Source organism: Triturus cristatus, chromosome 12 (genome assembly GCF_964204655.1).
Source record: "Triturus cristatus chromosome 12, aTriCri1.1, whole genome shotgun sequence".
NCBI lineage: Eukaryota > Metazoa > Chordata > Amphibia > Caudata > Salamandridae > Triturus > Triturus cristatus.
In genome coordinates, this window is record NC_140595.1 from 759,668,029 (window position 1) to 759,740,117 (window position 72,089).

Sequence of the window (72,089 nt, forward strand, 5' to 3'; positions counted from 1 at the left end):
TGCAAGCTCCAGACCATACAGAACACCGGAGCCAGACTTGTCCTCGCCATTCCTCGACATGAACACATCACCCAACACTTGCAGAACCTCCACTGGTTCTCCGTTGAGAAGAAAATTACTTTAAAGATACTCACCCATGCCTACAAATGCCTCCACAACACCGGACCCCAATGCCTCAACCAGAGAATCTCCTTCCACGTACCCAAGAGAATCATCCGATCCACTCACTTCACCCTCACCAAAACCCCACACATCCGCATAGCCAGAACAGGTGGCATACCCATCCCACTGAGCTGACAAATGCAAAAAGACATGGGTCCCATGCTCACTGCACCACTGGATTCAAGCTAGTCTGGTTGATGAGGAGTGATGCCCTGAAACTGGTCCCAGGATTCTTGTTTCCTGTCCAGGGAGGACCTGGCTTGGCAGTTTGGACTGGACTGTTTCCATAAGGAACAGGGTCAAGACTGATTTGTATATGTCTGGGTCCAAACTGGGGTGGTGTGGTGAGCAAAAGAATGATGGATTAAACCCAGATCTTTGTGACTGGGGGGTGAATGTTTGCATTGTCCCGCATTCTGTCCATCAATTGTTTCTTTTGCATTTGTCGCCCTAAGTGGGAAGGGTATGCCCAGAGGTGGGTCCAGTGCTAAAAGCACCACTGGATTCAAGCTAGTCTGGTTGATGAGGAGTGATGCCCTGAAACCGGTCCTAGGATGCTTGTTTCCTGTCCAGGGAGGACCTGGCTTGGCAGTTTGCGCTGGACTGTTCTCATAAGGAACAGGGTCAAGACTGATTTGCATATGGCTTGGTCAAAACTGGGGTGGTGTGGTGAGCAAAAGAATGATGGATTTAACCCAGATCTCTATCACCGGGGGTGAATGTTTGCATTGTCCAGCATTCCGTCCATCAATTATTTCTTTTGCAAGTATTTATGTAGCACACAAACAGTAATAAAGAGAAAATACACCACAAGAAAAGAGTTATGAATTTTTAACGTTTTTAGTAAAAACGATTGCCTAAAATGCCAACCGAGACTGGGTCAAATTCGAAAGTAAAGGCTGACTGCAGTGGAGCCTGGTTTGGATACTAGAAGTGGATTGGACCCGGTCAGAGCCTACCTTTAGACTTAGAAAAATTCTTGAAGGAAAATGTCTGAGAAGGTAAAGTTCTGCTTGGCAATACTGCAGGAGGTGTCTAAGGCGGTAGCATCATCGTCGATGGTCTTGGGTCAAAGCCACAGTGAAGATGTCTAAATTTGGAGATAGCCTCCAAAACGGAAGTAGAAAAACTCCAGCAGGACAAAGCAGTAGGCTGTAGATGAAGACAGTTCCATGAGGTTGGATACTCCTTTATTGAAGTACCACTGAAGCGGATTTGCTGCAGCAGAGCAGAACGTTGTGGCAGAAGCCACGGAGTCATTCCACCCGGGGATGCACCTAGTGAAGTTTGGCAAGCAGGTTAGTCCCAGTCTCCACCTGGTTCTCAGAGCACGTTTTGGCCAAATTCTTTCCTCGGTTTGAGAAATTGGCCATCCGGTCAACTTTAGCACCACAATCAACTGTTGGGACACCTTTTGGGGGTTCAGGACTCACTCAGGCTGGGTCCAGTTGGGGGGTCCAGAGAGTTGGAGCCTTTTATGTTCCTGTGGCTCTGAACAGGAGGCCATAAAATTATCCCTTGGATTCATGTCTGGTAGTCCTGGGTGCAGGTGAAGTTGTGAGGCTTAAGAGCAGGGCTGGCCTATGAGGTTTCTAGGCATACTCCAGGTACGAAAGCAGTCCTTCCAGGTAAAGCAGCAGTCTAGAAAAGTGCACAGCAAGTCACAGCAGCAGGCAGTCCTCTGAGAGTACTTCCGCCTGTCCAATAGTGAAATAAAGAGTGGGTCTGAAGGTCCTATATTTATACCTGTGGTGCCCTTCTTCTAAAAGTTGGGAAGAGCTTCTGGAAACGTTCTTTGAAGTGCATGGAATTTCCTGACTTCCCTGCCCCGGCTCCAAGCTGGCTGCAGTTACAACACAGTGTCATTACAGGTTCTGAATTAGGAAATATAGCTTATTAAATGTAATAAGGACTCCCCAATGTTATCCTACACGAAGGGTAGACCTCACAGTAGTGAAAAACAAATGAGGGTTTTTTTCAATACCGGGACATGTAAAACGTAAAAGTATTTGTCCAAACTTCTAATTGCACAGCGCTCTGTCATAAGGGCTACCTAGGGTTGACCTTAGGGGTTATTTATATGTAATAAAAGGAGAGTGTATGTCCACATGTGACATTTATTCAAACATGCAGTATGTGTAATGCTCTTATAAGATAATTAAATACAACAAAGTGGGTTTTAAGCCAATTCTGATTTTGTTTTGGGAGTCAGAGCACATACACTGGGCACTGGCTAGCTGTGTCCCAGTATTAGAGTACCAACTGGAGGTGGACACCCTAAAAGGGGTCACTTTGTAACACACTTGAGAATACTAATCAATTGCTCTCTGCAAATACTTCAATCAGAAAAAAACCTGACAAAAGTTAGAGCTATGCCTCTCATAGCCATGTCAAATGAAGAACATTGTTTGTGAAATTATCTACTTGAATCAAACAAAAACTCTACAAGTTGTCAGAATGCAGAATATGTACATTTCTGCTGGATTTATATCTTAGAATACAGAATACTGCATATTTGTAGCAGATCAATTATATTTACTTATATCACTTTGTATTAATATATATGTTTTATTGCAAACATTTTTTCAATCCATGCTTACGTTTTTGTAGCAGGTTGCTTTTTGTGTGATGTTAGTGATTTGCATTGTAGCAAATTGATTTATTTTACAATCTGTGAATAGTTTTTTTTCCATTTTCAGTGGAGAAGAATTTTGAACAATTTGGACAAAATTGTAACTTGTTGCAGTGCTCTTTTGGGTTATAATGTATCCAGTTCACCTTTGGGCCATGTCAGTTCATGTTCAAGGGTGAGTGGGATCACAGGGAATGCAAGGGCAACAGGGACTCAACTGTGAGGGTTGCAGTAATTTGCCTCTCATGTTTCAGGATCCGTCCTTGACAGAGCCCCAAAACTGGGCTAAGCACAACCCATTCAGCACAAGACTCACTGTGATAGTGTTGGCAAGCAATCACAGGCTTCTCAGGCAGGTAGTGTTGGGGTGCTTGAGCTAATCACTCAATAGCATAAAAAATGATTGACCAATGTAGTGCTTTGCTGTTTATTTTTTTTATTTTTAATGAGTTGTTTTAAAATGTCTGTTTATTCCAGCAAAATATTTATATGAACATATACGTTATGAACATCTATTGTGTCATATCATCTCACCGATACTATCAGGAAGTCCACATACATAAAATCTTATGCACATTGTTCTCAGAAAAACTTTGTATACAGTTTATACAGTACTAAGTTTAAATAGTCCCTCCAGGTAGCAGGAAACAGGATCCACAAAGCCAGATGACCACCATGCATGTACAATGTGCACTACAGAATTCCTTTTGGACCGTGCAGTAGAGTAAACCTATGATGGTCAATTCTTGAATAAACAAGGGTCTATAACAGGATTAACATTGACAGTTAACAAGATAAGTAAACAAATAAGGAGAAAAAAGGGAAGATAACCAGATTGCCCTCCACTCATAGAATTCATACACAAATAACCTGGTTATGCAGAAAACATTATAGTCGTTATAAGTTATATATAATGGGAATTTATATACTGCAAGGTATGGCTATGCTAAATTATCTTGTCATGCCTACCACTAAGTGTTCCTCATTTAAACATTTTCAACCATCCCCAACTAATCTGACCCCACCAAGGAGAAAAAAGTATGAGAAAAGTCAGAAAGCGCCTCACGTAAGCACCATCCATGGAGCTGCTGGTTGGTACTCACCAGTTTGCTTGATCTGTCATACAGCCTGAGTCCGGCCGGCCACGTGATGTGCTTCGCCATGCCTCAAGCCCACTTCAACCAGTAACACGACCAGCAGCTTCTGGGTTTCTCATGACTTGGAGCGATAACCCGTTTGTTGGACTCCTTGGGACCCTGAATTATGTTCCTGCCAACAGTACCTCCGCCGGTCCTAGCACTCATGCCCTGGACCGTGCCCCACCTGGATTCTTCACAGTGTGCTCTCTTGCCACTGCCATATAAATAACAGTAACCTGGTTCTGATGATGGCCTAACACCGCTACAGGCCGAAACGCCATCGATTTTTACAGCGGAACTCTCGGCGCTCCCCTCAAGGATACTCCACTTGACTAATTTTGTTTTGATTACCATAATTTGTTTGGGCATCCTAAGTATGTAAATTTTTATCTTCGCTTGTTCCTTTGTTGCGCACTACCCCATCGCTGTACATACTTCCTCAGATGTCACTTGCGCCGTCACTGTGCTTCACGAGCACTTGTTGTGAACAGGTTACATGTCATTCAATGTAATGCAGAGCCAATGTTTGATCATATGAATTGTAATATGCCAAATATCTATATTCACTAAAATACAATTTATTTTACAAAAGAAATTTGTTTCCTTGTTTTTCTCCCCCTTTTGATTCAACTCTCAGCAATTGTGCTATAGGTGCCTGACCTCCAATTAACACCCTTTAGAGACATTGTTGTATGTTAAAGATGATTGCCCTAGTCTCCTTAGGGTATATGGGCTACCTCCTGTAGTCTATACTGCTCCCTTACTACGTATGACTGAGTATCTCAAGATTTCCCCTCTGACCCCCACATTGGCTGCGGCCATACACTACTTGTGTTGTGGAAACTGAGTGCCTGATTTTTAGTCATGGCAGATGGGTTACTCCCTCTGCCAAAATATGAATCCCGGCAAATGGGATATCCGTCACCGTTGTGACGGAGTAACCCATCAACCGAGATATAAATCAGGCCCTAAGTGTTTATTCTCATCTAGAAAAAGAGCAGCATAGAGATTAATCGTTCTTTGTCCATTGGTAATCAGTAGTAGGACAGACCCTAGGTCCAACCTGATCTGGATTGTAGCACGGTCTGTCAACACATTAGGTCGAATTACTGTATGCATTATTCTGTTAAGGGGTGAGTCAATGTCAGAAAGTAGTCAATGCATGTACATGTCCAGTGCACACAAGAGATGAAAGTATAATCCCGTTCATCAGGATTAAAGGGGCGCCACGGATCATGTAAAGAGAAATCAGACATGATGTCTTGTAGCAGTCCCCAGTCCCCTGTCCGTTCCGTAACTCGTATGGAAATGTTGGAATTTGTCCAAATATGGATCTAGGGCTATTTTCCAAGTCACTTCCAAGAAGAGTGTTTTGTTCAGGGACACTGTAGCAAAATTCTGGAGAGACTCTGGAAGGTGCCCCACTTATCAGTGACCAGAAAATAGATGGAGCCCAGTATCAGGATTTGGGGTCACCTTGATGAGTATGTCATGTTTAGAGAGTCCTGACATATCTTATGAGTTTTCATCAGTAGGCCTCATCTCATGAGTATTATCCCTCCACCCTTGCAGTGCAATTGTGACACAACTTTGAGTTTTCTAAATCAGATAAGTGTTCTCCTGTAAAAGCGAACTGTCAGGTAACAAAGCTTGAAGATCGGACATATATTTTTCTTCATCTTAAAATGAGTTAGGCCATTGCCATTAAGCAAAACAACACTGAGAGCAATTGGGACTGTGGTCCCTTGCATTCAAAGCCTACGGCACCGTGTTTAAGAGGAAAAGTATTAGGGCAAAGGATTGTCTGGAGTGGGTAGACTAGCAATCCAGCCTCAAATTTGATGCTGGAGCATGGGGTGGCGGTTATCCTCCCTATTCTCTGTACTGTGATCAATAAGTCTTTGGAAAGTGGTGTGGTGCCTATAGGATGGAAACATGCCATGGCTGTGTCTCTTATAAAAAAATCACCCTGGGCTAAAAAAAAACTGAACATTTTAGGCCCATATCTCTTCTTCCTTTCTTCTCCAACCTAGCTGAAAGGCAAGCCAACACTCAGCTGAGGAACTTCATTGAAGCTCAACATTTACTGCATGAGACCCAATCATGCTTCCATCCACAGTACAGCACATAATCGGCGCTGTTACTGGCTTCTGAATCTCTCAGAATGATTGTGGATGGTTATAATACTGCTGCACATATCATGTTAGATTTAAGTGCAGTGTTTGACACCGTTTCTCACGCCCTTCTTTTGAACAGTTGCAGAATTGTCATATTGCTGAGCTAGCTTCACTCTGGCTGGTCTCTTTCCTCCAGAACTGCTCCATTCTGGTGGTTCACAAACCCTTTACATCAGAGATCTTCCCACTGCAGCAGGGGGTGCCTGAGGACTCTAACTTGAGCCCTACCTTGTTCAATGTTTACATGCACCCCATAGCAGATGTCATCAAGCGTCATGGTTTTACCATTGTATCATACGCCAATGACACACAGCTCATCGTCACTCTCTTGCAGGAGGTGGGAGCCACTGCAGCTCAGATCCTGTCCGGTTGAGTTAGGGGAGTGGATGGATAATAGCTGCCTGAAACTCAATGCTGGAAAAACAGAGGCACTGGTCGTAGGAATACAACCTACTATCTGGTCCACTGCCTGGTGACCAGATGTCCTTGGGCCAGTACCAATCCCTAAGCCAAAAGTTAAAATTATTTGCTTTTAGTTTGATGCCAACCTCTCTTTTGATAGCCAGGTGTCATGCCTGGAAGAAAAATGATTTGGTATTTTGAAAACACTGAGCAAAATCTAGAGTCTCCTTCCAGAGGTGAGCAACATCGGCCTCACCCAACTAGTCCACAACCCTACACACGTCAGAGGCCACATGCTAGGGCCCATCTTCAACTTCAGCGACCACATGAAGTACAGCCACAACACCAAACTCACTTGGACCGTCCACTTCAATGTCACTACACTTCCCTAAACTGTCCAGCAACCCCATCGCAGCTGTAAAAAAATCTCAGAGGCCATATGGATCAGCGCCCTCAACACCACTCACCTCAACCCCTCCAGCCGCTTGGACCAAAATGTTAGAAATTTCAGCACCTTGATCAAAAACTGTGCCAACAGCATCACCCCCATCGGCAACAACATACACAAAAGGTGTACCAAGCAGGTAAGCTGGTACACCAAGGACCTTAGAACTGCTAAACGCCATTGTAAACATCTTGAAAGGAGATAGTACATGAACAAAGACACCACCGACAGGACCTCCTTCAAGACTGACCTCAACTTCTACCATCAATAGCTGCAACAGTCTAAGAAACAAGCCCTAGCTTCATGCATCAAATCAAACTTCAACAACTACAAAGAAATCTTCAACATTGTCAAGCAATTCTCAAACCCCTAAGCTTCAACAAACTACATCACCCCCTCACAGGAAATCAGCAACAACCTTGCAAACCTCTTCCACAACAAGATTGTCAAAATCTTCAGGAACTTCAAACCCCAGCCCAAGCCCAGCGACTTCTTCAACCAACACAACTGCCCTACAACCACTGTAGGCAACCGATTGACCACATGAAACCAGCTTGACCCCCATGACACCATCTCCATCATGAACTCGGTCCACGCAGGGGCCTCCAGTGATTTGTGCCCATACTGCATCTTCTATCTAGGTGGAGCCAGGTTTAGCTATCAACTCACCATCCAGTTCACAACACATTGATGCCAAAGCCACCTTACCTGAAGACTGAAGCATGCAGAGGTCAACGTCCTACTAAAGAAACCATCTGCTGACCCCAGCGAGCTCAACAGCTACTGGCCCATCTCCCTGCTCTCATTTCCAGCCGAAGTCCTAGGAAAAGCCAACCAACAACTTACCACACATCTGAAATTGAACCATCTACTTGACTCTTCCCAATCTTGATTCCTCAGCAATCACAGTGCCGAAACAGCCCTAATTGCAGCCACCAAAAACATCCAAACGCTCCTTGACCGATGAGAGATGGCGGCACTGATCCTGCTAACCACTTTGTGGCATTCAACACAGTGTCTCACCACACGCTCATTGAAAGACTTCACAACATTGGCACCTAATGAGCTGCTCTAAGAAGGATAACATCATTCCTTACCAGAAGGATACAAAAAGTCCACCTACCACTGTTCACCTCTGAACCCAAAGAATTCATCTGTGGATTACCTCAAGGATGATCGCTCAGTCCCACCCTCTTCAGCATGTACATGAGACCTCTGGCCAACATCGTCAAAGGCCACGGACTTAACATCACATTCTAAGCCGACAAGACACAACTCATCTTCTCCCTCTGAAATGACTCCAGCAACTCCAGAACCAACTTCCACGACTACATGACCAGCGTCACCAATTTAATGAGGGTCAACTGCCTGAATCTCAACACAGACAATACAGAGGTTCTGATCTTCAGTAACAATAGCTCCCCATGGATCGCCTCCTGGTGGCCCACAGAACCCAAACCAAAACTGACCCGACTGGGTAGAAATCTAGGCATCATCCTGAACAACAAACTAACCATGTTGTCTAAGGTCAACCATGTCTCCTCATCTTGTTTCTCTCTGTGCAAGATCTTCAAATGGTTACCCGAAAGCTCAAGATGCACCATCACTCCAGCCCTCATCTCCAGTCGACTAGACTACGGCAATGCTCTCTACACATTAATCGCTGCCCACCAGACACCTCCTATCTGCTTCCCTTTCACTTACCTACAACCCCCACATCAAACTCAGCAGGAGCAGAGGTCAAAATTCTCCTACCTAGCAGCAGCGAAGTCAGAACAAACTTCCCTTACATCACCAGACCTCCACGTATTTACTGGAGTTCCAAAAGTTGCTAAAGATCTGGCTCTTTGACTGAACCACTAGACCTAGCCAGCACCAGGATACCCTCATGGGTGGCAAGCTGTGCTCTACAAATTGACTGATTGATTGATTGATTGATTGATTGATTGATTGATTGATTGATTGATTGATTGATTGATTGATTGATTGATTGGTCACATCCTCCAATGGCTGTGGTGGCTCATGAGGATAGGGATGGCAGTCCCTGTAAGGAACTGGATCACACATGGAAAAGGAAGAAAAGTGCGCTAGGATTGTTGGGAAACGGCTTGGGCTCGTCAGGTCCTGGCAAGCGGCCACACAGAGGACAGTCCCGGGATGGTGAGGCCATATACAGGTCGATTTCAGGGAGGCACAAACATACTTCACTCTCTAGCAATGCAACATGTGCAGGCTGCATCTTCTTGGCACTCTGTCTCAGGGCAAGCTACAATTCTTCTTCAACTCAATGGCTGAAGTCATGCCGCAAGTTTTTCCCTGGCAAAGATGCTCAAGTCATTCCACAATTTCTTCGTCACAGCCCAGGTCACTCTGCCTAGGATTAGAGCCTTAGCTTCTGGGACATTCATTTACATTACACAGCCAGAAACGTTAGGTCTAGAGACTGCTGCCTGCTGACCCCAGGGTACTCAGATTGCTCTCAGCAGCCATCTTCTTCTGGAATATTCCACCACAGTAGGGTCATGCTGCACCTCTCTATTCCTATAAAGTCACATCTACCACAAGTCTGCCATGTTCTGTTAATCTCTCAGCAGGCATGTTGGCTTGTAGGCACTTCAGTTGGATCTACAGGTCAGATGATCTTCTCTCATTACTGGGGAACTAGCTATCAGGCAAACCACAGCTTTAGTTGCACAGCAGTTCTCAGAGTACTCTGTGGAGCATTCCCTCCATTAGTCGTAGGGAACATGGATCTGGAAAAACAAATGAGGAGACAATGAGCCACACTTTTAGAGTGCAAAGTCAGGCAGGAGCTATGGATCCTCTGTCAGAACCGGTTTGGGGAAGTTCTTCTTTCAAGTTTACATTTCAGGATGCTCTCCAGAAACAGACTTTGAGTAGAGTGATGCCACTCACTGCAGGGTTGTCTGCAGCCTGAAGCACCAATAACAGAGGCACAAAGAGGTGTGAGTTTCTGCCCCCAGCTTTCATCAGCCAGGCTAGACTGAAAGAGGGATCAGGGATATATATGTAAGGCTGTGCCTCACCTAGAAACTCCACTTCACCTTGTATACCAAAGCCTACAGTCCCATCTTTCACCCCCAACATCTACCAAATGGCAGTGATTCAGGGAGACTAATCAGAAACTACTTGTTTGCAAAACACCAAAGCCAATATCAAAACGAGCCTTGTTTCCTATCCTCTTACTTTAGTGGCTAGGTGTCCACCCTCCAGCTTCAGGAAAGCTCACACATGCACCATGCACAACATATACTTGGGATGTTAGCTCTATTATCTGGGTAAGCGAACAGAGGCGTAACTTTATATGAGTGGGTCAGTCAGCCTTCACTCCCATTTTGGAGGACTGCCCAGCCCTGTGTGCACACACCTGATTAGCAAAAACCAAAGGAAATGATGGACGGAGTGTTGAACATTGCAAACACTCACCCCCAGTCAACTGATCTGGGTTTAATCCATCACCGTTCTTTAGCCCACTCTGCCACCCCAGTTCAGACATGGCCATATGCAAATCAGTCTGACCCTGTGCCTCATGGGAACAGTCCAACCCGAACTGCCAAGCCATGTCTTCCCTGGACCGGAAACAAGCTTCCTAGGACCGGTTTCTGGCATTTCAGCCGTCTTAAGCCAGGCTTGCTTGAATCCAGTGGCAAAGTGAGCAAGGGACTTACATCTGAGCATACACTGCCAACTTATGGCGAACAAAGCAAAAATCAAAGGAAATGATGGACAGAGTGTTGAACATTGCAAGCACTCGCCCCCAGTCAACTGATCTGGGTTTAATCCATCACCGTTCTTTAGCCCACTCTGCCACCCCAGTTCAGACATGGCCATATGCAAATCAGTCTGACCCTGTGCCTCATGGGAACAGTCCAAACTGGAAACAAGATTCCTAGGGCCGGTTTCTGGCATTTCAGCCATCTTCAGCCAGGCTTGCTTGAATCCAGTGGCAAAGTGAGCAAGGGACTCACGTCTGAGCATACCCTGCCAACTTATGGCGAACAAAGCAAAAACCAAAGGAAATGATGGATGGAGTGTTGAACATTGCAAGCACTCGCCCCCAGTCAACTTATCTGGGTTTAATCCATCACCGTTCTTTAGCCCACTCTGCCACCCCAGTTCAGACATGGCCATATGCAAATCAGTCTGACCCTGTGCCTCATGGGAAGAGTCCAGCCTGAACTGCCAAGCCATGTCTTCCCTGGACCGGAAACAAGCTTCCTAGGACTGGTTTCTGGCATTTCAGCCGTCTTCAGCCAGGCTTGCTTGAATCCAGTGGCAAAGTGAGCAAGGGACTCACGTCTGAGCATACCCTGCCAACTTATGGCGAACAAAGCAAAAACCAAAGGAAATGATGGACGGAGTGTTGAACATTGCCATCACTCACCCCCAGTCAACTGACCTGGGTTTAATCCATCACCGTTCTTTAGCCCACTCTGCCACCCTAGTTCAGACATGGCCATATGCAAATCAGTCTGACCCTGTGCCTCATGGGAACAGGCCAGCCCGAACTGCCAAGCCATGCCTTCTCTGGACCGGAAACAAGCTTCCTAGGACCAGTTTCTGGCATTTCAGCCGTCTTCAGCCAGGCTTGCTTGAATCCAGTGGCAAAGTGAGCAAGGGACTCACGTCTGAGCATACCCTGCCAACTTATGGCGAACAAAGCAAAAACCAAAGGAAATGATGGACGGAGTGTTGAACATTGCAAACACTCACCCCCAGTCAACTGATCTGGGTTTAATCCATCACCGTTCTTTAGCCCACTCTGCCACCCCAGTTCAGACAGAGCCATATGCAAATCAGTCTGACCGTGTGCCTCATTGGAAGAGTCCAGCCTGAACTGCCAAGCCATGTCTTCCCTGGACCGGAAACAAGCTTCCTAAAACCGGTTTCTGCCATTTCAGCCGTCTTCAGCCAGGCTTGCTTGAATCCAGTGGCAAAGTGAGCAAGGGACTCACGTCTGAGCATACCCTGCCAACTTATGGCAAACAAAGCTGAAACCAAAGGAAATGATGGACGGAGTGTTGAACATTGCAAACACTCACCCCCAGTCAACTGATCTGGGTTTAATCCATCACCGTTCTTTAGCCCACTCTGCCACCCCAGTTCAGACATGGCCATATGCAAATCAGTCCGACCCTGTGCCTCATGGGAACAGTCCAGCCCGAACTGCCAAGCCATGTCTTCCCTGGACCGGAAACAAGCTTCTTAGGACCGGTTTCTGGCATTTCAGCCATCTTCAGCCAGGCTTGCTTGAATCCAGAGGCAAAGTGAGCAAGGGACTCACGTCTGAGCATACCCTGCCAACTTATGGCGAACAAAGCAAAAACCAAAGGAAATGATGGACGGAGTGTTGAACATTGCAAACACTCACCCCCAGTCAACTGATCTGGGTTTAATCCATCACCGTTCTTTAGCCCACTCTGCCACCCCAGTTCAGACATGGCCATATGCAAATCAGTCTGACCCTGTGACTGATGGGAACAGTCCAGCCCGAACTGCCAAGCCATATCTTCCCTCGACCGGAAACAAGCTTCATAAAACCGGTTTCTGCCATTTCAGCCGTCTTCAGCCAGGCATGCTTGAATCCAGTGGCAAAGTGAGCAAGGGACTCACGTCTGAGCATACCCTGCCAACTTATGGCGAACTGGATTCAAGCAAGCCTGGCTGAAGATGGCTGAAATGCCAGAAACCGGTCCTAGGAAGCTTGTTTCCGGTCCAGGGAAGACATGGCTTGGCAGTTCGGGCTGCACTGTTCCCATGAGGCACAGGGTCAGATTGATTTGCATATGGCCATGTCTGAACTGGGGTGGCAGAGTGGGCTAAAGAACGGTGATGGATTAAACCCAGATCAGTTGACTGGGGGCGAGTGCTTGCAATGTTCAACACTCCATCCATCATTTCCTTTGGTTTTTGCTTTGTTCGCCATAAGTTGGCAGGGTATGCTCAGACGTGAGTCCCTTGCTCACTTTGCCACTGGATTCAAGCAAGCCTGGCTGAAGATGGCTGAAATGCCAGAAACCGGCCCTAGGAATCTTGTTTCCGGTTTGGACTGTTCCCATGAGGCACAGGGTCAGACTGATTTGCATATGGCCATGTCTGAACTGGGGTGGCAGAGTGGGCAAAAGAACGGTGATGGATTAAACCCAGATCAGTTGACTGGGGGCGAGTTCTTGCAATGTTCAACACTCTGTCCATTATTTCCTTTGGTTTTTGCTTTGTTCGCCATAAGTTGGCAGGGTATGCTCAGATGTAAGTCCCTTACTCACTTTGCCACTGGATTCAAGCAAGCCTGGCTTAAGACAGCTGAAATGCCAGAAACCGGTCCTAGGAAGCTTGTTTCCGGTCCAGGGAGGACATGGCTTGGCAGTTCGGGCTGGACTGTTCCCATGAGGCACAGGGTCAGACTGATTTGCATATGGCCATGTCTGAACCGGGGTGGCAGAGTGGGCTTAAGAACGGTGATGGATTAAACCCAGATCAATTGACTGGGGGCGAGTGCTTGCAATGTTCAACACTCCGTCCATCACTTCGTTTGGTTTTTGCTTTGTTCGCCATAAGTTGGCAGGGTATGCTCAGACGTGAGTCCCTTGCTCACTTTGCCACTGGATTCAAGCAAGCCTGGCTGAAGACGGCTGAAATGCCAGAAACCGGTCCTAGGAAGCTTGTTTGCGGTCCAGGGAAGGCATGGCTTGGCAGTTCGGGCTGGACTGTTCCCATGAGGTACAGGGTCAGACTGTTTTGCATATGGCCATGTCTAAACTGGGGTGGCAGAGTGGGCTAAAGAACGGTGATGGATTAAACCCAGATCAGTTGACTGGGGGCGAGTGCTTGCAATGTTCAACACTCTGTCCATCATTTCCTTTGGTTTTTGCACACACCTGATTAGCCTTGGCCTAAAGCCAAAATAAAAAATCAGGTTTTACCAGATACACACTGTCGGGAACTCAGAGCAACCAATACGTTTATGTAGCATTTCCATCCTTTCTCTTCACTGGAGTTCTATCTGTTAAGCCCAGACCTGAGGACTCGGCTCATGCTTTACATAATTCTACAGCACAAACCAAATACACACTAGCAGAAGGAATTTGGATATATTTGAGCACGCCTTTCACAATGCATTCTACCTTACTATAATTTGCTCAGAGTTCCATAAGAAAGTTATGTCTAATGTATTTTAACAAAAGTGTAATTTCACCCTTTTTGATGGCACGTTGAACGGAACTCAGTCCAAATGCATTTACAATCAACTTGTGGCTCCCGTCCAAACAGGTAGATTACATTTGCTCCTCTCTGACCAGGAACAATAATACTTCCAAGGATGAATGCATCTCAAAGATATATCTCCATAGGCCTGAAGTACATTAACCCTCAAATGATATCAGGACCAATATTCCATATTCAAATGCAGTGTAACATATTGTGCCTAGCATACAGTGGCATGGGAATTATCACCAGAATACTGTTTCAGTTATGATTTAGGATTAACAAAGCATACATTAACATGAGGAAAATACTGCCACAACAACACTTTTGCATCAGGAGGTAAAATGGATCCAGATAAATGGTCAAAAATACTTTTAAGAATGCGGCTCCAGAAGCAAATGTAACCAGTATGCTCTATTGGGCGTAGTTGCGTATTTACTTACTATTCATGTAATGCAGTGCTGCAAGACAAGTTACTGTGCTTCGTTGCATGTATGGGAGAGAGCTTAAAAGCACCATAACTAACAAGAAATCATGTTCTTTAGCTCTCTCCCTGCTTGATAGTGCAAGGGTGCCTGCATTGTAGGCAGGATTGTTTATTGTGTAGAAGGGACACAAAAACAATGCTTAAAGGCGTTTTCCTCTTTCTATGTGGGCTGCAGAATTCTGCAGAAGTAACGAGGAGAAGTAAAGATATTTCTCCTCATTATTCCTGCTTCGGGATGTATAGCTTTTTGATGCATTCCCAAGTTTACAAGTCTTGATTCTCGGAATGCCCAAAATCAATGAGTGAATGCATGGGAGTGCATGCTTCACCCAAGTAATGCCTCCCATACGCAAAGTCCTGCAAGCCTGCTCTTTGCGCTGCCTTGAATTACTTTGCATTTACTAAACCATGCAAAGCCATGCAAGGTGACATTCTGTGGGTTAGAAAATGGCAAAAATTACTTTTAGTCAGGACCATGCCATACAACTGACACAACCCCAGTGCCAAACCTTAGTAAACATCCCCCTTAATTGTACCCCTATGCTCCTTGCAGCTGTGATCAATCATGTTCCTGATCCTTTAAATGCTTGTATCCATTGTTTTAGTAAGGTTGGAGTATGTTTACACCCAGAGCTATTTATTATCCAAGGTGAAAACATTGACTACAAAGTGACAAGATGCGCAGATGATGTAAATTTTCTTAGGAATAGAGCTTTAAAAGTATGTAGCCTATATCAGAACGTTAACATTTTTAGTAGCTACAAACAAACAGAGTCAATTATATGTTACTGACCTTTCTTTGAACTGCTTGTCCTAGGTTTGTCTTTCAGAATTACCAATGGCTTCAGGCCATGATGTTCGCCATTGAGGAGATTAACGGCAACCCTGACTTCCTACCCAATGTCACCATAGGCCTCCAGATCTACGATTCTTGTTTAGAACCAACAGAGGCCCTCCAGGGGACCCTGTGGATGTTGACTGGAAAGCAAAGTCATATTCTGAACTACCACTGGCAGTGGGATGGTCGTCTTGCTGGAATCATTGGGGATGCTGGCTCCTCGTGTTCAATCCTCATGGCACATGTGCTAGGCCTCTACAGATACCCTCAGGTAATCGTGGCAACGCACCCCATCAAGATGTGCATATTCATGTAGACTTAAGACCAGATTGGTGCTCTTAATTTGAAACAATATCTGCACATACCTTCATTTACAAGAGTAAACTCCTCATGTCCCATTACCTAGAAATTGTAATTTTATTAATGAGCAAATCTGCTCACAAGAGTGAGATATTAGAATAAATCTAGCTCTGCCACGGCACCGGTGGATCCAATCATACCCTTCTCTACTGATTCCACTTGGAGTCCACCTCTCCCCAATCCGCTTCAGATCTTCTACCTGAACACCTGATCCATGGTTAAACAGCAGGTCGATATTTTCCATTTATTGGACTTTAACAACCCCGATATTTTGTTTTTAGCTGAGACATGTTGAAGTACTGGGAATTTTAAGCCCAGCGGTGCAGGGGAACACACCCTATGACTTTCGGGTTCTTCCTGTTTCAGACCTACAGAAACACAGAGTCTTCTGGGTGAAGTCAAAGATCAGTTTATTGGCTGCAGACCAATTACAGGCGTCCTAGAAGTACAACAGCGTGTATGTTCTCAGGAGACTGCTGAAAATCACAGAAACGGGCTTCTCCTTAAATATAAAATATCATGCTTCAGGCACACATTCCTTGGTTTTACGATATGGCCATATACATGTATACATTTCAAACGAAAAGGCAGAGTCATGATGACCATCCCACATTCCAGTTAAGCCAGCCCGCAATTATTTACCCAGCAAGGCTCAGATCCCACATCAGATATCGATAGGCCCCAATAAACATGAGCATCTCCTGTTTGGAAAACAAGCCATAAAGCAGGAACAGTCAGGTGTGAAAGAGATTAGCTGGAGGCTTGTGTAGGATGAAAAGACTTTATGGTGTGTCAAGCCCTGATGCTAATCACAGGTGGCCAGAGGACGGGGAGCTCGTGAGACCGGACTGACCTGGGGCAGCGGAGCCAAGCTGCCCAGGTCACCGAGAAGTCAAAGGAAAGCACATGTGCTCTAAAAGGCCCGTATTTGCTTCATGATATGTAGCCTATGTGAGGGCAACCATAAGATGGCCACCGCTCCAAGATGGAACCCACGTAGTGATGTATAATAACGTATACACAGTGCATTCATAGCTAAAACGTTATACAAAGCACTTGTACATACCGCATTGACCATTCGCGGTTCGCTAATACCGGGATAGACAGGGGTAGGGCCCTGCCTCCTACGCGGTCCCAAATTGCTAAGTACGACAATGTTTATCAGAGGTGGCATCCCCAGATTTTCTTGCTGCCCTCCAGGTAAGCTACTATATTCTGCCTAATCATCAGCTTCCTGGTAAAACTGGAGGCGGCATAGCAGTCACTATAAAGAAGCATTTAATGGTTTCTAGTCTCACACCACTAGACATTCCATTGACTGACAGCCTTGTTATAAAGCTTGACTCCTCAACCTACTCCTTAATCTGAATTTTAGTATATAGGCCCCCAGACCACATGCCTCTCTAGCAGAATGGATCTCTCCACTAATAATTAAGTTTGCAAACATCTTAATCTTAGGAGATTTCCATTATTGGGCAATGAGGACACTGTGGTCAATTATCCCTTGGTTTCACTGAACTGCTTTGCAGCTTAAACCTTACCCAACATGTGTCGTCATCCACTCATAATAAGGGTCATGTCTTGGATCAAGCCTGGACCACAAACCTTTCTATCTGCCCGATATCCATATTGCTATGCACATAGTCTGACCATTCCCTAATCAAATTCCTACTTACTGATGTGACTCTGTCCAAGTCCCAACCAAGTGCTGGCAATCCCTCCAGAAATTGGGCCCAGGTCACTATTCTTTTTGCAGCTCCTTCTTTAACTCCTTGCCTGGCACAATTGGCAGTTGTGAGAGACTTAAGGAAGGAATCGGGAAATGGTTAACAAGTGCCAGTGATGTTCATGCTCCTCTATGGAGTGCCATACCTCCAGGTGCCACAATGCCCTTTAAAATGGTTCTCTGATGACTTAAGGTTAAGCTAAATTAGAACTGCGATGTGCTGAACCCAATTGGTGAAAAAACGACTCTTCTGACAAAAAAGCAACTTACTTGGCACTTCTCAAACAGTACAAAAGACTCATTATATGAGCCAAATCAGCCTTCTTTTCAGACAAAATTACCAAGTCCAACCAATAGGCCCAAGCAAATCTTCAACATTGTAGCTGAACTGTCTAACCCTGATTGAGTGACTCCTACTATCACTCACTCTCAGAATTTAAGTAAAGTCCTTAATTCTTCCTTTATTAATAAGATTACTAACATCAAAGCCATCATCCTCTCTAGTCCTTCACCCTTGGCTACATCTGCACAGACTGCAACTTAGCCATAATGCATGTTCTGCCCGCCATCAACCAGGTGCGTTTTGTGGACCTTTTGAGTAAAGTGAAATCGGGCCCTCCAAATGATCCCTGCACTCCTGATGTCCTTAAAAATGTCTTTATTCGCGTCTCTGATCTCGCCCTATCCCTTCTCAACAAGTAAATGAGAAGTAGTTGGGTCACTACCTCCTTCAAGGAGGCAATAGTGGTTTCTCTACTGAAGAAAGTCAGTGACAAATCATCCATTTAAAACAATTGCCATCCTATTTTTCTGCTTCCATACCTGGCAAACGTATTGGAGGCTCTTGTGGCCGACTTCATCTCCTCTTTTGAGGAGGAAACTAATTTTCTTGATTCCCACCATGCAGGCTTTCAACCAGCCCATTCCTCTGAGATGGTTATTCTCTCAGTGGTGGAAGATCTACACCAAGCAGCCGACAGGGACACCACCCAGAGTCTGGTGCTTCTTGACCTTTCAGTGGCATTTGACATGGCTGACCATGACAACTTGGTGGACAGTTGAGGAAATATGAATTTTGTGATCAGTTATGTCCCCTATCGTAGACCCCAACGGCTCCATGTGCATGCTATAAGTACATGTATGTTCCCTCCTGCTCCAGTTTTGAGGACGCAAATATATGTGCGTCCACCGTCAACATGTCCTCTTTCAGATCCGCCATGAATGGGTCAGATATTCCATTCCTAAGTATGAAAGGCCAACGACTTTATGTGGTTCACTTTCCACATTTTACAGATTCAGGCGAGTAGGCCCGAATTCTGTCATCAAGCCTTTTCCTGCCTTCTGCCTCTGAAAGCTCCAGTCTGAGCCTGCATCTGTATCCATGAACTTTGTCCTACTCCCTGCGCGGCTAACGGTGCCTGATCCAGCCAGTCGCCTGCCAAAAACTGTATTTCACCTTCAAGATTATCTCCTCCACTCCTCATCCGATGCATTCCCGTCTAGTAGTTTAGGTAAACATTCCTCCAGCTACCGTGCAAAGGGCCAGGCCTCGCTGCCCTCATACAAGTAATTCATAGCCCCGTTACCATGGAATATTCCTACCCCCTCGCATCTAGTGTAGACACTTAGACGCTTGTACACGCACTAACAGTCAGTATAGAATAGATTCTATCCTAGAGACCTCTCCTTTTGGATAACACAGTTCTTTAAACATAGGATATTAGATATGATTTGGGATTAGGTTGACATAACCCCAGACTTCTGTCTCCACATGTAGAGCTAAATGTCAAGTCTCCTTCACCCTCTAGTTGCACGTCAATCACACGTCATGCGGCTGCGCGCGCATCTTTGCCAAATATTTCTGCTGACATTGCAGGATTCTCTTATGGATCCACCCACTTGTGACATCATGTATGATGACGTTTATTAAATTACGCCCATAAGACCGCCTCTATTAGCTACGTATGCACCTTTTATCTATACTATCAGCTGTTACGCCTCTTGCATCTGTTTCACTGTAATGTATTTTCCATAAAACTGCTTATCTGTCAATAATGTATGCCCTTCCTTCCTGAACTTTCGTGGTGATGGAATAGAATGCCTACAATTCGAATTGTATTCCTTTGTACAGGAATAAAGCCTTTTAAAACCTCTAATACCACGGATTCTGCCTCTTATATTTACTGAGTTATTCTTAATAGACTTTACCGCATAGAAAAATAGTACCGGTAACGAAATATTTACCACATAAATTGGCGCCCGAACAGGGACACTTTCTCATCTCACGCGCCGGTGGTGCGTTGCAGGCCCGGTCTCCTGCCACAGCTGAACGGACAAAAACGCGTACTTGCAGGATTTCCTTTATCTCCCTCCGGCCAAGCGGGGACGACTGAGGCTGCGATCAACACCCAGACGAGGCGGTGAGAAGTGCGAAGTATCCCGACCAGAGCCTAGCTGAGAGAGCAAGATCCGAGGTATACAGAGACCCGCCAGGTTCCGAAGTTCCGAGTCCAGTCGAGTCGAGTCCAGTCCGGTCCAGTTTCAGTTCCGTTCCGAGGCCTTCCGTTCCGAGCTACCCGGTGAGTACCATTACCGGGGAGGCATTTAACGTGCACATAGTCTGTGCCGGTCAAGACGGGTTTGGGTACACAAATCCGGTCTGCACTGTTTTAGCAGTGTATCTGTACTGTTTAGCAGTATATATAGTATGTCTTGCATATAAATAAGTACTATTTAGTGTTAGTATTATGTCAGTAACTAGTTTTCTATTAGTTATCATTGTTCGTAAAACTGTTAAGTGTTAAACGTTTTAAATACGTTCTATATATTGTGGTGTGAATGACTGTTCATTATTGTGTCCCTTGTATAAAGTGTGTTCTAGTAATAAGGTCTAAAAATGCCGCTCTTTTCGAAACTAAGACAGATCAAAACTAGAAAAAGTGTACTCGAAGAAGCTGTTCCCATCCCACCTAGGGACACTCCAGGGTACTTTATGTATCATAAGCATGGCCTAGATGCCGTATTATTTCTTGATTTATGGGTGGACTACACCAAAGAATTACCAGAGAGTCAGAGATGGCCCGCAGCGGGGACCTGGGATGCAGATTGCATCATGAGAGTAGAAGAAGAATTATGGAAAAAGAAAGCCAGACAGTCACAGAAAGATGCCATTGAATTATGGCGTAAAGAATCATATAGACGTACAGAAAAAGCACTCAGACAGGAAGAGAAAGGTAGAGAGAATTCAAACAAAACCCGAGAAAATCTATTACTTGAGGAAGGTACCCGAGTAAAATCAGAACAAGTAGATAGACAAAGAAACGCTCTTATGAATGGTATGTATCCTCTTCTGGCCGAAGGGTTACCTAAGGCTACCCCGGAAATACCAAAAGACTTAACTCCTCCATTGCTCCCGATAAAAGCACATCCCAAAGCACATCCCAAAACAGCAAAAGACGTTTTCCTTTCCTCCTATTTAGATGACGCAGCTCCCGAGTATGCTAATGCCATACCACCAACACCGCTTGCCGATGGTGTTCAACACCAAGAGCACCCGTCTGTATCCCCGCAACTACAAACTCCTACACAAGTTCCAACAGGCCCGTCCGTTTCTACAGTTTTTCCCGCATCTACAATCTCTATTCTACGCCCAACGAATCCTTTCGTGCCTAGCACCTCAGATGGTGCTACAGGAGGTACGACAGACATGTTTGCCACCCCGCCGCGAAATAAACAGACCCTTAGAGATTTAGCACTCCAACGTACACCCCAACTAGCGACATCCGACATGTTTAAAGAACAGCTTGTGGATTGTAGATACGACCCAGTACCAGGTAGACAGGATAAATTGCTCATATCATCAGTACGTATAAGACGAGCTACATTATATTTAATGACAATACCAGGAATGGGTGAACACCTAGACGAAATATATCGCTTTGTCCAAACAGGGCAAGGTCCAGAAAGTATTAACGAAGCTATGGAATACCAGAAAGTGGATGTCCAAAGACAACTACTACGTTTTTTCATAAATTGTGTAATCAGGAATCAAGACAGACCTGGGGCAGATCACGATACCATGCAAAGACTTGCCAAATGGGGTCAGAACATATCCGAAGAGAAACATGATAGACAGGCGTGTATAATCGCCATGTGTCGAAAGATCCGCAAGGAAGTAGAACGAATACATAAAGAGAGACGAGAAACAGACAGAGTAGAATCAGAAGAAGAGGAGGAGCAAGAATCAGAACAATTAGATACGATAGCTTATGTAGGTAGAGGAAGACCCCATAATAATACCAGAGGTTCTAACGACCCGATACGTCCAATACGTCCAGAATATAATAGACATTTTCCAAACCCTATGTTAAATACAAAATCCCCTGAACACTTATTCCAAGCCGCTGATAAATTACTCCGAGAACGAAGGGGGTACCACATGCTCGATTCCATGGACGAACAAGAATTAGCCAGGTCAGCAGTACAATGGGCTGACAGTCCCGGCGAATACAATGATGATGTACTTGCACACACGTTTCTGAATCTAGACCCATATGAACAGCGTTTAGCTAGTATATACATGATTCAACACCTCCTTATATTATATAAAAGCCAACACTCCGATCCAGGACCCTTACCTGACATATTGACAGAACTACTCACGAATATATGGAGAGGGTCAGGTACTGATTTGATTAAGGAAATTCTAGAATCCCGAAACCAATATTTAAATTTCGTATGCCCAGAACACGTCTCAGTTCCCATTATGGGAAGAAAAATGTATCACATAGATAGACAGAACCCGTTACGCGAAGTGCACCCAATCAGAGGTGCCGGTGATAATTTTACACGCGTGTTTGTGTACACGCCTATAACTAAACTGGAATTATTAGAAATGAAGAAAGTAGTACCCAGCCATGACAAGGACCCAGCAGGTTTCCACCGTGAGATAAAAGACATGTTACTCATGGGAGAGTATACCTACCCCGATATTATGAAAATATTAAAAGTCCTATTACCCGCCGGTATTTATGAGAAACTCAAAGAAAAGGAATGGGAGGTGGGAGACCAAAAGATAGATTGGACAGCATTAGAAAACGAAGAAAAGGCCAGAGCTGCAGGAGCAGGGCTTGGGGAAAAGACTACAGCACTAGCAGGATTACTAATACAGGTACTGCCACGTTTATTAACTACGAAAAAGGAAGACTGGGGTGCAATCTCAGCCTGTAAACAAAAACCAGATGAAGACACTAGTGATTTCTATTCCCGATTTGAAAAATGTTTTAGTATAAATAGTGGCATAAAAGCCAGTAGTGAGTCATATCCACATCTGTTTGTGACAAAATTAGTTGAAAATTCTCTGCTGCAAGTTAAGAATAGAGTATTGAAATTCGAAAGTACCTGGCAAGGTAATACCCCATCACAGATGCTACAGATGTTACAATATCACCACAATAGAATTAGAGAAGAACAAGAACACGAACAAAGACGTATGAAAGATACAAAAATGAAAATGCTTGTTGCACAGTCAGTTCCAGCCGATAGTCATCAAAAGGGTGATTCCGCAGGTCCTGCGAAAGGGACATGCAACTATTGTAAACAACCAGGTCATTATATACACGATTGTCCAGTCCTGAAACATAATATTGCCACAGGTAGAACGCATGAGAGACCACGTCCACCTAGACAGGATCAGAATCAACAACAAATACCTCAGCATGCACAACCTAGGTTAGCTCCGCAACAATTAGCTCCGCAACAGGCAGCTCCACAACAGATTGTAGCACCACCACAAGCGCAGCCTATTGCTGCAACACAAGCAACAACACAACAGATGTATCAGTATGCACAAACAGATTATCCCGATTATCAGCGATACTCATGAGATAGCCTAAAGAGGGAAGTTGGCTTACCCCTTATTGAGGTTCCTGTAGACCAAGAGGGACCTTATGTACATAGTGAATTATTAGGGGAAGACAGAAAGTTTTTACTTGATACAGGGGCAAGCAGAACAACTATAAGACGCAGTGAAGTTCCAGGGGCACCCCTCTCAGGCTCACAAAATATTTCCCTTGGATTCTCAGGAAAACCTATAATTAATGATGTAACACAACCTCTTCCACTTACAGTCGGTCCATTGACACGTACTACAGATTTATTGCTTACTAAATCATGTCCAGAAAACTTGTTAGGTATAAAAACATTGAAAGCTCTAGGAGCCATAATATGTTGTTCTCCGGAAGGAGTACGACTATTTTTACGTGACTTTAAAGGTCACTACGTATCCAGAGACATGGATCACCGACTGCAGAATTTACCTACACATTTATGGGCACAAGGCCCCACTGATGTTGGTTGCATGAACATTACACCATATCGAGTTACACTGAAAACAGGAATAGTACTACCACGAATGAGACAATACAAGTTACCACCAGATGCTGTAGTGGCTTTACTACAAATCATTGACGAGCTCATTGCACAAGGAGTGGTTGTCGAAACAGACTCCAATGTATGCAATTCCCCGATAATTCCGATTCTTAAAAGAACGGATCCAAAAACACCACCAGTATATCGATTAGTTATTGATCTGCGCGAATTAAATAAATGTATTATACCACAATACCCTGTGGTCCCAGATATCTCTTCATTACTCACAGCTATTGACTCAGAAGCAACGTTTTTCACTGTAATTGATCTCAAGAATGCTTTTTTTAGTGTCCCAATCGATCCGGAAAGTCAATATCTGTTCGGTTTTAGTTTAAATGGACGAAGCTTTAAATTCACACGCGCACCTCAAGGATTTACAGAAAGCCCCAGCATCTATAGCCAAGCACTGAAACGAGAACTTGACAGTATCCACATGCCAGTTAACACTGCCTTGCTTCAATATGTCGATGATCTGCTGATCACCGCCCGAAGCGAACCTGAATGTGAAACAGCGTCACTGACGGTTTTAAAATTTCTGGCCGACAAGGGGCACAAGGTGTCCCCTTCCAAGCTGCAGTTCTGTGTCCAGCGAGTTGTTTACCTTGGGCACTCGCTGTCCAAGGAGGGAAGGCAGCTTACATCCGACCGCATCCAGTTAATTGCTAACATGCCACCACCCAAGACACAAAAGGGGGTGCGGGCTTTTATAGGCCTCACTTCATACTGTAGGCAGTGGATCCCTCAATATGCATTTCTAGCAAAACCTCTCATCCAGTTGACAACACAGGAGGCAGCCACATCGACTGTCCTCCCTTGGACTCAAGAACATACACATGCCTTTGAAAGCTTAAAGAAAGCTTTATGCCAAGCACCTGTCCTAGCAACACCATGTTACAGTAAACAGTTTACACTCTTTGTTACAGAACGCGAAGGTACTGCCTTGTCAGTACTCACTCAGGAACAAGCAGGATCACACAAACCATGTGCTTATTTCTCTAGTACATTAGATCCAGTAGCTCAGGCACTTCCTGCGTGCCTGAAATCAGTGGCAGCAACAGCTTTAGCAATCAGACAAAGCGATGCCATAGTGTTAGGACATCAATTGACAGTACAAGTACCACACGCAGTAGAGGTTCTTTTGAACCGCACACAAACACAACACTTGACTATAGCAAGACTCACCGGTTACGAATTAACATTGTTTCAGCCACATATAGAAATCAGACGTTGTAATACGTTAAATCCTGCCACACTGTTACCAGTAGGCGGAACAGATCCATTGGCACATGATTGTGTCGAAGTCATTACTATCACGACGAAACCCAGACAAGACTTGACAGATATCCCTTTGTCACATCCAGACTTAACATTATATGTAGATGGGTCATGTATGAGAACAAGTACAGGAGAGTTAGTGGCCGCTTACGCAGTCACAACAGACACTGAAGTCATTGAAACAAACTGTATTAACACTTTGTCAGCTCAAGCAGCAGAGCTCATCGCTCTAACACAAGCCTGTATTCAAGCCACAAATAAAAAAGTCAATATTTACACAGATTCACGTTATGCATTCGGAGTCGTCCATGACTTCGGCGTACTGTGGCGAGAGAGAGGTTACTTAACTTCTCACGGTGCCCACATCCAACACGGACCCCTCATTCAAGCCCTATTAGACGCGATTCATCTACCTACTGCAATATCGATTATGAAATGCAAAGCCCATACAAAGGTTACCGATATCATTTCTCAGGGTAATGACCTAGCTGACAGAACAGCTAAACAGACTGCTCAGAATCAGACTCACACAACTGACATGACAAAGACAATAGTTCCGACACCAACACATTGCATGACAGTTAAGGATCCCGCCCTTGATGTAATTGACATACAGACACATGCTACACCAGAAGAAATAAAGAAATGGACTGAATTAGGAGGGATCCAAACGGATCAGGGATGGATGATGAAGGAAAAATCTATATGGTTTCTTCCCGACTCAATGGTCCAAGTCATCATTAACACAATACATAGTCCAGCGCACCTAGGAGAAAAAGCTATGCTAGACAGCATTCAACACATTTGGTTCAACAAACACTTGCGAGCCGCAGCTAAACAAAAAGTTCGTACCTGTATGATATATTGTCAGTTTAATCCAGGTAAAAGCATCCCCGTAGAGCAGGGTGGATTTCAAACTCCCGATCATGCTTTTGAAGTCCTCCAGATGGATTATATCCAGATGGAACGATGTCGAGGATTCAAATATGTTCTCGTAGTTGTCTGTGCTCTTTCCCGTTGGACAGAAGCATACCCGGTTTCAGATTACACTGCCCCGACTACTGCCAAACAGTTAGTTCGAGAATTCTTCCCACGGTACGGTTTACCACGTGTTGTCTACTCAGATAACGGCCAGCCGTTCTCATCCGAACTAATGAAACACGTTTCCCTTTTATTAGGCTACCAATGGAAATTCCACTGTGTCCGACATCCCGAGGCGGCAGGTCTCGTGGAACGCCATAATCAAACTCTGAAAATTAGATTGTCCAAAATATGTAGGGAAAAAGGAGTCGATTGGATAGTAGCCTTACCAGTTGCGCTCTTTTACATGAGAATGGTAGCACATTCTCGAACAGGGCTATCCCCGTACGAGGTGATCTTCGGTAGACCACCAAATATGTGGGGGACGCCTATACCTCGCAAAATCACTGATGTTGACTGTAATATGCTGACAGATTACCTGGCTTCCTTGATGTCTGCACTACAATCTTGTCGTTCACAGGTATCCGCAGCTTTTCCCGACAATACTGAGGTGAAGCCCCATGACGTGGTTCCTGGGGACCTGGTGCTGGTCAGGAATTTTGACCGGAAGACCCAACTGGATCCTAGGTGGAAGTCACCGAAGTTGGTTCTACTCACCACAAGGACAGCCGTGAAAATCGAGGGACGGAAAGGGTGGTTGCACTCGAGTCATATCAAGAATTTTTATGGACTACCATCCAGTGTAGATACTCAACCCTGTATTCCCTCACAGACAGACTCAAAGCTCCCCTTGGCTGAATTAACAAAACCAGAACTTTACAAACTAAAATTGAGGTCTAGTAAGTCAGACAATTTGATTGTTTAAGTCCTCTCCAAGGTGAATCGGTTGAATTTGTCTCTGACATGTATCCTCTAGACCGGAATAGAGAAAGAAATCATCAGATGCAGCTCAAGAAGCATGCGTATTGTAAATCATTTCGTAGTCACTGCACAGTAACATTATTAATTTTGTTTTCTCTAAGTCTTCTGATCATCATTGTCAGCATCCTATTGCACATGTATTACCCTATTCTTAAACGTGCTTACAATGTAACTGCAGAACATTCTTTTAGCGAATTACCTCCGCATGAGTTGTCCTATAGATTTGCGCTGCGCAACAACACATTCATTAGTATGTTACATCATTCCCATCAAACCAGCAATGCCACAAATTGTTGGATATGCGGCCGACTCCCTCCCTATCAGAACTATAAGGGAGTTTTGCCCCTTTTTCCCTATCCGTTCACACACAATGGCTCCTGTGGAGCATGGTTTAGTTTGATTAATTCCTTAGATTCAAATTCCGCAGTTTATCAAGACAACTGGGTATGGGGAAACCTGAACTTAGTTTTGCTTAAAGTCTGCTACCCTAACAAGGAGGGACTTCCCAAAAGAACAGGAACTGATCTAGAAAATGAAGTATATGGATTAGGTAATTTTACACTTAACCTCATGATCCTGAACGTTGAATCTGAAGCTACACCAATCTTGCCCGCCATGTCAGTATTCCCAGTAAAAGGGGAATTATGTATAAGAAAGAATGGTTCCATACACATGGGCCATAGTAAATGCACCACTGTAATAAAATTCAGTGATCAAGGCAAGTCTACATTTAGAGCTTCTCACCATTCCTACTTTATATGTGGCCAGACCGCATATATACGTCTACCTCTAGATTGGGATGGTACCTGTTACATAGCATTCCTTCTGCCACCTGTTTTCCTAGCTCCTCCTGATTATCACAGAAATACCCATTTAGTACACAATAGACAGCAGAGAGATCTCCCAATTGTCGATTACACTGAAACAGCATGGGAAAAATACACAGATTTCAATAAAGGTTTCTTTCCTTATATAGGTACAGTCACTAATAGTAAGTTGATACGTAGATTAACCAGAACCCTTGAAGCAGTAGTGAACGAAACTATTTCCGCCTTAGGCAATTTAACAGAAGAGCAGTCTGCTATGCGGATTGTTGTGCTTCAAAATCGTCTTGTCCTTGACGTCATCCTGGCCAATAGGGGCGGAGCTTGTAGGGTCATCGGATCAAGTTGCTGCATTTTCATACCAGAAAATTTGCCGTCAGTATATAAAGCCATAACCCGCCTTCATAAGATTGTAAGCCAGATACACCAGAGTCCAGGCACCTGGACTTGGTCCGGTTGGTTCTGGGGCGTGTTGTCAGCCTGGGGATGGAGAATCCTATCCTTCCTAGGTATTGGCTTTCTCATACTATTCAGTTGCTGCTTATGTCTACAATGTGGGCCAGCGATTTGTGGTCTGTGTGCCACCTCGTGTATCCCACATCCAAGTTTTCGCTCAAGATCCCGGAAGAAGAAAGAAGAACAAATGATGCTATATGAACAGATCGACGGATTGATGAAGATCGATATCTCCTGAGGGTCCGTAGGGGACAAGGAGGGAATGAGGAAATATGAATTTTGTGATCAGTTATGTCCCCTATCGTAGACCCCAACGGCTCCATGTGCATGCTATAAGTACATGTATGTTCCCTCCTGCTCCAGTTTTGAGGACGCAAATATATGTGCGTCCACCGTCAACATGTCCTCTTTCAGATCCGCCATGAATGGGTCAGATATTCCATTCCTAAGTATGAAAGGCCAACGACTTTATGTGGTTCACTTTCCACATTTTACAGATTCAGGCGAGTAGGCCCGAATTCTGTCATCAAGCCTTTTCCTGCCTTCTGCCTCTGAAAGCTCCAGTCTGAGCCTGCATCTGTATCCATGAACTTTGTCCTACTCCCTGCGCGGCTAACGGTGCCTGATCCAGCCAGTCGCCTGCCAAAAACTGTATTTCACCTTCAAGATTATCTCCTCCGCTCCTCATCCGATGCATTCCTGTCTAGTAGTTTAGGTAAACATTCCTCCAGCTACCGTGCAAAGGGCCAGGCCTCGCTGCCCTCATGCAAGTAATTCATAGCCCCGTTACCATGGAATATTCCTACCCCCTCGCATCTAGTGTAGACACTTAGACGCTTGTACACGCACTAACAGTCAGTATAGAATAGATTCTATCCTAGAGACCTCTCCTTTTGGATAACACAGTTCTTTAAACATAGGATATTAGATATGATTTGGGATTAGGTTGACATAACCCCAGACTTCTGTCTCCACATGTAGAGCTAAATGTCAAGTCTCCTTCACCCTCTAGTTGCACGTCAATCACACGTCATGCGGCTGCGCGCGCATCTTTGCCAAATATTTCTGCTGACATTGCAGGATTCTCTTATGGATCCACCCACTTGTGACATCATGTATGATGACGTTTATTAAATTACGCCCATAAGACCGCCTCTATTAGCTACGTATGCACCTTTTATCTATACTATCAGCTGTTACGCCTCTTGCATCTGTTTCACTGTAATGTATTTTCCATAAAACTGCTTATCTGTCAATAATGTATGCCCTTCCTTCCTGAACTTTCGTGGTGATGGAATAGAATGCCTACAATTCGAATTGTATTCCTTTGTACAGGAATAAAGCCTTTTAAAACCTCTAATACCACGGATTCTGCCTCTTATATTTACTGAGTTATTCTTAATAGACTTTACCGCATAGAAAAATAGTACCGGTAACGAAATATTTACCACACAGTGTTGAGGCCACTGGCCTTCAGGGCGCTGACCGAGACTGGATCATCTCTTTTTGAAAGATCGGTCCCAGGTGTTCAGGCTTTCTACCTTCCGCTCCCCTAAGGATAGGTTGACCTGTGGTGTCGCTCAGGGTTCTTCTCTGTCTCCCTCCATTTGAACCTATATATTCATCCCTTGGTGCATCCCATGAATCAAATGAAGCTCAAAGTGCATAATTATGCAGATGATTTGGAATTGATATTCAGTATAGATTACTCCCCACAATGCAAACTCTCTTTTCCAAAATACACTGTTATTTGTCCACGATCAGATGAATGAAGGGCAACTTAAAATTACTTCTAACAAGATGGAGATTGTCATTATCAGAAATAAATATGACCAGTGGAGCTCTACAGTTTGGCCTTTCACGATGGGTACTCCCACTATGCCCAAAAACTCAGATAAAACCCTCAGAGTAATGATCAATGTCAAATCGACTAAGAAACCTCAGCTGGGGCAGTAATCTTCTCCTGCTTCTTACAGCTCTGAAAAAACTAGAAAGATCATTAAATTCCTTTCCTTCGAGGCCCTTACTCAGGCTATCATCGCTTTGATCACCTCAAGGTTAGACTCTGCAAGTTCCCTCTACTTGGGCCTTCTTAAGTGTCTGACCTGAACCCAACTGGTTCAAAATCAGACAGCCAGATTACTGTACCAACAACCTGGGAATTGTCACATCACCCCCTGCTGAGGAAATTGCACTGGGCTGCCCTTAGAACAACGCTTCATTTTTAAGGCTGGCTGTCTCTTCAGACTGGTAGTCCTGGTTTTATCTCTGCTCACATACAGAAATACATCCCCTCTTTTAACCTGAGGTCTATGAACTTGAATCTTCCCACCATTCCAACTTTTAGGAAAAATACTTTTGGTGGTTCCAGATTCTCTGTACTTGCCTGCATCTGTTACGCCCTCACACCCAAAATCAGGTCTACCCCCTGATACTTTGTGTTTAGAAAGCAGTTAAAGACCTGGCTTTTCAGACAAGCATATGCGTAATGGTCAGTCGCATGCTAGGTTTCAGTAAACTTAGCGCCATGAAACCGTTTGGTGAATGTGCACTCTGGAAATATACATAACATAACATTACATAACAAAACATAACATAAGAATTCTAAGGTGCGACTCCCTTATTAATTTGACAATCTCCCACAAGTATGCAAGTTTATTGCCACTCAAAGTGTTGATGGGCACATTACTACTCGAAATATGGTAATAAACGTCCTCCAGGAGCAAGTTCTTTTACCATGGCAGAAAAGTTGTGCTGCCCCTAAACTAGTTGGGTGTGGCGTAAATGTTTATTCTGTGTGAAAAAATATATTCCACATAGGAAGCAAAATATAAAGAGCCCTTTTATAAATTGGGAAGAGGGTACTCTGTTGCGACGGTGTCGCGGTTCCCTACCCACCAATATAGTGATCTTTCCACAAATGTAATTGCAGGTAGACTTTAAGTTTGCCTATGGTGGAGACTCCTTTGTCTCCGCCATGGCCAAACCTCTCTGATCGCCCTGGGCATTAAGGGTTTTTGAGAAATAGCTACATGTCCACCCACCCAATTTGGATAGTCAGACATGTAGTCATTTTTTACTGTTCCTTACCTCCAGTTAACACCTGGTGGTGGGGAACAGTAAAATCGTTATAATGCTCCCCTCGCCAGGGAAGAAAAGACTTCCATGACGAAGGGAGCATTACATTTTTTTCTTTTCAAAAAAGAAATCCTGTTTTGTGATTTTCTTTTTGAAAAGAAAAAAAGAATACTGTTTGCTACAGGGCTGAGTCCTTTCAACGCAGCCCTGTAGCAGAGATAATTATTCATTGACAGGAACCACCATGAAGGCAGATCCTACCAATGCCTTAATAATTGATGACCTGCTTGGCGGTCATTTATATATGTGGTGGGTGGTCCATCAGTCATGGGGATGGAGTCATTCATTCTGTGCTCATGGCAGAATGGTAGGCCACCCACCATTATATAAATCGGGCCCAAAGTTTTAATGAGCAATAAACATATTCATGTGTGAATGAACACTTGTACATTTGCTCGTAAGTAAAGATCTATGCACGTAAAATTATTCATGGAAATCTGCTATTGTCTTCGAAAGGACTCATAGAATTCCCTGTGAAAACAGACTGGAAATGTACTCCAGCTGTTGGTGTCTGTCTACTGGATTTTATCAATGATGTAACCCCTTGGACATTCATTTTGTCATTTCTCTCTCCTACATTCAATCTGGCCGCTAAAGCTGAATGAAGAGACACCCAATGATGTCTATAATTTGAAAAACTCACAACAGTAGCAATATAGATGTTGATATTTCTGCAGTCTTCAGAGCCGAAATTGCTTACATAGGGTAGAAAAAGTATACATCTACAAGTTCTTCTGAATATTTTGTCCTTCATCTTGTCTCAAAGAGTCTTCAGTACACACCACATTGAACAGGAGACCTGTCTGCTGTAAGCCCATGTCTCTCAACCAACATTTGAAAATCATAGCCAACTATGAAACAATTCAGAATGTGATGGTCAGGTTGGCTGTCATGCAAGAAAACATATGCAGTTCAGATCGAAACTCAAATCACACCTCTTCTACCCATGTTGTCATCTCTACTTTGACTTCCTCCATGCATTGTTGTTCATAAGGCAGGTTTATCTATCTCCCTGTCTTTGCATAACATTCCAGTAACAATCTATGGGGCATATCATCAAGGGCTTTAAAAGCCAGAAAAGCGGAGATAAAACCAATACTCTATCAGCAAGAGGGTGCTAACATGCGTATTCGCATGTTAGCACCCTTTTAACCTACGCCTACCTTTGTATCTCTAATGAGATGCAAAGTGGGCGTTCCTGACATACACTACATGTCAGGAGAGCAATAACGCGTCTTTGCGCTATCAGCAAGGATGGCCTTGCATTTTAGCAGACATTAGTTTTTGGAGAAAACTGCTGTTTTCGCCAAAAACTAACGTCTAAAAGAAAAACACATGTTTTGTCTAGAAAGCCTTTGCCTGCCAGTTCAAGGGAGGCACTGAGAGTAAAAATTGGACCTTCAAACCCACTCTTCAGATCACTTCTTGGCCTGTGGAAGACTCAGAAGAAAGACTGTTCTGCTGCTCTGCTCCGAGACGGACTGCTAAGCTACCCTGCTGCTCTCTGTCCTGCTGCTCTACTGCCTAAGTAAAAAGGCCTGGACCTACACTTTGAACCCAGGACCACCACAGTGACTGCAAGGGCTAGTTGGCTGGCCTCCTGATCAGAGCCTCAGGGACAGAAAAGCCTCCAACCACCTTGAACCCTGCACTTGGACTATGGCTGAGTCTGAATCCCCCAAGTGGTGCCTGTTCAGTCCTGGCACTTTGGAAGTGAGGATAACGGTGTTATGTGAGCCCAGTTGTGGTCCCCATCAGAACTGATGCAAGGTGATGCACCTCAACACAGCCCTTGCAGCTTCTCATTGGAACTGACACAGCGTGATGCAACTTGATGCAGACCTCGCATTGCAGCCTTAGCAGCTCCTCAGAACCGCTGCTGCATGGTGCAATGCCCACATCAAGGACATATGGTACACACTCAGTGGGCCTAACCTTGTCCCTGTATCTGGTTGATGTTCTGTGACTGTTGGCCTGAACTTATGACTTTGTTGCAGTCTGGCAAGATCGGATAAGCATAGTTTGCACTTTGTGCTTTTAAGCACTATTTGTACCTAAATCTTCAATGTTGCTTATCTCCTGTTCAACTGATTGGATTTTGTTATTTTGGTAGCAAATATTTTATTAACATGTACTCTATTTTTAAAAATTGGTGAGGGATTTTTCTTGTCTTAAGTTTTCACTGTTTGTATGCAGCGTAAATACTTTATACATTGCCTTTAAGTTAAGCCTGACTGATTTTGTCTCAATCCACTGTTTGTCTAAGCACAGGTTAATTTGATGACTTTGGTTGCTACAGAAGGGCTCACATCCTTGCAACCAACAACCCAACATCTTACAGTGCGCATTCTAAAATTCCTCTCTGACCTCTTTCCACCCAGCAGTATATAAAAGGGAATGAATTACACCCAGATTGGCTGGGCATGTAGAGAAATAGATTTCTCCATGGAGAAAACATGTTCCCTTGTACAAGAGGCTCCATTGCTCCTGTGCAGAGTTCTCCATGCCTGCTGTTAAAAAAAAAAATTACAAAAAATACATTCAGATAGAAATGTAAATCCCTGCCTGTATTCTTGTAGTTTAAAAAAAATAATAATCTGGAGAGGGTTTCCTGAGCTTGAGATGATCAATGCATACTTATCAAACTAAACCTGGCAATCTCATGCAATAAAGGATGTGGATTGTGTATAAGATGAACATTATAGCAGTTTCTATGCAAAATCCTTAAATAATTATGAGATTTATATTTATTACAGATCAGTTATTTTTCAACAATTCCACTCCTCAGTGACCGCAGCCTGTTCCCATCCTTCTTCCGGACAATCCCTAGTGATGACTTTCAGTTCCGTGGGCTTGCCCAACTGTTGAAACACTTTGACTGGAACTGGGTTGGCCTTTTAGCAACAGACAGTGATTATGCCCAACATGGAGTTCAGGTATTGAAGACAGAGCTTATGAAGGCCAGAGCTTGTGTTGCCTTCTCTGAGAATGTTATTCTTACTCGACCAGACAGGAATGCGCCCCATATTGCCCAAGTGATCAGAAACTCAACGGCAAATGCAATAGCCATTGTTTCCCTTGATTCACACCTGATACCTCTGATCAATGAGCTGGTGGGACAGAACATTACTGGAAAGGTATTCATTGCCAGTGAAGCCTGGTCAACATCAGCACTTCTGTCTGTGAAGAAGTATGCAAAAATCCTCTCTGGCACAATCGGTTTTGCAATCCACAGTGGAGAAATGTCAGGCTTCAAAGAGCATCTCAACAGTGTTCATCCATTACATATCCCTAGTGACACGTTCATCAAGGAATTCTGGGAAGCAGCTTTTGGCTGTCAGTGGAAAGATTATGGAGCAATGCAAGGCTCATGGAACACCACCAATAATCTATGCACAGGGGAGGAGAAGCTGGAAAGTCTCTATGGCATTTACAATGATGTCACCAGTCCAAGAATCACATACAATGTCTACAGGGCAGTTTATGCCATTGCCCTGGCTTTGCAAGATCTCCAGTCCTGCAGGCATGGAAGGGGCCCCTTCCACCATGGAACCTGTGCCAGCATATCAAATTTTCAAAGTTGGCAAGTAAGATATGTTCTTTAAAGTCAATCCTTATTTGATAATTGTAGAAAAGTGTTGTGCCAAAGTAAAATTTATCAACAGTCAATAGTCATCTTACTGTTTTCTGTGTAATTTTCAGTTACACCCTTAACAGGAAGGGCACATGCCAAAGTCAACACTGTTGTACAATCCATTAAACTTCTAGCACATCCTGGTGCATTATATGTTTCTGTGAACTCAGTGATTATTTGCACAGAAAATGCTGTAAGCCTGCCTGAAAATAAATGAGAGATACACACTGGGCAGACCTAGCATTTGAGTAGAGTACAGACAATGGATTGGGACACCCAGAGTGAGCAAATGGTCAAGCAGAACATAAGGGACAAAGAAGACATGATTTGTTGGAAAAAGGCTTTGGAAAGGTTCTGATGGACTAGCAGACACTTGCATAGTGCACGAGTTTTAATGGTTCACATTTATTCTCAGATTTATAAAGATCTTTTTAACACAGACACAATGCGAAATCCAGGTTGGCATTCACAAAGCAACGCAAATGGCAATTTGTGCTGGTCAGTAACCAAAAGTAACACAATACAGCATAATGCACTGCCTTCTGTTACTTTGGGTCAAAGGGGCATTCCATGAGTGGTGCATGGATGTTCCTGTACAACTCATGCTTAGATATTATTGGCCTAGACTAATATTATATCATTTTAGATATCCTACAGTTCCATTGTGGCTTTCCTGATGAAGGCGTTTGGCCACAAAACGCACGGAGATGAAGATTCATCAACATCCTAAAGTCACATATTTCTGTCCTATAATGATCATGTTCTGACATTTTTTATATTTACGAGATGTATCTCTAACTATGTTATTTTTAGGCCTGGGCAGAGTTCACAGAGTTCAACTCTTTGGAACGCTGTGAAATGACAGATAAACTCTGCCGAGATCTATGGAGTTCCTCACCTGGTGGAGTATGTTAAGTTGCACTGAGTTAGTCCCGTGCTGTTAAATCAGCACAAATGGTGCTCCGTGTTACACAGGAAGGCTCTGCTGCATTCAGCCACTCCAGTAGACATTCTACTCGAGCGGCAGCTTCCTCAATGCGAGCGGCAGATTTCTCAAAGTGAGCGGTCGCGACCTGCTGCTTCCGCCCGCGTTGAGAAATCTCTCTGAGACAAGGTCTAGTGCATGATTTTTCTTTTGCAAGTGCTCGCCAACTTATCGTTGGTGAGCCACGCAAGGGAAAAAACTCTGGTCCACATCACTTGGCAGAGACAAAACTCTATAAAGTCCACCGGCGGAGCGGAATTCTTCACCCACCCTTGTTATTTGATTGTATTTAAATTCTAAATCACTGTCTACTAACAATGCTGTGTTGTATGCTAGAGTGACTGTATGGATAATTATGTGTTGTCTTGTCACTTGATGCAATATTTTAATGTATTCATTACTTTGTCTATCAAGGTGCTTTTACAATATAAGATAATCAGTTTATAATAAAAGACATAAAAAATAATTTCAGGTTTTTAGTCTGTTGATCCATATATATAATGAGTATTTATCCATAGCTGCTCAGAGAGTTTGTTTATACATTATGGATGTTCCTATGCAAATGTATTTCTACAAAGAATTGGCTTGTGCCAAAATTCTATGCCTCATTCAAATTTACAGAACTCAGAATAGGTGGAAAGTATCATACTTGGTAAACAATGCATTTTTGACGTATTCTTGTGTACTGAATGAGCTATTGCTACCAAGAATTCCATTACACTCATAATGAGACCAAATATGTACAAAAAGGGGTGAGGTACAAGTATGTGTGTTGACAAAAGGCTGCTTTGGACAATCCTATTTTGGTGTAAGGTTATTTTACCCTGTCTCAAAATCACTGTACTCAGCCTCTTCACCCTTCTGCAGTTCCTGGAACATTCCAATGACCTGTCAATCACCCAAGCTACTTTACTCTTTAAATGACCTATCATTTCTTCTTACCTTAGATTTGTGGTTCTCTGGCAAACCTACTCAGTCACTCAACCATGTCTCTACTGTCCAACTTTATCCATCAATAAAAGATTATTGCAAAAAATAAAAATCGTACCCAACATTTTAACAAACATCCTTTCCCATAATTCTAGCAGCGGGAAAAGGGAGGCAGAGTTTCTCTCCAAAGGAAACCGCAGGAGCATATGGAAAAGGGCAAACAATATGTTTTTAAGTAAATTGAAAGCTGCTTCAGGCCTGAGGTAGATTTTAACTCACAAACAACATCAATCCCAAGAATTACAAATTACAAAAAATCCCAGAACTTCAAACTAATACATGATAAATAATATTCCTCCACTTCCCCAAAAAGTTAGGATTATGGGCCAGAGCCAATGGGACACAATGAGACCTATGGTGAAGAGAAATAACCTATGTGTCCCTCTCAAGCTCGATATATATACTTGTCTGGGCATATGAATGCAGTCACCTGTAGGTAGTCATAGTTAGGAACTTATTTCCATAGTAAAAGCGGTTTTGACTTGCCTATATGTTTTGCGCCTTTTGATGAATCTTCACAAAATCCTCCAAAAAAGTGCCCCTAGTGATTCCTGTTGTGCATGGAAAGGTTTGGGGTGATCCGTGAAGTGGGGGCTGAGAAAAAGAGGGGGGTCAAAAAAAGTGCATTTAACATGTTAATTCCCATAGATTCTTTAGGCATGACTGCTGCCCGAGCCGGACTTACACCAAATTTGACAGAAAGCTAGCTTTTGGTCTGTAAATAGTGCTTTTTGTTATTTGGTGTAATTCCATTCAGTAGTTTGCAAGATATTAACCCCGTCGCTGCGGCGGGAATTCCGCCGCAGCGCTGGGGGGTGTGGGGGGGGCAGCGCGGTGGCGCTGTGCTCATGACGGAGCCACTCCGTCATGAGCCACGGTTGAGCTGTGCTCATGACGGAACCACTCCGTCATGAGCCCAGTTGCATTGTCCCTCCGCACAGGCGGGGAAACAGCGCCGCGTGGGCGGAGCGGCCGCCAACAGTTGCGGCATGACGGAACCGCTCCGTCATAAGCACACGGCAACCGTGTCTCATGACGGAGTGGTTCCGTCATGAGCGGGGAAGGGGTTAAGGAAAATTCAAATTTACATATCTATGATGGCGGCTGATTCATGATGAATTTGCGATGAGTTGCAAATGCATTTGCCAACAGGAATGTTGTGATTGTCTGGGCACAACCGGAGCACAGAGTTGTGGCCACCATTTAGCCAGAACTTGTGACTTCACCCCAGTTCAGTGTGTCCAAATAACCACGAGTGGTGCTTTGTGCTTTTGGCACCATTTTCACCTAAAACTTTAAAAGTTCATGACTCCAGTACTACTTCTTGGATTTTTGTCGTGTTGGTGTCATATTTTATTAAAATTTAAAAGTACAGTCTATTGTCTTTCTACAGGTTAGGGAATTAACAAACTGCAAATTCTTTGCTATATTCAAACAAGATGGTTCCTACCATGTTCTTAGGTATCCTAAAAATTTTGATCCATTGGAGTTGGCACAGAATACTAAGTAAGTCTCAGCATCCAATTAAATAAAATTGAATTGTCAAAGCTCTTGGCTATTGCTATCTTGCGACATAAAAATTAATTTGTTATAACAATTGACTTTGGCGTTTGAAGATTAAATGGCAAGTATTATTTGATGAACATTGATATTATCTGATCTCTGATGTATATAATTGTTTGCACTGTTTTGTCTCTCTCGCACCATCTATTATGTGATTGGTGAAATCAACACAGATTTTGTGTGTGTATGTGTGTGCATTTACAGTTAAATATTATTTGTAATGCATCGGTTCAGATAAATCTCTTTACATAATTTCTCTTTCTCTCAGTGTCTGAGAATGCGTGCTTACAATTGACCATACTGACTGATTCTTACCTGAAGGACTATTTAGATTTCAGCCAAATTGTTTCCCTGAAATATCTCTATTGTGTATTTGTACATGTGTATTTGTACATGAAATGTAAGTATAGCCTGTGCTAAATTACTCATCGTCTATTTCTAAAAGATGATTGCCTATCATAATAGTACTAATGAGATATTGTCTTCACTTCACCTTTCCCAGCTTCTCCACTATATCAAGAACTTACACTTTCAGAATAAAGATGAAAGGCAAACTATTTTTGATGCTTCTGGCAACTCCTTACCCCAGTATGACATTGTACAATGGCAAATTGTAGAAGATGGTACAATGCAGCACAGGCTGGTGGGGCATTATAAATACAAAGCCCTATCAGGGGAGAGCCTCTATGTTAACACCAGTGTGCTAAAGTGGACAGGAAATACTGAGGTAAGAAACGCAATCATATATTCTTTCCACATAAACCATTGCATTGGAGAGAAGCCAAATAACTTGGTCTTTACTCTTTATCTTTCTTCAATAAGACCTTCAATGGACTTTGTTTTCAGTTTCGCCCCCAAGAATGCCAGAATCACTCAATCCTTCCTTGATATTTTCTTAACATCCTAGTTCTACAATGTATACTGATATACATTTGTACAGATTATGCTTTCTTCCTGGACTTAGGTCCTGCACAGAATGGGCTAATACATACACCACCTACAGGACGAGGATGATGGAAGTATTCCATGACCTTTTACCTTTGTTGTCATAGGTTCCAATTTCTGTGTGCAGTTCCAGCTGTCCACTTGGATTCAGGAAGGCTGCCAAGCAAGGAGCACCCACATGTTGCTTCCAGTGTGTTGTATGCCCAGTCGGGGAGATTTCTAACCAAACTGGTAAATCAAAGAGTAGCCTTACAACTTACCTAAAAAGCAACATACATAAAAAACATAATGTAGACAAATAGAACATTAAACTTATAATTTTGTCAATTTATTTTTATTCAGATTCAACGGAATGCTCAAGATGCCCTTCTGATCAATGGCCTAATGTCAGACAGGATCACTGCATGCTGATGTCCATTGAGTTCCTTGCTTATGAAGAAACTCTAGGAGCCATCTTGGGCATAAGTAGCATTTTACTATCACTTCTCCCTGTTGCCATTCTAGGACTTTTCCTCTATTACGGAGACACTCCAATTGTCAGAGCCAACAACCGCGGCCTCAGCTACCTCCTACTCCTGTCTCTTTCACTGACCTTTCTTTCTGCATTGGCTTTCATTGGCTATCCCACTCAAGAGAAATGCCTCATCCGCCAGGTGGCCTTCGGAATCACATTTACTCTCTGTGTCTCCTGCATCTTGGCCAAAACCTTAATGGTGGTGATCGCCTTCAGGGCCACCAAACCTAATAGTGACTTAAAGAAATGGATTGGACCTCATTTTTCATATGTGCTTATTGTTCTTTGTACATTTTGTCAGGTACTGCTTTGCGTGTCATGGCTAATTTTCTCTCCTCCTTTTTCTGAATACAATACTAGCACACAGCCTGGAAAATTAATTATTGAATGTAATGAGGGCTCCTCCCTTGCTTTCTGGTGCATGTTGGGTTATCTTGGGCTTCTAGCCTTTGTCAGTTTCATAGTTGCATTTTTGGCCAGAAAACTGCCGGACAGCTTCAATGAGGCTCAATTCATCACTTTCAGCATGCTCGCCTTCCTCTGTGTTTGGCTTTCTTTCATTCCAGCCTATCTCAGCACAAGAGGAAAGTACACTGTAGCACTGGAGAGTTTTGCCATCTTGATTTCTAGTTCTGCATTGGTTGCTTGCTTATTCCTACCAAAGAGTTACTTGATCTTAGTGAAGTCAGAGAGAAATACAAAGCTCTATCTGATGGGAAGGGGTTTAAGGTGATGCAAAATATTTTGATAAAGGACCTACTCTACGTTTGTATTATTGTACAGCTTGGATAGGTTACCAACTGTAGCATTTTCACTTTTCACATTTTTACAGTTTTACATCCATCTCGTCTAATACCATTCATATTACCAACAACTAAGTAAAGTATACTATGCTCATAAGCTGCTAAACTCCATTTGGTTATCATCAATAACTTACAATAAAAAAACACGTTGTAAAATACCTCATAAGCTTCCTATATTGGACAATATCTGACAAGCTACCCTTCTAACTATACTAAAAGATTAATGTTGTCCCTTCATAGTCATATACAGCAGTACTGTAAGTTACTTTGTAGCTAGATTCCATTTTTATAAGTATTTATAATACCTAGGGTATTTTACTATAGAAGGCACGTTATTTTGGTTCTTTTGTTCCCATATATGCAATTGCTTCAGATTTAGGTGCTACATATTATTCTTACACATGCTTAACATATCTAATAACTATGCACAGCATCACATTCTGGAAACAGGTGGCCATCTAAACAAAGGGACAAACATGTCCATTTTGCCACTGGGAGACTACGTCCTGTATCATACAAAAAAGTGATGAATGGAATGCTTGAATTAGTCTCAGCCACTGGTAATTACCTGGGGCAGCATCCCAATCCCCTTTAGTGTGTTGCCTAAGTGGGACGGGTATGCCCAGATGTGGGTACCATGTACACTGTATCTCTGGAACCAAGCGGTACCTGGCTGATGAGCCCATAACTAGGGTGAAACCACTTATGGTTTGCTTGTGTGTCGATTCAGGAAGGATCTGGCCTGGAAGTGTGGACCGGACTGTTCCCATGATGAGCAGGGTCAATACTGATTTGCATATGGCTGGGTCTAATCTGAAGTGGCATGGTGAGCAGAAGAACGATGGGTTGGAATGCTACCCTGAATGACTGCCAGTGGTTAGACAATTTCCCATCACCTTTTGTATGATTCATATGCCCTGAAAGCACCCAGGGCAGATTGGAACCATACTCCATTAGCAAAAGTGCTTTCTGCAAGACAAGCATGTGCTAACACAAAGAATTAGCAAGAGGTGTGCTACTGTGAGTGAAAAATGCAAAGATGGAACAATAGCTTTCCTGCTGTTCCAAATTTCTGTGCAGGAAGCCCCTGATCAATGTGGGCCCATGATTGCCTCAATAACAGTTAGATGTGGCCACAAGCCTATTAAATTGTCATTGAAAATAGGCACCAATGTCTATTCCCTTTCAGGACATTATATTTTAGTAGATATTATTCTCTTATTATCTAATAGTGTATATAATCATATTCAATAATGACTCAATGACAGAATATCGGGCACACAAATTTCGTGACACAGAAATATTGTGTCAAATATATAATTCGTATAAAGCTAAGTAAAAAACATATTGAAAAAAATATAGTTTACACTAATAAAAAGATTTTTCATAAATACAGTTTAAAATTGTAAACTTAAATATTTTAAACATAACTATAATATAATGAATATTCCATAAAATTAGGTGGCATATAATAATAAAAATAAATATATAGGTACTTAAATATAGACACATTAAAACATATATGTGTGTATGTTTATATATACATATCTATAAAAAACAATTTTTATTATATATATATGAGATTATGTTAAGATTTTTTGTGCTTCTTTAATAAACTAATATATAAAGCTAAACATACATATATTTAAACATATATAAATAAATACATTATTTAAAAAATGTTTTATTAAGTTCAAATTTACAATTTTGTGTTATGATACTCATGGGTCTGGTGCCTTAGTGGACTAATATGCCCACTGTAGAGATCTATGGTCACCCTTATGGTCACAGGTTCAAATCTCGGTGGCTCCACTCATCCTTTCATCCTTCTGAGTTCAATAAAATGAGTACCATTGAGTTGGGTAACAATAAACATCAGTTTATATACCAAGGTACCCTTGGGTGCATGTACGGTTTACAAATACACGTGTTCTGTTAATTGATCAAAACATTAAAATTCCACAAAATACTTTCACAAACATAACAACACACAATTAAAATATATTAAAAATAACACAATTAACATATTACGTAATATATACAATAATTTTGAATACAAAATTTATATTTGAATAACTCTGACCCCATTCCCAAGCAAACACAACATACATATGATTAATGCATGATTTACATTATTAATTGATTACATTTTTTATTTAAAATTATTAATTAACTGAAAATTGATTATTACTCAATTAACTTCCCACCCTATACCCCTATAAACTAAACAACCAGCACCTAAAACATAATATACAAAAATAATTATTTCAAAATTGACATCACTAATTATCAATTCGCAAATTATTAATAAACAATTAATTAATAATTAGTTAATCATTTCTTAATTAACTTCTCACAGTTTACCCCAACAAATAAAATTACATACACCTAAATAATCACTTACAAAGTATAATTATTACACAATTTACATAATTAATTATCAATTAAATATAATTCAAATATTTATTAATGAATTATACTTAATTAGCTTCCCACCCTGTACCCCTGCAAACCTCACAGCCCGCTACAACACTATAAATTACTATCAACAATTAAATTAAAATTTATAAACAACTTAAAATTAAAAACTGTAATTTAAAATTATTAACAACAATTTTACAAACAATATATACCATATCTAATTAAAATATGAACTAAAACACATACAAATAATTAACAACATATATTTGTTACAACTTTTTTATTGCAAATGATATTAAAAAAACTGATATTCTTATAAACAATATTACTTGTCTATAAATCGATATTTATGTCCACAATATTTCTGCAGCACAATATTAACATGTCATGATATTAAAAACTCAATATTTCTGTGGATTACTATTAATGATCCGATATTATGTCCAAATGCCGTAATAATATGTATGTAATTAGATATTAAGCTTTATAACATGTCACTAAGTGCAATTGCATGAAACATATGTTTCTCACTCTACCAACCTTAATGGAGGTATTTTCTTTGGGTTATGGGGCAATCAGTGCCTACTGGGTACTATTCATGGTGGATACTATTACCTACTATTTATACCAAGGCCATGAGCGCTCGTCTTCCAACTGGATAACCAAGTTATTTCTTCGTGTCATGTGCCTGGCCAGCGGCAACGGGCCTCGAAGTTAAGGTTTTCCCTAGGATGTGCAAGTAGGTTAGAAATGCTAATACAGCTTCAACCTGTAAATAAAACACTATACATTTCAATTACAGTCAAAAGCTGTTTAGAAAAAGAAAGGTAAGTTAGTAAGAATGAAAACTGAAACATTAAAAGACGGTTTTATCACATACATGGGTGCAGACACAGCCCTATAATAGGCTTTGCGTGTTATGTGCCAGAAGAACAACTTACATGGGAGTCTAAGGGCTATCCATCAAACCATATCGCCATTTTTAATTAATGGTTCAAATGTAGCTTCAGGCATCAGACACATTTTCTGGGTACCAAAGAACAGTTAAACAAGACGTCAGTAAAAGTGGCCTGTTAACATGGTGTCAGAAGTTAGGGGAAAGATTCAGGTCCCTTGAAAGAGTGACAGGTGAGGATTAGTCAGGAGTTAAAAAAAAATCCCAAGTCTATGTGGAGGAAGGGCCTTTATTCTTCTGTGGAGCTGTCACTCACAATCACATATCCCGGCAATATCAAACTTAAAGTGTCTGTACCTCTGAACAGGCAGATCACAATCAAGATTATCAGATGGCAGCAACTGGAATTTAGGGTTACAAACAATATTTCAATTTAAACATGTATAGGTCCTGAATGGTATTGCCTAGAAAGAAGGATTAAAAGCTTAGGAATCGAGGCGTTTTGTTTCAGCCAACAAGATACTACCCCAAGCCCTGTGGTAAATAGTAAGAGCCCCTGTATTCATTTTGAGCTGTAAACATGAAGATCCAGACTACCTGGGGTGATGGATTTTACTATGTGGTTTGGGGGGATGTGGGCTGATAATTCTTGCAGTGCTAGAATATGTCTTTATGTCCATAATCTGTTACCAGTATGTTGCTTCTAAGAGTGAATCAGCTCATCTTGCTGCAAGGTCGTTATCGCCTTTGAGCAGCTGTGGTCTCAAGGCCTCCACCTCCTTAGCTTCTCTACTGGTCCTTCAGACTCTATTTGCTTGGTTAGGAGGTCAGCTCTTTTCACCTGACAGGGTAGTTCAGCTTCTTCTTCAAAAGGTCTCAGCAGCAGGATTCTTCCAGAGTATATGGTTTCTCTTGAGTCGTAAAAGAAGATAGCAGCAGAACAGTCATGTACCTGCTACCCACTGTAAGAGTTAGACATCTCCTTGGAATGAAATAGAAATTCTCCACAAAGTTCAGTTTAGGAACATTTTACAGTCTCAGGGAAGCAGTATTTTTTTCCATTTTGGGATCACCGCCAGTAAGTCAGTGCCCTCAAATCCTTGATTTCTAAACAAATGATGAAATCTTCATAAATTAGAAATGCAGCTCCTATCCCCAAGGCATTTACACACCATTTATAGAAGTGGGAGATTGACTGGTTGTTTAGATTACTGGCAAGGGTGTAGTAAACTCCAACATCCTCAGGCTAGGCTCTCTGGTTGTTAGGTAATGGTATGTGCTACACAGGGATAAAGGTGGTGTGGGGCTTAGGTATTGGGTGGCAGAAACATATTTAGCAGACAGCACAATGTATTTTCAACAGCTTACCAGACACCTTATGCCTTTGGGACAAGGTTCCAGGGAACAAAATACATGCAGGTTATCAATCTCCACTGAAGAAAAAGAAAACCTGCTGTAAAACAACCATTTAGTGAAAGCACACATGTTACAAATCACAATGCTATTTTTAAGAGTAAGCTTTTTAGGGCAAATAGCCTCTTTTTGCCAGTATAAAAATTAAAAACATTCTTTTGGGTTGTCATGTGAGTGAATCTTCACCCAGAGCAGGATGTGAATGGCAACTGGGCATTTCATGATTGGAATTCCCTAAAAGTGTGTGCACACCCAGCAACACTCACATTTTTGGGTTTTCGGAAAATTCAATCTGACCTATTTCCACCCTGTAAAAGATTGGAGAATTACTCATGTCAAGTGCAAGTGTCTATTTCTGACCATACTGGAAATGGGATTGAAACAATCCAAAACTAGTGGATGGGTGGATACATGGGTTCTTCACTGGAACATCTAATTTCCCCATTGAGAAAAAATATTAAAGAAATTGCAATTGCCAAATGAAGTGTCATTTCCTGATGGTCAATTGTGCACCTTATATGAGTGCACAGGAGCAAATGGCTCTTATTAATAACAATCACAAATTCACAAACAGTTTCAAGGATTTTGTTTGAGAATCTGTGACTGTTAAATCTTTCCAGAAAACCAAACATTAAAAAAATACAATAAATCTGCACTGATGTTACTTTGTAATCTTTGGGTATTGACATGCTCAATTATTTAGAAAAGTCCCACTGTGTCAATTAAAGTTTACATTTTATCATGATTTTGAATCACTAATTACTACCATGTCCACTTTTACTAGTTCGATGGTCAAATGTTCTTTAATGTATCAAGCCCTGGTTATGATGAGTGTTTTGGCAATTGTCTTTTTGACAATGTTTAGTGTTCCTCACTTAAAAGCCAGCAGGTCTCCCTCTTAGTTAAAATGTAAAATTTCCACTATGATTAGGTCAGGATGTGCAGAATGCACTTACTGCTGTGCGCCAGTCCCTCGCAGAGATGTACAACTCTGAAACTCCTAGACATATGATTCTTCAGGAGCAGAAGGTAATGGGAAGGTACACAAAGTGTAGCGTCGCCTAAAAAGAGGCTTCACTTTTCAGATGGATTAAGCTAACTACAAAAGTGAAGACAACAAGGACAACATGTACCATGGAGGCATTGGGGTTCCACAAGGCTTACACATGGTGGCAACCTTTCTAAATTGAGTACAGGATCCACATGCTCCATAGTTTTCTTGCCAGGCAATTGTGATACATAGTTGTTGAATACAGGGCTTGTTGTTCATAAGTTTGGAATCTTTGCAGCCTGTTACTCTTTGGAAGTCAATAAAAGAAATAACAAGAGTCTATAAAGTATTGCAATAACATTTGTGTAAAATAAAATAGACTTTGCAATTGAACATTTGTCCCAGACTTTTTCATTGAGACTTGTGCACTTGTTTGTTTGAAAGAGTCATCCATCAGGATTACAAGTGCTACTTTCTACTTGTTAGTTTACTCAGGGAGTTATCCATTAGGATGATCAATTCTATATTGCAGCTAATTTGTTTCTATAAGGGGTGTTGTAGGGACCTCATCTCTCACAGACTTTATATTCTTATCAGAACACCTATAGAGCTCAGATATTGCTTTGAATGAGCTAGTGTTTGTTAGATGTTTAGACAAACTATGTGTTATTAATGAAGAATGCTTTCATATTAGTTATTGATTACCTTAAAAGTCGTCAAAACCACAGAATGGTATCACATAATATTAAAGGTAGCTCTTTTTTAGCAAACAACATGAAATAGCTCAGAGTGTTATTCAAAATTATTCTATCAACATTAATTGTGTTACGATAAAGTTTCATTCCATTCAGAGTTGGAAATACAGAGATTATAGGAAGGTATTTAATACACAATATCAGAAAATAAATGCAAAAGCATATGAATATTTTCTCTTGTGAAATTGCATAAACTTACATTTAAATAATAAATATGCTAAATGCAAAATTCATAGTAGATAACCATACTTAAATGTTATAGGCCTGCACGAAATTAAAGTGCTGAATTAAGTTAGCCTAACTGTTGATGCCATGTTAAATGGAAAAAAAATTCAATAACACGGAAAGGCCTGTTTTTCACATTGAATAGTTGTTTGTGCAAGCAGTTTTTCTTCTTTTTTCTGCAGATGTTGCAACTTCAGTAGCCTAATGTTAGTTAGTGAGTAGACACTTGTTTTGTGCAAGGCAACTGACAGTAAAGCTCTCACCAGGAGGAGACGAAAAGACAAGGAGAATGATTAATGGGAAGAAGTTATGGACCACAAAATGTTGTAATTTTCCAAGGACAAATGTCTGAAAGCCTATTGTATTCTGATGAGAAAACGGAGAGTTTGCTTTTTCCGAGGAGTTGATTATATTCTATTGGTGGACAAAGAAGACGATGAAAAACATGTTGCAACATGGATTTTTTGAGTTAATATTTGTGCATGTTCCTAGAGTAGGGAAAAAAGGGACAGGTACAGACTAATTTGCATGTAGCCAGGTTCTGAGCTGGGATGGTGCAGTGAGCTAAAAAACGGTGATGGATTAAAACCATGATCTCTTGACTTGGTAAGAGTATTCTGCATCATTCAGAAACTCTGTCCATCACCACCCCCTTTTTCCCAAATCAATTTTATCCACACTCAGTGTGGGAGGGTATGCTCAGACGTGAGTCCCTTGCTCATTGCACCATCAGGATTCAGGCAAGCCGGGCCGACGAAGGCTGTGATGCCAGAAACCGGTCCCCGGAAGCTTGTTTCCTTCCCAGTATAAGAATTGGCTTGGTAGTTTGGTTTGCCCTGTTCCCATCATGCACTGGGACAGGTACAGACTAATTTGCATGTAGCCAGGTTCTGAGCTGGGATGGTGCAGTGAGCTAAAAAACGGTGATGGATTAAAACCATGATCTCTTGACTTGGTAAGAGTATTCTGCATCATTCAGAAACTCTGTCCATCACCACCCCCTTTTTCCCAAATCAATTTTATCCACACTCAGTGTGGGAGGGTATGCTCAGACGTGAGTCCCTTGCTCATTGCACCATCAGGATTCAGGCAAGCCGGGCCGACGAAGGCTGTGATGCCAGAAACCGGTCCCCGGAAGCTTGTTTCCTTCCCAGTATAAGAATTGGCTTGGTAGTTTGGTTTGCCCTGTTCCCATCATGCACTGGGACAGGTACAGACTAATTTGCATGTAGCCAGGTTCTGAGCTGGGATGGTGCAGTGAGCTAAAAAACGGTGATGGATTAAAACCATGATCTCTTGACTTGGTAAGAGTATTCTGCATCATTCAGAAACTCTGTCCATCACCACCCCCTTTTTCCCAAATCAATTTTATCCACACTCAGTGTGGGAGGGTATGCTCAGACGTGAGTCCCTTGCTCATTGCACCATCAGGATTCAGGCAAGCCGGGCCGACGAAGGCTGTGATGCCAGAAACCGGTCCCCGGAAGCTTGTTTCCTTCCCAGTATAAGAATTGGCTTGGTAGTTTGGTTTGCCCTGTTCCCATCATGCACTGGGACAGGTACAGACTAATTTGCATGTAGCCAGGTTCTGAGCTGGGATGGTGCAGTGAGCTAAAAAACGGTGATGGATTAAAACCATGATCTCTTGACTTGGTAAGAGTATTCTGCATCATTCAGAAACTCTGTCCATCACCACCCCCTTTTTCCCATATCAATTTTATCCACACTCAGTGTGGGAGGGTATGCTCAGACGTGAGTCCCTTGCTCATTGCACCATCAGGATTCAGGCAAGCCGGGCCGACGAAGGCTGTGATGCCAGAAACCGGTCCCCGGAAGCTTGTTTCCTTCCCAGTATAAGAATTGGCTTGGTAGTTTGGTTTGCCCTGTTCCCATCATGCACTGGGACAGGTACAGACAAATTTGCATGTAGCCAGGTTCTGAGCTGGGATGGTGCAGTGAGCTAAAAAACGGTGATGGATTAAAACCATGATCTCTTGACTTGGTAAGAGTATTCTGCATCATTCAGAAACTCTGTCCATCACCACCCCCTTTTTCCCAAATCAATTTTAACCACACTCAGTGTGGGAGGGTATGCTCAGACGTGAGTCCCTTGCTCATTGCACCATCAGGATTCAGGCAAGCCGGGCCGACGAAGGCTGTGATGCCAGAAACCGGTCCCCGGAAGCTTGTTTCCTTCCCAGTATAAGAATTGGCTTGGTAGTTTGGTTTGCCCTGTTCCCATCATGCACTGGGACAGGTACAGACTAATTTGCATGTAGCCAGGTTCTGAGCTGGGATGGTGCAGTGAGCTAAAAAACGGTGATGGATTAAAACCATGATCTCTTGACTTGGTAAGAGTATTCTGCATCATTCAGAAACTCTGTCCATCACCACCCCCTTTTTCCCAAATCAATTTTATCCACACTCAGTGTGGGAGGGTATGCTCAGACGTGAGTCCCTTGCTCATTGCACCATCAGGATTCAGGCAAGCCGGGCCGACGAAGGCTGTGATGCCAGAAACCGGTCCCCGGAAGCTTGTTTCCTTCCCAGTATAAGAATTGGCTTGGTAGTTTGGTTTGCCCTGTTCCCATCATGCACTGGGACAGGTACAGACTAATTTGCATGTAGCCAGGTTCTGAGCTGGGATGGTGCAGTGAGCTAAAAAACGGTGATGGATTAAAACCATGATCTCTTGACTTGGTAAGAGTATTCTGCATCATTCAGAAACTCTGTCCATCACCACCCCCTTTTTCCCAAATCAATTTTATCCACACTCAGTGTGGGAGGGTATGCTCAGACGTGAGTCCCTTGCTCATTGCACCATCAGGATTCAGGCAAGCCGGGCCGACGAAGGCTGTGATGCCAGAAACCGGTCCCCGGAAGCTTGTTTCCTTCCCAGTATAAGAATTGGCTTGGTAGTTTGGTTTGCCCTGTTCCCATCATGCACTGGGACAGGTACAGACTAATTTGCATGTAGCCAGGTTCTGAGCTGGGATGGTGCAGTGAGCTAAAAAACGGTGATGGATTAAAACCATGATCTCTTGACTTGGTAAGAGTATTCTGCATCATTCAGAAACTCTGTCCATCACCACCCCCCTTGTTCCTAGAGTAGGGCAGATCCTATCCCCAACATTCTGGCCAGAGACTTGTCTCTGTTCTTCTAGCCTAATTCGATATGTCTGCTGATTTATGACTGAGAATAATTTCCACTCTATTTTGCACAGGCTTTGTGGTTGTGCATTAATCTCTCTCTTGTCAGAAGTCTTACTTGGGTTTTTGAACTGACAATATTTCCTCTCTTAATCTCAATTGCATTTAGAATAGTGAATTCCTTTATGGAACATGCTTGTTGTATTATTACCATTTTGACTATGATTTTTACAAATATTTTATTTTATCATCTAATATCGAATAATGGATCATATTAACTTTTAATGCTGAAATTTGAGGACTAATGAATCAACAGAGGAAAAGCTGAATGATTTGAAAATAAAACCCTTTTAACTCATACTAACTCTCTTTAGTGACTGAAATGTAAAGTCTTCATTGATTATGTAGATGACGGCTCCTCATTTCTCTTCCTTGACGAACAAAGGTCCAGACAACCAGTGGTGGGGGTTATTTAATTATGACACCCAAAATATTGAGATATATAAAACCCAACTCCCTCAAGTAGTAGACAGAGGATGGTTTGTGTCACAAGCAACAGGAGCTGAATTAAGTCACCCCAATCTAAAATTACCCATGTTCTTTAATTTGTGTCACAAGAGAGAGGATCATTACCCACTGGTCGACATTTCATTTCATTTATTTGTGTGTGTTGTAGAGGTGTAGGGAATTAAACCTCATCTTTAATGGAATGTGAATGGTTTAATTTAAATTCTTTAGTGAAGGAGTCAAAAGGTATTTGTTTATTTTGCTTGCTGAGAGTTGTAGAATTTGTGTTTCAAAAAAATTGTAAAGGAGGGTGAACCACTGCAAGAAGTGGAGAGTTAAGTCATAGTGCGCTGCTCTGAGATAGTAAAGTTGTTAGGAAAGTTGTTATGAAGTGCCACACAGAGATAGGTTGATGAGTCATCATGAAGTAAGCTGTTTAGCCCTGAGGAGTTGGTGGTCCCCAGGCATCCAAGATGGACCCACTACATTAATCTATTTCAGCCCCAGGGAAGCAGTGATCCCTGGGGCTGATGGGAGGTACCACATTATATTCAATCAATTTCCCCGGAAGGTGGTGGTCCCGGGGCTGCGGTGGAGCTGTGTGGGCCCACACCGCGTTAATTATTTACATTTTACCCCGGGGAGTTGGCTATCTTCAGGGTGCGGGTTTGCTGAGTTGGCCTGCTTGAGTACATTATGAGCAGTGCCCATGGGAGGTGGCAATCCCCGGGGCTGCGGTGGCTGCGCAGGCCCCCCTGCATTCATTTAATTACTTTTGCCCTGGGGAGGTGGTGGTCCCGGGGGCGTGGGTGTGGGCGGGTCAAGAGGGCCCTACTGCATACATTATAAGCAGTGTCCAGAGGCCCTGTGCCACCTCTCCTATTTTTAAGGTATGCCCCAGGGATCTGGTCCACTTGGGGCTAATAAAAAACAAGCGCGGGAACCTGTGCTTGTTTTTTTAATTTTTTCCTATGAATTTCACAATTTTGCTGTCTTTTTTAAAAAAATGCTTCTTTGGCCTGTCGGGGTCCCTCTGGGACCCCAGGACCACCTTTATGGTGTCAGGTTATTTCTATCAAATCCACTCAAAAAAGGGGAGAGGACTACTTCCTAACTCAACCTCCCCAAACTCTCACTGTCCACACAAAAGAGAGGTAGGAGTGGAGGATGTAACTGTGTAATTTTGTGCAAGTGGCATGTGCTCAGTGCGAAAAACTGCCCTCACTCACAATTTGTGACATGCTTCATCATTGGGCTTGCTAACTAACACCCCAGCACAGACCAATGCCTGGGGTGGAGCAAAGGAGAGGGGAAGACAATACAAACATATAAATATTAACGGGATCAAAAAATAATAAATGTGCAGTTAGTGATCATTAAAACAAGCTCGGGTATATCCACAGCTACGCTTTATTCCTCGATTACCCGGCCAGGGTTAAAAGAGTTTAGGATGGTGGTGAAAAAGATTGTTAGTAACCATTCACCCCTCCTTACTGCATGTTCATCAACATGTTTTAGCTGGCGCGAGGAGAGCAGTGCGAAGGCAGAGGTCTTGCCTTGAAAAATTTGAAAAATGTGTGACTACCAGGAGCTGCTCCCACTCCCACCCGATTTCGAGCGCACATACCGATGAAACTCAATACCACTGGAGTATGTTTTAGATATACCTGAATGAAAAGGGAAATTCCCAAATTAACCTACAGAATTAAGGTAGGACAGGAGGGGTCTTAAATAGGGATCAAGAGGTCCTGATGAAAGCCATACAGACCTTCTATTGAGGGCTATGGGAAACCGGCTGAAACATGTTGACAAACATGCAGTAAGGATGTAAGGACACACTCAGAGAAATAATGGTCAAAGGAGGACTTCTGTTCATCATGTACCAAGACGGTGGGAAGCTCAAGGTTGACCCCAACTCTGTTGCCTGCTCTCCAGGCTGCTGCATTTAATGAAACCAATAGTTACTGTTTTGCCAAAAGCCTTTAGTCTTTCATTTTTTCAAGGCAATTTCATATTCAAGCAACAGCTTGCTTTTCCCAAAGTGCAAAGCTTCATGCTGAACACTCCATTTATTTTCCTGAACTTCTACTGAAGTTCAGTTCCATGCTGACACCTTCTATGCTCCGTAGATAGAAATCCTGGGGCAGATTTACATGCCCCTTGCGCTCCTTGCGCCGTCATTCTGTCACTTTTTTTGATGCAACGGCTGTGCAAACAATGCGGCAGTTTACAACATGACGCATCTAGGGAGATGAACAAAATTTCACGGCGTCACTCTACGCTTTCACTGCATCAAAATCCCTACGCCTGCTCAGACCAGGCGTAAGAATTGATGCAGGCCTTTTTGTGTGGGATTCACCTATCTGTTGTGGCACATGGCTGTAGTTGCATCACTTTCATGAGCAACTCCAGCAATGCGTCACTTTTGTGCCAACAGATGCGCCAGTATTTCTGATGCATCTGTTAATCCGTGCGCCGTGGAGCACTGTATTGTAAATACAGCGCATCCATGGTGGCGCAAGGAAACTGACGCATCGATGCAGATCGATGCAGATGCATCAGTTGCTTGTACATCTTCCCCCCTCTTTTTAGCAAATCTGTCCCCTATCTATGTTTAGAATAGAAAAGAGAAGTTTTTTTATGGAACACCTATTTAAGAAAGTTTTTAGGCCCGGGCAGAATCACTGAAAAACTTTGCCCAATTCAGCGGAGTTCCCCAAACCAGCGGGGTATCCAGAGAGTGGCCCCAATGCGCTTCTGACCAGTGCAGATGCATATCCCGAAAGCAGTAAACAAGCATATGAGCAATAAGACAGGCGACATTAAACATTCCTTGCGTCTGTGAAACTTTAAGTGTGTGTTCTTACGTTTACAATGAGAGGGAAAGTTTCCAGTCTGCAAATGTGAGCCGTGGCTGTTAGCTCAGTTCTGCGCCGCATGCCAATGCTCCTGGTATCTGTGTGAGGGAGGAAGGCAGCTGGAGGTGTATGTCCTTGTTTCCCTTGCAGTAACAAACGATACTTTGTGGTACATGTTCCGCTTTGGAAGCAATCCAGTTTATGCAGAAAGTAGGCGCTAGCCTACTCAAACCATCTGTGGGCTTGCCACGATTCATCGAGGGTTAGAAACTAGAGACAGCTGAGTTGGTCTGTGCCATAATATGAGTGCCTAAATTGATCTTTTGGTGTCTCTCATTCTTCCTGAGGTCGATAACCTCATTCAGTCTCTGGGCGCCTCTTGCAGATTCTTCTACATCATGCTTTTCCACTTCTTTTCCCTTCTCTTTTCCCAAACCCTCCTCAAGTGCGATTTCCGTAATACAGTCTCTCCTTTCTGCTCTCATATCTTCTCTTTTCATGTTTACATGGTGTGTTTGCAAACATCCTTTTTGAAACAATCTTTGACTGAGGCTGTGTTCCCTGTATTCTGGATGCAGGCTTTGATTGCGCTGTTGGCAGGTATAAACGCTTCTATACTGTCTAACTATTGCGCTAGTTCAAAGCTATCCTACATGGCAAAGCTGTTGGAAAGACTAGCAAATATCCAACTATCTCAACATTTGAAGAGTAATAACTTGCTGGACCCTTCTCAAACAGGGTTTCGAGCTAAAATCAGTACCAAGTCTACTTTATTGGCGTTAGTGGATCAAGTCAGTAGCCTCGATCCTTTTAGACCTGTCTGCGCCTTTTGATACCATGTCTCGCCGCCTTTTGCTCTGAGGGCTGCATAAAATTGGTCTGCATTCTCCAACCTTGCAGTGGTTTAGTTAATTTTTCAGATCTCATTTGTTACTTATGCCCCCTTTTAAATCTATATGTAGAAAACAATGGTCCTGAGCAGACACTAAATTTTACATAAAATTAAATATAGACCACAATGGGTTACTATACACATCCGATGTCCAGCCGGACAGGGGATTTTTATTTTTCAGATACTAAAGGATATGGTCAAGGATAATGAAAACACTACATTTATCGTGGGGCACAATCCTGCACCCTACAGCATGGTAATATGTTACAGTCCAAGCTGTGGAGGGATACAGCAATGGAGATCTCTGTCCTCAGCAACAATGTGCTGTGTAGTAACCGGCTCAATGGCAGGCCAGTGCTGTACTGTAACATATTAGTATATTGAAGCAATACCTTGGCGCATTGAAATGTGGCCCATCTGCACCACAGTCTAACTACCCAACAGCCGATCCAGGCAAGGAGCAGCGCGCTCCAGCGCCCACTAAGTTTTATAGAAACCTTAACTGCAAGCGACCAAACCAAAAGCAACAACGCTGTTCTTCATTGTCAGTTTCCACTCTGACCTGCCATATGTGATACCCCTATGTCCTCAATTGGGGCGTTAAAAACCAGGCAAATGTTATAAATTTAGTCCTGAAGATGATCCCGTTAATCAATGAGCTTGGGATCGAAACGTCGACTTTTTAAAAATAGTGCCACAAATATCCATTGTGCTTACTCGTTGTGGTCTCTATTTTGTCAAACTTGCTACAACTTCATTTATGCCTGCAAGTTGCAACGGCTCTCAGTCTTTGCCTGTAACTGTTGTTTGCCCTAAACTGTCTGCATTGTTATTCCTTTTTTCCCCCCGCACGTTCCCCATGCTGTAGGGTGCAGGATTGTGCCCCACGATAAATGTAGTGTTTTCATTATCCTTGACCATATCCTTTAGTATCTGAAAAATAAAAATCCCCTGTCCGGCTGGACATCGGATGTGTATAGTAACCCATTGTGGTCTATATTTAATTTTATGTAAAATTTAGTGTCTGCTCAGGACCATTGTTTTCTACATATATAATTGATACCCGTGGTCCTTAGCCATTTTTCGGGTTCCCTTGTTTGTATAAAATACCCTTTTAAATCTAGCCCTCAGAAATTGCATTGTAAGGTACGTAAGGGATCTTCTCTGAGTCCAACCTTGTTCAATATCTATCTGGCACCTTGGGTAAGCATTGTCAGGGCGTGGGGTTTTAAGATCGTTATGTAGGCTGGTGACACTCAGCTGATTATTTCCATTGATGATAAGTATTCAGAGACACAGAGGAACTTGGGGGCATATTATCAAGAAACAGCGTTAACATTATCGCCTCTTTAGCGGCAGAAAACTGCTGCTAAAGCGGCGATAATGGGCTTGATAATATGCCGCAGAGAATTCCCATAGACGCCCATGTTCTGGTGTCAACATGGGCTTCTATGGGAATTCTTTGCGGCATATTATCAAGACCATTATCGCCACATTAGCGGCAGTTTTCTGCCGCTAAAGCTGCGATAATTTTTACGCCGTGCTTGATAATATGCCCCTTGTTCAGCTGCCTCTGGAAGTAGCAGGGTGGTTGCAGGGACATTGTTTAAAACTCAATGTAGATAATACAGAAATCTTTCTGTTTCGTTGGGGCCTACAAGGCCTGGAATTATTCTTAATGGCCTTTTTTGTTAGGCCTTGCACCCAGGCCTAAATAGTGTTTCAAAGAATTTGGATTTTGTGGGAGAATATCCTTTTTGCCCTAATCGCCCCTATTTTTTATTTGATACTGGTGGTAACTGACTCAGATTGTGCCCCGGGCTCTACTAATCAGACCCAGGGCCAGTCCTCTGTGTAAAAGGTATATGGTAATTAGGTGTAGTTACAATTGGTATGACAACCTACCTGTAAGCCCCTATAATATGGTAGGGCATGTAGGTATAGAGGCCCAGCAGATATTGTGCACTTAGAAGTGCACTGCTGTGTTGCCTGCTGTCATTTTAAAGGCAGCCCTGCTTTGCAGGTTGCATTAACACTAAATTATATGCAAATTCAACTTTTAAATTAAAGTTACTTCCGAAGTCCCAAACTACCTTATTTTATCAGAGATGTTTGGGATGCCCTGGTGAGGGAAAAACTATACATGTATTTATCCCTATTGTAGCACATTGGTTCCATAGGCTAACTTGGGCATAGTTTAATAAAGTATAACTATTGTAAGAAGTGAGCTGAAAAAATATTTCTAAGCATTAAAATGATAAGTATAATAAATCCAAGGTTAGATTTATTATTACTATACCAGCAGCCTCTCCTGATTGGACAGCATTTGGCAGGGCGATGGCAGTCTGAGCCAAACTGATTTGATGAGGTGTGAAGTGGCCTGCATAGAGAGAAACGATAGCTGGTGGGAAGAGATCTGCAGCTGCAGAGAAAAAGGCAGGAAGGGGGCTGGGTAGCCACACTAGTGTTCAAAGAGGGAATGACAGTTAGACAGGACACAGGCTCACCCAATTTCCTTCACCACCCGGCAGACAGGAGCCACAGTAATTGAATTAGCAGAGGGGATGGAAGGATGAAACGTAGCCACACCAGTGGGTTGGCTTAGCCAGATCATAACCTTCAGGAGAGAGTTTCTCCATTTTGGATTTTTAATGAATAGTGCTTTCTGGGACAAGAATATGCCACACGTTTGAGGAAGTGGTCATACCTGAAGGTAGCGCCCTACACCCTATCGGTCAGGGGTGCCCCCCTGATTGTCACGCAAGAAGACTGGATAAAAATGAGAGTGCTTCCGAGCAACTCAGATCCCTGCCTGGCCTGCACCAAGAGGATTGCACTCTAAACCACTGCACCTGCTGCACACTTTGGGAACTACAGCCCTAAGGACTTTGCCTTGCTTCAAAAAGAGAAGGAGTGGGCTCCTTGAAAGAAACAGGTTAAAAAGCTGCGCCTGCGTCATCCCAAAGAAGAAACCAGCTGACCATTATCAGCTGGATTTTAAAGGATTTGACCAGGTTCATTGTGGGAGATGCAGTTCCAACATCCCTGGGAGTAACTCAGAGCTTCTGGAACCTTGGTTTGGTAGTGTGGACTCTTTGGAACCCCAAAGGGACCTGCTGGAAGAAGTTCCAGAAGTTTGGATAAGATTGCAGAATTTTCGGTAAAAAGCTCCACAAGGTGACCGACCATCAACAAGATTCAAGTTGGTGACTCTGAACCGTGACCCGTCCTGAGATTTGTCCTGCTGAAGCTCCAGTGCTTTTCCTCATCTACGAGACATCCAGGAGTTGACTGAGGTATTGCAGTGAGTCAAGCTGCTGTTGTTGACTCGAAACCCGGCCTCACGAAGAGCCTCACTCAACGTCAGAAGAAAAAGCACCAAAAAAGTGATTCAGTCAGAAGATGAAAACTTAACCGGGCCATACCGCTAAGTGCATCTGACCCGTACTCCATTGCAGTCAGCCTGAATCTCTGACGTTGTCCCGATCAAGCATGACCAGATGTCCCAAAGTGGCGCGTTTGCCTTTTAGGCAATATAAAGTGTTTATTCTTAAGAAATTTGTATGTCCAGTTCCCGACATTGGCATTTTGTCATTTTGGTGTCATTTTAATCATAAAAATATTTACTATTCTTATGAATTGGTGTTGGAATTTCATTGTGTGTTGTGTCTTACTTTTTAACCTATTGGCATTTTTAAATGCTTTATACACCTGTCTTCCAAGTTGAGCCTGCCTGCATGCAGCCAGCTACCAAGGGTTGAGTAAGAGAATAGTTTATTGAGGTGTTGACTGGACCTTATAATGTGATTGTGGCTCCATTACCAGTGGTATATACCTACTTATTCCTACTAATAAACTACCTTCCAACAGGTTTCTTAATTAATTATTCTCTTTAATGCCGGAACAAGTAAGTACAATGTGCAGGAGCTGTTCTGGAAGTCTACGCGCTCTTCATAGATTATTTCAGTAGATCCCAGTGATGTGGTGAATGAATATTATTCAAGCTTTGATCATGAGTAGGTTAGACTACAGGAACGTGTTAAATGTGGGTATGTCAGATTATTTAGTCATGGGTCTTCAGCCTTTTCAGAATGCAGTGGCAAGACTGATTTGTAACAGGCCTAGCAGGAGTTCCACTTTCGCCTGTCTCAATTATCCCAACAGCCTTCCAGTTCATAAGATAGTAATTTTAAGCTAGTTTGCCTTGCGCACAGAGCACTTTAGGATAAGGGTCTAGCAATCCTATGGGAAAGAGTTTCTTTTTACAAGCCAACATGGGATCTCTGCTCAGCTACTCTGTAGATGAAACAAGAAATCCAGAATGAGTGGTAGTTCTTGGCTGCTGCCATCTGGAATAACCTTTCCTGTAATCTGTGCCTGATTCTGGATTCGTTAGTCTTTCAGGAAATGTGGAAGACTTGGTTTCATCCACCCTAACGACTTGGATGGAACTGGGCAAGTATGAGGTCTAGCACGGGATATCCCCTTGGGGATGAGGGTGTACTTAATAAATACAATAATAATAATAATAATAATAATAATATGACTGTCTTTCTCGTTCTATTTCTGTCGGTTCTATTACTCTTCTCTGTGCCTGTGTGCATTTTATCACTTTGTATATCTCTTTCACACTCATCTCTCTCTTTTATTTCTTAATTTATTTATCTCTTTGTTTTGTTTGTCTCTACTATTCCTTCCCACTTCTTCAATGTCTCCTTACTTTCTCCTCTTCCACTGGCAGGTATCACAGTCTATTTCCATTATTTTCTCATGGTATCATTATCACTCTTCCCATTTTGTTTCTTTCTCCTATTCTGTCTCCCATTCCGTTTCAATCTTCCTCTGCCCTTTTGTTCCCTTGCATTTACCTTCCACCCCACTCTCTATGATTTCATACATACCAGCAAACTTTTATTCTTATAATACTAATGTATTTTGACTTCTCTTCCCTCTTTCCTGCTCATATAAAACATGCCTCTTCCCCTCAGCCACAAGCTAAAATCTCCTTTCTCTGCCCCATTTTACTGGACCTCCCTCAACACAAGATATGACCTCTCCATGGTTTCTTTCAAATGATACTATTGTTGCTCTACAACATCGTTTTTTCTGATTCATAGTTTTCTGTTGGGGCATTTCAATACCAGACAAAACTCAAACACAAATATTCAGCCTCTTGCACACTGAGTTCAATTACTACACTAATCAAGCATTCAGCTTTCCATTCTGTCTCTCAATGAACACCACTTGAACTGCTACATATCACACACCTCCCCACACACACAAGATCAACTCCCAACAGTTATCAACTCAAATACATATATTCCGACCACTTAACTCACTGACCATGCATTTCACCTTACACTCTATAACTCATGGACTCAAAGCCAGTGGTTTCTGCCAGTAGAAATGGAAGATTGACTTCAAGGCGAAATTAAGTGCATTTCTCTTTTGAGAAGATACCGAACCTAAGCACCCACACCTCAGGTCTGTTTAGCTGAAGTTGCCTCATGGTGGGTTGCTGAGTGATTTCTCAAAACCCACATTACGGTGCTTTTTCTTAAGAACATCTTACACCGCGGCCATTATGTCTTGACTGCTGGGTTAGGTTAGCTAGTTATTAGAGGTGTAGGTATTGTGCAAAGCAGAGCTAACTACAATATACAAGCAACTCACCTCAGCTGCTGTGTCATGTAGTTCCTATAGACCTATTTACTTACGATCTGTAGGTTTAGACAACATAGACTGCGGGATTGGTGTCCAGACTGATTCCAGACACCCCCACCGAGTATGTTCGCCTGGATACCAGCTAGCTCACAGTGCCACTAGAAACCCCTCTTACCAGGGAGAGAATAGTTCTTGGCAACTATTGAACATGACAACCCTGTCCCATCAGGGATCGTGGAAACAGTGTGATACTTTTCGCTCAGTCACTCGTGCTCACTTTGTCTCAGAGAGATACACAGAATAAACGGTAAACATTGGGACGTTTTTCAATAAGCATTTTTTGAACCAGAGTCATTCTAGTGTAAAATAGGTGTGCTGAAACAACCATTAGACTGAAATAGATATAAATGATTATAAGCACCAACAGAGTAAATGGATAGTAGACTCCTACCATAGTGCTAAAACAATGAATACTGGCAGGTATAAAAATACATGACAATAATAAGGCCTACTACTATGATGCAACCCTACCTAGATGTACCTACCTGTGCCTAGCATGTATGTAGGTGTGGAGCCAAGAATCCCTCTAGGATAAAGTCAACGCCATTACCTGAAGTGAGAGACTGTGGGACCCTGTCTTGGTCTCGAGATGGACACCCCGCGAGGGATATCAGACCACTGAGTGCTGGAGTGTCTGCATGCAGGAACCTCAGTGTCTCACTTCAGTGTGTCAGCATGGAAGTCCTTTTCTCCTCTCCCGCCTCACCAAAGACATGGTGTTTATATACCCTAACCAGTGCCCTCAGGGGATATACCTTGCTGTGTCATGTTGGACCAAGATGACGGGAAGAATGACCCTTATACATGGTTATTATGCAGGAGATGGTAGTCCTGCTGTGATTCCAAGAATCTTCATGCATAATGAATGAGGCTAGTTTTCAGAGGAAACCCCATGTCATTTAGGCATTACCGTGACTAGGTAAAGGTCAGTACTGAGAACCAGTATGTAGTGTAGTGTCACTGGAATGTAGGTGAAAGGTGCATTCACTACCTGAGCCAATATTGGTGTACCTGTATGAAACATAACACCCACTCTTCATCCAACGGGACGACATACTAAAAGTAAGGTCTATAAATGTATTTTAAAAAATCTACACAGATAACTAACAAGTCCATTAAAAAGGGGAAAAAATGCGTAAATACTGCTAAAATTCTAGCATAAGCCTAAAAAGTCTAGTAAAACCTGTTCGTATGTATGGTCCGAACAACTATGAGTTCTTGAAAGTCATGCTATTCAGCAAGGAAAGATAAAAAATTCCAAGTTTTCGATGTTTTAGAAAAAAGGCCAAATTTTTCCCAGCACACGAGGAGCCAAATTGTTTATGTGTCCTGTGTGGGAGACGCACTGCTCGCCAATGCAGACGACAATTCCTAGAACACCTCACAGATCAGGTCAATTGAGCACAAATTATCTTCTGCAGTGCCCACAGCCAATGCTGGAGAAGTCTGTATTGTATCCGTGACTTGTGTGCCTGTAGAAGAGCCGATCTTCATTTAAACAGGAGCTGAAACATCCCGTGGAGGCTCTAAGAATGCCGACATCAACATTGGAATATGCTGAGGGCGCAGCAGTACATGGGCCTTTAACGGGTCCAGAAAAGCATCCATGTACGGTGGCGCAACTGAAGGAAGTGTTAGACAGAGGTCCAGCATGCATTCTTGTCCGCAGGATGGGCATCGCAGAGCAGGCAGAACACAGTCAATCCAGACTGGTTGAAATGATATGAACCAAGACGAACTCAGTTCCCGAAGGAGAGGTGTGCTCAGATAGAGTACCATGCAGTGACGGTATTGGCGCTCCAAGATCGTTTTTCCCATCTCCTTGGTGATTCGGACATCCATTGTGTAGCAGAAAACGATCAATCAGGATTCCTGCAATTAGAAACAGGATCAGTGGAAATCCTCCAAAAATGCATCCGAAAACGGAGTGTATTAATGCTGGAAAGGTTCTTAACAGTAAAGAAGCTATGGTCTTAAATAGGCTAACTATACCCTTCATATCAGACATGTTAAAGATACTTTGTGCCATTTCAGTGAAATGGAAAGGGCAGTTTGTTCGAATAAGTGCCTGTATCTCAGCTGAGGACCTTGCGACCTGGAGATCAAAGGTCTCTTGGGCGGAGGTTAAGGGCACAGATTTCTGTAGAAGCATGGCTTTCACTCCGCTCAGAGTATCAAACCGTATAAAGGAAACAATTAATGAAGGCCATGATGGCACCACCCTGACTGTGTGGGTCTGTGGAAACAATACTTGCAAAAAGCAAGCAGCCTTGGAACTTACAGTGAACAGATATGCGATGCCCGGAAGCATGCCACAGCAACCTTGATCATTCAGCATCAAGTAACTCCCATTCGAGAGCAGCTTGAACACCATATTAATCACAGCAGCTGGGGAACCCTTCAAATGACAGTTCGCAACTGAACCATTACAGGTGCCGTGAGCAACACTGTATGAAGTCACTACCCCGGATGTACTCTTTGTACATAGCATTGGTCTGGCCTATGGATACTAAACCCTTCGGTGGTACCCCTGAATCTTGACTGACATCTATTTGTGTCAGTAGGCCAAACTAACCATCCCTTCCATTCGGGGTCTGATGAATTGTCTGAAACTGTGCGGAAGATTTCATCAACCTGTGTTGTATAATTTTGCCACCCCTAAAAGTGTGTAAGCGAGGGAATCTGAGGTGTGTTCAAGTCTTTGTTCTTTGCTATTCCAAGACAAGATGTCTGTTGCACAATTTTGGTAAGAAAAATGATTTGTTGCGGAATGAGGCATGCTCAAAATAGTGCCTCTGTTCCCTGAACTTGCCATTCCCTTGAACCCCAGACTGATTTTATGTGAATAGTGTCTTTCCATACATCAAAGCCCTGTTCAGATAGTTGGGAAATAAATGATGCAGAGTAAATCTGTTTGGTGTTAGTATATTTTTCTGTGGAGTTTTAGGTGCGGCCTTATAGTAATATGAGGTTAGGTCTGAAGTGTTCAACCCTGCAAAATAGGCAAACTTCTGTCTAAATGTTTTCAAACTGTCTTTTGGTGGGGCACAGCAATGTTCTCATTGGTGGTATGTGAAAATAGTACGTGGAATACTGGATTTGAGTAAAAAGTGATGACCATAATGTTGATAACAGTACATTGTGTCAAAATCAGAAGAGTTCTCTAACATTTCAGTGCATGAAAATGCAGCGGATTGTTCTAAATCAGACAACCTGTTATTTACAGTTTGAAAATCCCAATCATCAGAAAATGTACTGGAGGTAATGATATCATTCAAAGAAATTGTAGATACATAAGGTATTTTCAAAAGTTTTGTCCGCCAAATACATCATAATCAACCTTGTCCCAAACTACACCATTAGGAATTGGAACAGCTATAATGTTCACGAACCAAAAGATACACAATTGATGGATGGGATGCAGAACAAATCAAAACATTCACCCAAGTCTACAGATCTGGGTTAAATCCATCATTCTTTTGCTTACCATGCCACCCCAGTTTAGAACTGGCCAAATCAAATCAGTCTTGACCCTGTGCCTTATTGGAACAGTCCAGCCCGATCTGCCAAGCCAGGTCCTCCCTGGACTGAAAACAAGCATCCTTGGACTGGTTTCGGGGGTTCACCCCTCATCAGCCAGGATAGCTTGAATCCAGTGGCACGGTGAGCCCAGCACCCACGTATGGCCATTCCCACGCACTTAGGGAGAGAAAGCAAAAGACACACAATTGATGGACGAATTGCAGAACAAATCAAAACATTCACCCCCAGTCAACAGATCTGGGTTAAATCCATCATTCTTTTGCTTACCATGCCACCCCAGTTTAGAACTGACCATATGCTTTATTCCAGTGACAATGTTCACGAAGGACAGGTCTCTTTGTTCACGATGAGATGATGTATGAGGTTTCAGGACCAAGTTCATGTTTGAAACTGCAGAGCGTTCTGTGAGCTAGTTACCGTTCATGAGCAAGCAAAAGACTGTAACTAGGCCAATCCAGAACAGAAAAAACAGTATTCCAGTTATTAACCAGAGCTGGAGCCATGGTGAAACCAGGTAAGTCTTTTTCAGAAATTTGTAGAAATCATGAAATTGTTACTTACGGGAAACTGGAGCTGAAATTGACTCAGGTTCACCGGGATCAAGAGAGAAGGTATCAAAATCAATGAAGTACCCAGATGCAGCCCCATCTATCTTTGGTATCTCATCAGGTTTTGTTGAACTGGCAAACGTTTCTTCTAGAGGCATAGTAATGTAGATATCATTGTTCGGTCGAATTGATATTTGCATTTCATTTGAGTTCTGATGTTCAATTTAAACAGGAACGAGTTCCATTTCATTGTTGGAAATTCCATTACTTTGTACTGGTGATTGGTGACTCTTCGAATATGGAGTAGGAGCCTCCCGAAGAGCTCCCGGCTTGGGGATTACCACATTGGTAGTTATCCCCGTAAAAACCGCACCATCGGCCCTCCACCCTCCTGCCTTAGGAACTGACTGCTCACCCCCTCTGAAGCTTAACTCGGAAGCAGATTATTATTTATTTGTTTTGGTCCTCATCTCACCATTTAAGACTCTGCGGGTCTTATGAAGCTGCTATAACGATCTGTGGGCCTCCCGGCTTACCGCACTTGCTTTGGTCACCCGACCAATCCCTTTTTGTGAGGGAGCTTGGTGTAATCATAGGACCAGCTATATTAATCTTAAGTTACGACCCCAACTCATGAGAGGATGCCAGATGTTTAATGGCTTATCCTCTACGCCTTCATATTCCAGTCGGGCCATAGTAAACGTGGCTTTAAGCCAGTCCTCCCTTTTCGGCGATAGGGGGTCTTTCCATTTCTTGCAAATCTCTCTCCGAACTAATAGAACCAGATATAATAGTAGGCCTCTATGTAACTGTGAAACTGTCTGACAAATTATTCCATCATCCCCAAAAAAGACTAGTGGCAAATTGATATCAATATTGATCTTAAAAATATCTCGGAGAGAGTCGCCAACCTCCTTCCAGAAGATTTTCAGTTCCGGACAGTCGAAAAAGACGTGTAAGTCGTTGGCTAACGGTGAACTGGGGAGGAACATGGCGGCCGCTAGCTAAACGGCAGCGGCTCAGCTCCCCCTTGGGATTCCTTTTTTCAATATTATGAGTTCTTGTTAGGGTTTCTTTAATAAGGTATCGTTGGTATATGTCCCTGACCCCCCCCTTTCTCGCTTTTATTTACTTACGGACATGCTCCTGGACCAGGTTCCCTTTGACCACGGACCCTCGGGGCTGTTAGGTGAAGGCGGCAAGGAGAGCGGACCAGGCAAAGCAGGCGGAGCCGGCAGCACAAACTGCGGCTGGGGTTGGTGCTGGGTGGAGGCTGCTCGAAAACGGAGGAGACGCGACTCGGCTCTATTCCTGTTCTGGGTCGCGGGAGGTAGAGCCAGTAGCAGTGTCGGCTCGCCTGTGGTCGCGAGTGTGAGTGGATGTGGCGTTCATGCAGCGGGCGCTAGCTTCCAGGTGGGGAGTCGGCGTCCCCTATTTTGCTTTCCCTTTGAGGACTCCATACTTGGGAGGAGTAACAGAGGCGTGAAGCAGTTCCACTCCCCTGTGCATTTTCTTGAGCCTGGCGGTACAACTTTGTATGAAGGAACTGAGGTAACAAACACTAAGGTACCAGGCAAGTGTATGGATGCCAGTGGGGTGTACAGCCCTGGCAGTCTTGGTAGTCCTACTGGTATAGCAGCAGCGGTAGCGATAAAAGAGACTCAGGTACCTAAAATAAATAGATATACTCTTCATGCCAGGGCTGTTTATGATATTGAAAAACCTGTCTATCGCCCTTGTATTTCTCCTCCAGTCTCCGAAGTGGGGGCTCTCAGTAGACTGGGTAAACCTAAGGGGAGCAACACAGACGAGGGGATAGAGTCTAAAGGCAAAAGGGGAGACATTGCCAAGAGGAAGGGAAGGGGCAAGAAGGGATCCCCTCCAAAATAAAAGTCATCCCATCGCTTAAAACTTTTTATAAAGTTATGTCTACTACCACAACTACCACATCTTCCCCCCAGGCAGCCCCTATCGGTGATATTTTAAAAAACACGAGCCAGGGTAACGCTCCGGAGGCTCTTAGTACCTTGAGCCCCTTGAAGGAGAGGGCTATAGATATGTGATTGGATACAGTTTCGGTCATGATGTGCCCGGCAGTAAGCCTGTCAAATAGGTATTCGGCATTGGCAACTAATGAACTTGAAATTTTTTCTACAGAACCATCTAATGCTTCCAACTTAGTACAACCTGGCATAACAGACGACAATGTAACTACTAATAGTGTAGACACAACAGACATAGCAGGCAAATCTGACACAACATCACAAACTTTGGCGGATATACTTCTTGCGATGAAAGATGGAATCGCCAGCAGATTCACGGTGTCCGAAACCAATCAAGCGGAAATGACTAATAGATTCCTAATCTCCGAGGCTAATCAGGCAGCAATCCAAGCCTCTTGTGAAGTATTAACCAAAAGATTAGGGGCCATATGTAGGAAGCCAAATACCGGTCGGTAACGGACGATTTTCGGTAATAAACCCGTTACCGACCGGTATTTTGGCATTTGCTATGTAGGGGGCATATTTCAGGATTCGGTAATTTACCGAATCGGTAAAATTACCGAATCGGTAATTTTACCGATTCGGTAAATACCGAATCCTGAAATGAGATGTAGGTAACACTCTAATGAGTGTTGTGTAGGAATTGAAATTCGGTATTTAACACCAAATATAGGTTGGTGTTAAATACCGAATACATTGCAAAAAGCAATATTTTGCTGAAAAAAGAGTGCCATGTGGCAGACATACATGCCCTTAGGGCATGTATGTCCGCCACATGTGCACACATGCAGGAATCAGGGGTGCAACAGGGTGTAAATGTGACACCCTGCCACCCTTGAATGTGCTCCCCCCATTACCGAATCGGTATTTACCGATTCGGTAATGAGGCATACCTTCCCATTGATTCCTATGGGCCTCCAGGCCCATAGGAATCAATGGGAAGGTATGCCTCATTACCGAATCGGTAAATACCGATTCGGTAATTACCGAATTTCTCCGATTCGGTAATATTTACCGAATGATTACCTACATACAATTTACCACTTCTTAAATACCGAATCGGTAAAGTTCGGTATTTAAGAAGTGGTAAATTGTATGCTACCTACATATGGCCCTAGATGAGGTCACATTAAGAACTGAAGCAATTGAGCTGGAAATCCCCAAAATCAAGGACTCTTTGCGCTCCACCGAAGTGGAGTTAGCCAAATTATCTGCCCAGAATAAAGAACTGAAAGAAGACCTTGAACGCTTAGAAAACCACTCTCGGCGGAACAACTTAAGGCTTTTAAATGTCCCAGAAGCCTTAGAGGGATCTGACATAAAGGGGTTTGTTAACAAAAAAGGGGGGAAAGGAGAGGTTTTCAACGGTTAGGTTCACCCTCCATTTTATACATAAATCAAAACGAACCTGAATGAACAGGTAAAAGAGCCTAACCTGGGGGTGTCGGAAAAAACAATATGTTTCCGCTTGTCACCCAAAAGAAAGGAAAGGGCAAGACTGTGCCTTTCTTGAGCCCCCTCACTCACCAGGGTTTCCCCTTGGTGACATGCTTCATCATTGGGGTCCTCTCAGTCCTCTACGGGCTGAGGCGTGCTGCAACTTGCGTATTACGTAGGAGCACTTAAAACAAGTTTTATGTGTAGTGCAAGTGTTGTGAATTGGAGTGGGATAAAGTGATTTAAAATAATCAACTAGTGGGCCAAATATACTTTATTCTTGCTCCTAGCTAATTGGTTAAAAACGGGGTAATATGCTGAAGGCCCTAACTGTAATGAGTAAGTGTGCCTAGCATATGGTCAACTAGTTTCGAGCTTCCCCAGCTCTTCCTCAGGACCACACCGGGACCAGCCCAGTGTGAGAAACCACTCCTAGAAGACCTAAATAAGGTGAAAAAAGTGAAACGCTGCAACTAATAAGCATGCGTTAAAATACATACGTAAGTATACGTCAGGAAATATAATTTTAAAGGCAAACGATAAGCCTCATGGTCAACGGAGGGGGTGTGGAGTTCTCGTACACTTGTACGTTGAAATCCGCACTCAGGGAACACCTACTAGCGCCCAGCCTCTCGGACCGCATACTTCTCACACTGGGCTGGTCCCGGTGTGGTCCTGAGGAAGAGCTGGGGACTTTATCCCACTCCACTTCACAACACTTGCACTACACATAAAACTTGTTTTAAGTGCTCCTACGTAATACGCAAGTTGCAGCACGCCTCAGCCCGTAGAGGACTGAGAGGACCCCAATGATGAAGCATGTCACCAAGGGGAAACCCTGGTGAGTGAGGGGCCCAATAGGCTTGAGCCTATTGGAAGGGAGGGGTCTTCATAGGAAGAGGGGGCATTGGGGGTTCAGGGAGGGGGTGGGGGGACACAGGTGGGGTGCAGTGGATAAAAAAGAAAAAGAAAATCAACCTCATCTCACCTTAGTTATCAGGATATCTCGTCAAGTAGGGGTGGTAGCCTTACAGGCAAATGGCAGGAAAACAAGGCCTAAGGGGTACTAGGACCATCTTTATTTCTTGGAACGTGAATGAGTTAAGGTGTCCCAGAAGGCAACGGTTGACCTTTAAACACCTGGAACTCTCCTCTGCCCAAATCTGTATATTACAGGAGACGCATTTGAGTTACACAGAAAGTTGTTTAATCTTTTCCAAAGTTCCTTGGATAAAATGTTATAGTGTGTCACATCAGACATCACATAGCAGAGGCGTGGCAATTCTGGTTAAACATGGTGTCCTTTGTTCCATAAAAAAATCACCATCAGACTCTTCTGGAAGGTGGCTAGTAGTTTTATGGTCCAAATGTAGACGACCCGACCTACATCTGTAAATTACAATCAATACTGACTCTGGAATCCACCCCCCATGTTATTGGTGGAGATTTTAATGTCCTGTTATACATCAAAAAAGACAGGTCTAATCTGAGTCATTATGTAGGAGCCCCGAAGATACGCCGTGCATTACTAAATATGATATAAGATCTGGATTTGGTTGATGTATTTTGGGCCAGGAAGGGAGATCAACAGGGTTTCACGTTCTATTGCAAAAAATACAGTCACTCCTCCAGGATTGACTATATATTTACAGATAGATCAACCCTGAATGGCCTGGAGGGGATTTCTGTTATGCCAAGTCACCTCTCAGATCATGCTCCAGTGCAATTTCTATATCAAATAAAAGGGCTGCAGCTCCAGCTAAGATGGACGCTGAATAGAGCTAAGCTTCTCGACCCAGAAGTTACAGAGGCTGTGAAGTCTTCCACTTTAGAATGTTTCTCTTTAAATATGGGTTCTACAACTATGGATTTCATTTGGGATGTATATGAGGCAAACCTAAGGAAGAGGCTTCATGTCATTATCTGCTCCAAGAATAGAGCTGAGGCTGAGGCACTAAAAAGTATTGAGGGAAAAATAAGTCAGTTGGAGAATGAGAGGAATGGACTGAGTAACGGGGACCCAGAGCGTCTATTGCTAGTCCTGAAGGACTTAGACAAAGCAAGACAGGAGTATAGAGGGAAATTAGACGCAAAGTGTAGAGCGCAATGGCATTCTAGAAATATGCAACATTTTTAATACGGGGAGAAAGCAGGAGCCTTATTGGCCCGGAAAGCTAGAGTCGATCGTACTAGGAATAACATCAAAGAACTAATAGTAAATACCAACGGCGAGACATCAAGTAGCATCGAAGATATGCAAACTTGTCTCCTCTCTCTTTTTTCAGACCCCTATAAAGAGGACTTAGCTCCATCCCCGAGTTCCATACAATCATGGTTGAGTAACAAACTGTTGCCCTCCCTGTCAGAGAAGAGTAGGAACAGTCTAGACGCCCCCTTTACCTTGGAGGAAATAACCGAGCAAATCAAAAAATCTAAGAACAAAAAAGCTGCAGGTTCGGATTCAATTCCGGGTGAAGTGTATAAACTCCTTGCAGAAGAGTTGATCCTTGTACTGGGTACTATCTTTAACTCAGTTTACTGTCCTACAGGTAAGGTCCCTGAGTCTTGGAAGCAGGCAACAATCGTTCTGATTCTGAAACCAGGTAAGGACCCCTTAAAAGCGGACTCATATCGTCCAATCTCCCTGCTAAATGCCGACTATAAGATTTTTATGGGCATATTGGCGGGGAGATTGGCGAGATTGGTCCCCAAGTTGGTTCATACAGATCAGAAGGGCTTTGCTGCAGGAAGGTACATCCAGGAGCAGACACAACTCTTAATAGGTAACATCGACCTGGCCATTCAGAGATCCGATCCCTTGGCCGTAGTTGCCTTGGATGCGGCCAAGGCATTTGACAGAGTCTGCTGGGTGTACCTTTGGGAAGTATTGGAGGCAATGGGATTTGGCCCCATTTTTATCCAAACCCTGCGGAATTGTTACCAGGGAGCCTCTGCTCGGATTCTTCTAAATGGTCTATTAACCTCAAGTTTTAATATTCAGAGGGGAACCAGGCAGGGTCGCCCGATCTCGCCCCTTTTATTCAATATCTATATAGAACCTCTGGCACAAGGTATTAGGTTGGATGATTCAATCTATCCTTTTAGGTCTCAATATTACAGTTGTAAGATAGCTCTGTATGCACACAACCTAATATTAGATACGAGTGATCCTGAGGTGGTTATTCCCCGGGTAGAGGCACTTTTGGCCGGATTCGGGTCCCTGTCTGGCTATTCAGTCAACAAATCAAAGACAGAAGTAATGTGCTGGAACTTGGATCAATGGGCAGGAACAGTCAGCACAGAGTTTAGATACTTGGGGATTTACATTGTTAAAGCTGTGGAAAAAATTCCCCAAATTAATCTAAATAGAGTTACTAAAGAAATAGATCGCCTCTTCAGTAGATGGAGGAATCTTCCCTTAACCATTTATGGGAAAATCAATCTAGTAAAGATGGTCATTCTCCCTAAGCTTTCCTACCTATTCACCATTATACCTCTTACCTTTGGAAGCAGATTTCAACATTAGACTTACCCACTGGATCGACCTCTGCTGCTGCCCCGGTCTGTACCCTCGCTATCCGGCACGGCTCGGCTGTTCTCTTGCTCCTGGGCCAAACTGCTGTAGGAAGGTGGACATCCACTGCAACAAGCCCTTGGTGCTGTCGCCCGCTGTTGGC

General features: G+C 43.0%; 1 protein-coding gene across 1 annotated transcript; it reads left to right on the forward strand.

The window, feature by feature from the left end:
* Positions 1-8,289: 8,289 nt before the first annotated feature.
* LOC146782733 (extracellular calcium-sensing receptor-like) lies at positions 8,290-40,980 on the forward strand. Its single transcript, XM_085637215.1, has 6 exons — positions 8,290-8,726; positions 15,486-15,777; positions 34,373-35,203; positions 39,291-39,515; positions 39,841-39,964; positions 40,076-40,980. Exons 1-6 carry the CDS (start codon positions 8,290-8,292, stop codon positions 40,978-40,980), a joined length of 2,814 nt encoding a protein of 937 aa, XP_085493341.1.
* The last annotated feature ends 31,109 nt before the right edge of the window (positions 40,981-72,089 follow it).

What these genes read in the sequence shown, in the direction of transcription:
- LOC146782733 (XM_085637215.1), top strand. Translation starts at nt 8,290, where the DNA reads ATGACCAGCGTCACCAATTTAATGAGGGTCAACTGCCTGAATCTCAAC. An exon ending in TCCTACCTAGCAGCAGCGAA is followed by an intron (nt 8,727 to 15,485) that starts GTCAGAACAAAC and finishes TGCTTGTCCTAG; the next exon opens with GTTTGTCTTTCAGAATTACC. An exon ending in GGAGATTTCTAACCAAACTG is followed by an intron (nt 39,965 to 40,075) that starts GTAAATCAAAGA and finishes ATTTTTATTCAG; the next exon opens with ATTCAACGGAATGCTCAAGA.